Source organism: Delphinapterus leucas, chromosome 12 (assembly GCF_059928025.1).
Source record: "Delphinapterus leucas isolate spDelLeu-1000000601 "Yukka" chromosome 12, BTC_Dleu_Yukka2, whole genome shotgun sequence".
In the NCBI taxonomy this organism is placed as follows: Eukaryota; Metazoa; Chordata; class Mammalia; order Artiodactyla; family Monodontidae; genus Delphinapterus; species Delphinapterus leucas.
The window spans coordinates 61,144,476-61,216,564 of NC_143140.1; the positions used below are offsets into that span (position 1 = coordinate 61,144,476).

General features: G+C 37.7%; 1 protein-coding gene across 2 annotated transcripts; it reads left to right on the forward strand.

The window, feature by feature from the left end:
* Positions 1 to 11,058: 11,058 nt before the first annotated feature.
* Positions 11,059 to 42,497, forward strand: CENPW (centromere protein W). 2 transcript variants are annotated; one of them, XM_022562799.3, is made up of 3 exons: positions 14,506 to 14,909; positions 25,839 to 25,952; positions 27,812 to 42,497. In XM_022562799.3, exons 1-3 carry the CDS (start codon positions 14,784 to 14,786, stop codon positions 27,836 to 27,838), a joined length of 267 nt encoding a protein of 88 aa, XP_022418507.1. In that variant the 5' UTR covers positions 14,506 to 14,783; the 3' UTR covers positions 27,839 to 42,497. The 2 variants fall into 2 exon arrangements, with proteins under 2 accessions (XP_022418512.1, XP_022418507.1); XM_022562804.3 differs by lacking the exon at positions 27,812 to 42,497 and having other exon boundaries at positions 11,059 to 14,909; positions 25,879 to 25,956.
* The last annotated feature ends 29,592 nt before the right edge of the window (positions 42,498 to 72,089 follow it).

The window sequence follows — 72,089 nt, forward strand, 5'->3', positions numbered from 1 at the left end:
AGTAGAAGTATGAGGAAAGAAAGAAGGAAAGGAGGAAAGGAAGGAAGGAAGAAAGAAGCAAAGAAGGAAAGAAAGGAGGGAGGGAGGGAGGAAGGAAGGAAGGAAGGAAGGAGGGAAAGAAGGAAAAAAGACAGAAAGAAAGAAGATACAGTAAAAATAAAATAAAGTATAATATAGTTATTGAATTAAAAAATATTTAGAAAAAAAAAAAAAAAGAGGGACGGATAGAACCTTAGGACAAATGTTGGAAGCAAAGCTATACAGAGAAAATCTTATACAGAAGCATACACATACACCTTCACAAAAAGAGGTAAAGGGGGAAAAATCATAAATCTTGCTCTCAGAGACCACCTCCTCAATTTGGGGTGATTCGTTGTCTAAAGGAGGGAAGGACGGAAAGAAAGAAAGAAAGAAAGAAGGAACGACGGTAAAGTATAATAAAGTTATTACAATTAAAATTAATTATTGAGAAAAAAAAATTTTTTTTTTAAAAACCATGGACGGATAGAGCCCTAGGACAAATGGTGGAAGCAAGAGTATACAGACAAGATCTCACACATAAGCATACACGTACACATTCACAAAAAGAGGAAAAGGGAAAAAAAATCATAGATCTCGCTCCTAAATTCCACCTCTTCAGTTTGGGATCATTCCTTGTCTATTCAGGTATTCCACAGATGCAGGGTATATCAAGTTGATTGTGGAGCTTTAATCCGCTGCTTCTGAGGCTGCTGGGAAAGATTTCCCTTTCTCTTCTTTGTTCTCACAGCTCACAGGAGCTCAGCTTTGGATTTGGCCCTGCCTCTGCGTGTAGGTCGCTGGAGGGCGTCTGTTTTTTGCTCAGACAGGAAAGGGTTAAAGGGGCCGCTGATTCGGGGGCTCAGGCTCACTCAGGCCGGGGGTGAGGGGGGGGAAGGAGGGGCACTGCGTGCGGGGCGGGCCTGCGGCGTCAGAGGCGGCGTGACGTTGCGGCAGAGGCCGGCGTGACGTTGCTCCAGCCTGAGGCCCGCCGTGCGTTCTCCCGGGGAAGTTGTCCCTGGTTCCCGGGAACCTGGCAGTGGCGGGGTGCACAGGCTCCGCGGAAGAGGGGTGTGGAGAGTGACCTGTGCTCGCACACAGGCCCCTTGGTGGCGGCAGCAGCAGCCTTAGCGTCTCCCGCCCGTCTCTGGGGTCCGCGCTTTTAGCCGCGGCTCGCGCCCGTCTCTGGGGTTCGCGCTTTTAACCGCGGCTCGCGCCCGTCTCTGGGGTTCGCGCTTTTAGCCGCGGCTCGCGCCCGTCTCTGGAGTTCCTTTAAGCAGCGCTCTTAAACCCCTCTCCTCGCGCACCAGGAAACAAAGAGGGAAGAAAAAGTCTCTTGCCTCTTCGGCAGGTGCAGGCTTTTCCCCGAACTCCCTCCCGGCTAGTCGTGGTGCACTAACCCCTTCAGGCTATGTTCAAGCCGCCAACCCCGGTCCTCTCCCTGCGCTCCGTCCAAAACCGAAACCCGAGCTTCAGCTCGCAGCCCCGCCCGCCCGGGCGGGTGAGCAGACAAGCCTCTCGGGCTGGTGAGTGCCGGTCGGCACCGATCCTCTGTGCGGGAATCTCCCCGCTTTGCCCTCCGCACCCGTCGCTGTGCACTACTCCTCGGTCCCGAAGCCCCCCCCTCCGCCTCCCGCAGTCTCCGCCCGCGGAGGGGCTTCCTAGTGTGTGGAAACTTTTCCTCCTTCACAGCTCCCTCCCACTGGCGCAGGTGCCGTCCTTATTCTTTTGTCTCTGTTTTTTCTTTTTTTCTTTTGCCCTACCCAGGTACGTGGGGAGTTTCTTGCCTTTTGGGAGGTCTGAGGTCTTCTGCCAGCCTTCAGTAGGTGTTCTGTAGGAGTTGTTCCACGTGTAGATGTATTTCTGGTGTATCCGTGGGGAGGAAGGCGATCTCCGCGTCTTACTCTTCCGCCATCTTCAAGGTCCCCTCCAAGAATAAGTTTTAAATGAGATGACTGAAATTATCCAGAGAATAATTTTTATCATCAGTAAATATACTTTTCACCCTTTCCTCTTGATTCACATAAATTTAATAAAGAGAGTTAAAAAAATGTGTGCTGGCCTGCATTTTATTATGTGGTAACGTTTGCATGGTACCGCTTTTCTGTTTCTCACTTCATCAGAACTGTTTTTCATTTGGTTGGACCTCCTCAGCTGTGACAGTGTCGGAAAAAAGCATCTGTAGTTGTGCAATCATCTACTGAAAGCTGTTCTGTTTCCATGTAGCTATACATCTCTTTGAGACCAAATGGGAGATGCTTAATGTTAATAAATAGGCAGTTTCTGCATAAATAAACACCAGGCCCTGCAATCCACAGACTTAATTATTTTTTTTTCTGTGCCAAGCCAAATGGACTCATAAAACAAGTGATAAAGCTGTAAATTGTGTACTTAGTTACAAATGTATTCAGAATAAATATGGTTTCTATTTGTAAATACAAATATCATAGTGCTATGGGATTCAAGCTTAATCCATTACAATAGAGAAAAATACAAATATATGACCCTTGTGCATAGAGTACATTCCTAGCAAAGTACTGCAGCAATGGATAATACGTTTGTCTTTGTTTTAGATGCCAAAAATGTGGTTCAAAGTTCTGGGAGATATGACCAACTCACCTCCTTTCTGGCCTCTTGCTGTCCCCCCACAAACTTCAATATTTAATCTGATCAAATGGGAACATTACATGGTAATTTTCATACAAGTTGCATATATTTGCACGTATTTAAGAATATGGTCTTTAAAAAAGTGATGGTGCTAATTTTTAAAAAGAGGATGTTTTATACTTCTATGAATACAGAAACTCAGGACTATAATAAAGAAGCAGCCATGTTAGCTATTATTTTCTTTTGCTATGAGAATAATGTTTTACTACTGTTAGAACAATTTGTACAAATACTCTCTTTTGTGCATTTTTTTCTTATTTCTTACAGTGAAATCATAAAATTGTGATTGACCACAATAATAAATGGTTGCCCTAGATCGGGTTTTGATGTCACAAATTCACCATTTCACTTTAGGATCAAATAGATGGAGAACTCAAACTAGGAGGAAGCAAAACCCTGTTTAAATATAAATAGCTTTGACAATTGTCTCGGATAGTTAAAAGGATTATGAGAAACATATGAAAGGTAATAGATACATGTTTGTTTGACAATAGAGTTTGAAGTTTCTTCTGTTCCGAATGTTCTACTTTGCAAAGAGAAAATGTAAATTTAAAAGATAAATTATTATATTTGATTTAAGGAATTTTTTTCTATTTAACAACAAAAGCTACTTTATAATGATAAGATTCTGGCAAACTATTGTCTTCTTTCCAAAAATAAACGACTTTAAAATAAATGTCTAATAAAAATACTTTTTAATTTTAGCAGTATATTTGGACAAATTAGCACTTCAAGAATATCCATTTATAATTAACATAAAATATAATTTAAAAAATTAAACAGTGCATTAAGAAATGTAAGGTCCCCATTAAGAAGCCCCACATGTTTTATGAAGTCCTGGTAGACTTCAAGTGGCTCAGCTGGCAACCACCTTCCACTCAGCCTATACTGGATACTTACTATTTACATTGAACTATCCCCCTCCAACCGGAATCCAGCATCCTTCCCGCTAACTATGTAAATGTAACTATAGCGACTCCTAAAAAATAGTTTGGTCACTAAAACCACTTCTGCACCAGCCATAACCTTTTCATGCCTAAACTGAAAATTGAATTAATTTCTCAAATCAAATGTTACTTCTTCTGTGTAGCTTTCTTCAATTTTCTAATCCCATCTCAACCAAGTTAATCCTCCTCTGCAATACTATTACATTTTCCCTGGACACACACACACACACACACACACACACACACACACACTTGCACTGGAGCCATGCCCATATTTTAATGTATATCCCGAGTTTGCCTGGTCATCTCCTGTATGTGATTATGGAACGACATGGAAAATTTCTTATTGTACACTCATTAAATAAAAAAATCCAATTAATATGTGATGAGTAAGTGAGTGAGTAAATGAACTGATGAAAAGTAGTTAGGATAAAATTAATTTGGCACCCTAAATCACAGATAAGTTACTCATCCTATGAACTCTTTTTTTTTGAGTTTTGTTTTATTATTTTAATACAGCAGCTTTTTAGTTATCTATTTTATACATATTAGTGTATATATGTCAATCTCAATCTCCCAATTCATCTCACCACCACCCCCCTCCCTGCTTTCCCCTGCTTGGTGTCCATACGTTTGTTCTCTACATCTGTGTCTCTATTTCTGCCTTGCAGACCGGTTCATCTGTACCATTTTTCTGGATTCCACATATATACGTTAATATATAATATTTGTTCTTCTCTTTCTGACTTACTTCACTCTGTCTGACAGTCTGTAGGTCCATCCACATCTCTACAAATGACCCAATTTCATTCCTTTTTATGGCTGAGTAATATTGCATTGTATATATGTACCGCATCTTTATCCATTCATCTGCTGATGGGCATTTAGGTTGCTTCCATGTCCTGGCTATTGTAAATAGTGCTGCAGTGAACACTGGGGTGCATGTGTCTTTTTGAATTATGGTTTTCTCTGGGTGTATGCCCAGGAGTGGGATTGCTGGGTCATATGGTAATTCTATTTTTAGTTTTTTACAAAACCTCCATACCGTTCTCCATAGTGGCTGTATCGATTTACATTCCCACCAACAGTGCAAGAGGGTTCCCTTTTCTCCACACCCACTCCAGCATTTGTTGTTTTCTGTAGATTTTCTGATGATGCCCATTCTAACTGGTGTGAAGGGAGACCTCATTGTGGTTTTGATTTGCATTTCTCTAATAATTATTGATGTTGAGCATCTTTTTATATGCCTCTTGGCCATCTGTATGTCTTGTTTGGAGAACTGTCTATTTAGGTCTTCTGCCCATTTTTTGATTGGGTTGCTTGTTTTTTTAATATTGAGCTGCGTGAGCTGTTTATATATTTTGGAGATTAATCCTTTGTCTGTTGATTCGTTTGCAAATATCTTCTCCCATTCTGAGGGTTCTCTTTTTGTCTTGCTTATAGTTTCCTTTGCTGTGCAAAAGGTTTTAAGTTTCATTAGGTCCAATTTCTTTATTTTTGTTTTTATTTCCATTACTCTAGGAGGTTCATCCTATGAACTCTTGATCTTCACTCTACATGAACCTGTTTCTAGGCTCACAATCTAAAATTCATTTAATAGCAAAATGAGAAATATAATTCAGTTCAGCTTGCTATTTAAATATGAAACTATATTGCTTATGTGATAATGTTTCTAAATTCTGAGAGAATTAAATGGACTTCACCTTTTACTCTTTCTATGAAAAGTGTCTGAATCCAGAAGCAAGTAATAATGGAGAAATTATTCATAAGATGATTCCATGAACACAGTATGTCTTAAGTATTTTTTTTTTTTTTGCGGTACGCAAGCCTCTCACTGTTGTGGCCTCTCCCGTTGCAGAGCACAGGCTCCGGACGCGCAGACCCAGCAGCTATGGCTCATGGGCCCAGCCACTCCGCGGCATGTGGGATCTTCCCAGACCGGGTCACGAACCCGTGTCCCCTGCATTGGCAGGCGGACTCTCAACCACTGCGCCACCAGGGAATCCCTGTCTTAAGTATTTTTGAGGCTCTTTGAAAAAGTGTTCAAATTGTTGGAAGTTTGGAAAACAAGTGCTTGCTCCTTTGCAATTTCAAGTCTTTTTTTGAATGAGAAGAGTAACAAACAGGTAATAGCAGATATATATATTTAAAATATTTGGATTTAGGTAATTAATGCTCTTTATGTCCTCTTATGTTTTTGTTTTTGCTGAGAAGACATTTACATATTTTTCTTCCTACTATATATATTTTATAATTGAAAACAATGCTCTCATTAACTATTAATTAGTTTTTCTGAGTTTGCTACATTGACCTTTAATCCCCCGCAAAGACCTAAAAGAAACAGGAGCATCAGTCACTTAGATATCACAAAAATCAAGAAATTGAAAAATATGCTTATTGTTTTTCATTGCTACTGTCATTTTCATTCCTTTGAACATTTAATAGTGGAATGTCTAGTTTTATTCTTTGTCCATGCCTTTAGAATAATTGTAGCTACTTTTAGTATTGATGGTAGTCTATGCCTTTAAAATTGAGCTTAATCCTATTTATTTGGGTTTAAACACTTTAAGTCCCCAGATACCATATACACTTTGTGAAATTAATAATCAAGAATCTATTGTGTTTGATTAAAAGTGATAGAAACAGCTCTCAAACTAGCTTAAGTGAAAAAGGAAATTTATAGGAAAGATGCTGGGATAGACCACATAAAGGAAGATATCAGGAGCTAGGATAGCCTGAGGGATGTCAGAAACTCTGCCTTGGGCTTCCCTGGTAGCGCAGTGGTTGAGAGTCCGCCTGCTGATGCAGGGGACACGAGTTCGTGCCCCGGTCCAGGAAGATCCCACATGCCGCAGAGTGGCTGGGCCCGTGAGCCATGGCCGCTGAGCCTGCGCGTCTGGAGCCTGTGCTCTGCAACGGGAGAGGCCACAACAGTGAGAGGCCCGCGTACCGCAAAAAAAAAGAAACTCTGCCTCTAATCTGTCCTTCTTTCTGGGTTTTAGGGACATGGCTGCGGGAAGTTCTGGGGTCTCAGACTTTGAGCTTCACAATCAGGGAGGAAAGAATGATTCTTATCATCTCTAGCAAAAAAATCCTTGGGAAGAACTCTGACTGGCTCACCTCGCCACATATACCCATCCCTGGACCAATCCCTGTGGCCACAACTAAAGCAAATCATAAGTGATCCAGCCTGGGTCACATGATAACCTCTGTGGTCAAGATATGGGACTGTTTTTCAAAGGATGATGACAGGGATACCAGGCCACCAGTGGCAATAGCCACTACAAAAAGAAACCAATCACTTTCATTTTATTAACCTTTTATTCCTCATTCTGTAACATCTTATAGAGATTATAGAAAAAATGATGATTTGTATCAGGTGTCAAATATTTGTAATGGTACTACTAATTTAAAGGTGGAAATATTGTGTCTGTACAACATTTAAATATTTGCTCTGGCTAGGGTTTATTATGAAAAAAAAGAAAAAAGAAACCACCACTATTGAGGCCAGATGTTAAAGAGAAAATTTAATTGAAACATTAGAATGTAATGAGTTATGAGATTTTAAAGTGAGATGCCAGGCCAAGATGAAATTTTTCAAAGAAGTGTCTGTAAAGGGATGTCTTGTCTCTGAAAACGCCTTACTCTCATTGGAAATATAAACAGTAAAGAAAGCAGAGAGGGAGAGGAGATTAGTGAAAAGGATTTTTTTGAACAAAATTATGATTCCCTCTTCATCTTGAGAGAGGATTTCTAACAGGATTACTCAAAAAGGCTGAGCTATGGCCCTGCAGTTAGGGAGTCACAGGGAAATAAAGGGGGTAAGGGAGTGGTTAGCTGCAATAAAAGTCACACTATATTAGGTATGTGGGATTAAGGATGCCTGAGTGTTTTCTGCACATTGTATGAGGTTGAGAGAGAGAGAGAGAGCTGGAGCAGATGCTTTATTAGATACTGTACAAGCAACATCCATGAGAGGCCAAACAAGCCTCAAAAGGAGGTGAATCACCAGACTCATTATGGCAGAGAAGTAAGCAACCAGTGAAATGCAGCGCATTTGCCCTAGTCAGGGGAACTGCAGATCAGAGACCACCTGGAATGGAGAGAGGGTAGGCTAGGGCATTTCAAACAAATATAAAAGTTTCCCGGAGGAGAAAGTGTTGACTTTGAACATCTGCCAGCCCTTGAGAAAGAGAATGCAAGTTAAGACAGTGGCAGTCAAGTAAGAATTTTCCTGCCCCCAGCTCATGCCGTCCTTCCTCTCACATTGTCTCTGGAGGGAAGGTTCAAAATTCATGGTTAGCAAGATGGAGGTGTAGGAGACACCTAAAGGGAAGAATCAGAGATAAAAAGATACAAAATTAGTATCCCTCCCTGCTTTACTGGCTTCTTGCTTATAACAGGCCTACAAGCTCCATCTGGGGGACTGGAAGTAGCTCTAATTTTAAATGTGGGCAGATACTTTGACTATAGAAAGAGACTGGTTGTTCTAAGTACCAAATCCAGGCTTTGATTACAGAACCAGACCCGGAGTGGTCATAGTTCTTTTTATTATCTGAAAGTGAGAAGAACAGTCATGGATTACTTGTGCTTTATTCCAGAGGCAAAGTGAAGAGCTCATATCACTGAATAAATTTTAAGGGAGAGTGGGTGGGGAAAAATGTATATTTCTGATTACAATCTTTGAGTTCTGTTTTTTCCCTGTTTCTTTTCTTCTTTCCTTCCTTCCTCCCTTCCTCCCTCCCTTCCTTCCTTCCTTGCTCTCTTCCTTCCTCTCTCTCTCTCTCTTTTTCTTTCTTCCTTTCCTTTCTTTCTTTCACAGAGATGGTCCCTTAACTGAATTTTCAGGTTCGTAGGCTATACCTAACCAATCAATTCTTGTGAAGTGGTATCTTTTGTTCTATTTTATCAGGTCTGATACAGATAAAGTCTGTGTATTACATTATTTGTGTCTATGTGTATCAATGCATTTATATTTTATATTCTTTATCATTTAGCTTACCAGTGTCCCAATAAAATAATTATAGAAACAGCTTTGTTGAACTTAAAAGTTATTTGAGAGTCAGATTCATATTATAAAAGTAATAGAGAAAAATCAACCACTTATTAGAACTTGCAAAATATATTTTTACAAATTAAAATGAAAAACAATATGCCATTTAACTGTTTTAATTGGTTTCAGTTTTACAACTGCAAGCCAGATGGTTTCTTTTCAAGTAGTTTATAATGTCTTTGCCAAATAACTGAATTACCAAACCAGCTGTGATTATTAACATTTACCTAAACAGAAAAGCATGTCTGCTATTTGTTTGCTAAGAGAGTACCTGCTTTGCAAAAGTTTGGCAAGCAAATCATGGCTCTACTCTGGATAGCATAGTATTTTAATAAAATAGAGAGCAGAGGTAAAAGTGATGCACATATTAACTCATATCCTAAAGTGAATGCTGATTTAAAATTTGAACTTATTTATCATGTGTCAAAACCAAGCAATCTCTTGTGGATTCTTCCAATTTTATGATTGTACAATTGTAAATTTTATTTACATTTTTAATGTGAAGAAACTGCTTTAGGCTTTTTAAAACTCTGTTAATAATTCTCTTTAACTGCTTGTTAAAATGTTATATTTTGGAAGCAACTGGTCCTTATAGAAATATGTTTCTGATGTAAGCTGAGGTTTTCTAACTCTAAACTTTTAGCAAATGTAAATTTCTAGATACTAATTGTAACTGGAGTACTGAATGCAAATTCAATTCTGTAAAAAAAAAAAGATAAACAGAAACCTCAATTAAATAGAGATGGGAGACCAGAACAGGAAGCTCCCATGCCCTTTGACAAAAACAGAGCCCAACAGGAAAAAGAAAGAATCCTCTTCTTTCCTGGCAAGGACTCAGCCAATGAAAAGCCATGGACTCTGTTTTCTACAGCCCTCCCAACTTCCTTTTTCCCCCTCTATAAAAATGTTCTCCTTCCCTTGCCCTGAGGGGATTTGCATGTAGTTCATCATGATTGCAGACCCCAGGTTGCAACTCTCTGCTCATTCCAAAGAAATCCATCTTTGCTGGAGAAATATCTGGCGGTCTATTTGTTTTAGGTCAAAACAATTCTCTTTAGAGCCAATTAAGGAAGGAGACATTTAAGGGGAAGTAATGGTGAGGATTGTTTCAGTTCTTTTATCAAAAAGATACATTATCAGGAAAAATTCTGATTAGAAAATGACATTGTAAATATTCCATGACAGTTCTTTTCCAACCAGAATTTTCCTTGGTAATTTACTGTTTATTTTTGTAAATAAACAGTAAGTTGTAAACAACTTATTTTGTCTCACAAGTCTATGGTCGGCTACGCATTTTTACTGATCTGGGTTTAGTTTGGCTGATCACAGTGGGATTCTCTCAGACATCTATCTCTAGTCAGCTGGAGGCTGTGAGGGGCCTGGTTGGCATAGGATGGTCAGCATAGTGATGACTCAGCTCTCCTCCAGGTGTTCCTCACATTAGCAAGCTAGCCCAGGGATGTTCTCATAGTTCTGGGGAAAGAGCAAAGAGCAGCAAGAGAGCGAGTCCCAACGCACAAGAACTTTTCTCATCTCTGGTTGTGTTCTGTTTGATAACATTTCAGTGACCAGTGTGAGTATTGTGTCTAGCTCAGAGTCAAAGAGTGGGGCAGAATGCCCTGCCTTTGATGGGAAGAGTAAAGAATTGGGGCAATCAATGCAATCAATCAAACACATGTTCATATAGGTTTATACTTTGATAGCTCTCCTGGGTATGACGTATTCAGTACTATAGTTTGCTTAATAATTTCTCTATTTATGGATGTTCAGATTGATTCTACTTTTTCTTGCAATTACAGCCAATGCTGCCATAAAAATCTATGTACATACAGCTTTATACACATGTATGAATTTAAAAATTTATCAAATTTTAAACGTACAAGAATATGTCCTCACCACTGAGATTAGATGGCTTTTCATATTTTGTCCTACTTGTTTCAATCTTTGCAAGTACCTTGTTTGTTTGTTTTAAGAAATAGGAATAGCTAAAGCCCCATCACTTATCTTTCCCTCCATTTCTAGAGACAATGACTTACCCTGATTGTTAGCCACACTAGCCAATATTGTTAGTCACACTAGCCATATTTCAGATGCTCAACAGCCACGTGTTACTATATTGGACAGAGAAGATAAACACATCCATCACTGAAGAAATTTCTACTGAACAGCCCTACTCTAGAATTAAGTCCAGGAAGAGAGCCTGTGGTAGGCAGAATAATGCCCTTCTCCCCCCAAGATGTCAGTGCCCTAATCTCTAGCATCTGAAAATGTTAATTAGAGAATAAGAGAATATGAAGATTTGATTAAGAATCTTAAAATGGGAAGATTATTCTGGATTATCTGGGTAGGCCCAATGTAATAACAAGGGTTCTTAGAAGAAGTCAGGAGGATCAGAGTCAGAAAAAAATGTGTTGATAGAAACAGAGGGTAGAGTGATGTGCTTTGAAGATGAAGGAAGGGGCCTTGAGTCAAAGAATGGAAGTGGCCCCTAGAAGGGGGAAAAGGCAAGGAAACAGATTCTCCCTTAGAGCCTCTAGGAGGAAGGCTGACACCTTGATTTTAGGATTTCTGATCTGCAGAACTGTAAGATGATACATTTGCTTTGTTTTAAGCTATTAAATTTGTGATAATAGCAATAGGAAGCATACATATGACAATATGTGTTTCCATTCCCCCCTTTATGAACGTTGTCTCCAATTATTTCTGTTATATAGATAGAGCTACAATAACGTTTTTCTATATGCAGGAGCTAATATTAGAGAGTGAAAAGTGCCACAGAGAAAAATAACCCACTGAAAGTGTTAGGATGTTCAGGTTGGCAGGGATATGTGCAGTGTTATGTTGGTAAATGTTTAACCACTTGCTTTCCAGAAAAAAACAAAATTTGCCAGTTCCCGTGGCATAAATACTTCTACCATGACCAATTTCTAGCTACTGATGTAACGTCACTGAACACAAGAGCTGGGAACATATGTCGGTTTCTGCACAGTGCTGGATCCAGGTATGTGTGTGCACATGTGTATTTCTAAGTACATATGTGTGGAGTTCCTATTTTAAATAGAAGATCTTTGTGATACTGACAGAGACCTGAAAAAGATGATGGAGATGCTTATGAAGATGAATGGGGAAAAATATTCTTGGCAGAGGGAATAGTAAGTGTAAACACCTGATGGGAGAGTGGTTGGCATATCTGTTGGATTTCAGGTATGTCTGAGAGCAATCAAGGAGTCTAATATAGCTGGAAGAGAGTGAGCTGCTGAATTGTGGGAGATCAGGTCAAAGAGTTAACTGTATATTCATAGGTTTCTTTGCATTTAGGGGACAGATAATGCTTCATAAGTCATTGTAGGGACTTTTATTTTGAGGGAAATGGAAGGGGATTGGGGAGAAGAGTGACATAATCTGAGTTAAATTTGGCTCTTCTGTTGAGGATAAATAGAAACAGGCTGAGACACAGGAGGGTGTTGCACAATAATCCAAGTGAGAGATGATGGTGGCTTGGCCAAAAGTGATAAGATACTGCAAGTAGAAGGGACAGAATTTGCTGAAAAATTGAATATGGGGGGAAAGAAAGTGAGGAGCCAAGGTCGACTCCAAGATTTTGGCTTGAGTAATTGAAAAGATGAAAGTGTTATCAGCTGTGACTGGGAAGATGGTGGGAGAATCAGTTTGGGGGTACAGGGGTGTATCAAGAGCTAATTTTGAATGTGTTAAATTTAAGATGACTTTGAAAAATTCCAGTTCAATGAAGAATTGAATGTACATGTCTGATTAGGGAAGAGAATCAACTGGAGATGTACATTTGGTACTTAAAGCCATGGTATTTGATGGAGGTCATAGAGGGAATGAGTGTAGATAGAGAAGAGAAGAAATCTGAGGACTAAGTCTTGGGATACTCCAGGATTTAGAGATAAAGAACACAAAGAAACCAGAAAAGGAGATTAAAAGGCCGTCAGGTAGGAGGAAAACCAAAAGAGAATAGCATCCAATTAAAGAAAATGTTTCTTGGAGGAAAGAATTATAAAACCCAACAAATATTCCTGGTTAGTCAAATAAACTGAAGCCTGAGAAATGACCACTGGATTTAAAAGTGTTATTGATCATGTTAACCAAAATAATTTTGCTGGAGAGATAGGTACTAAAGTCTGATTGCAGTGGCTTCAAGAGAGAATGGGAGGAAAGGAATTGGAGACATAAAATTTAGCCAATCCTTTCTAGTTTTTCTGTGAAAAAAATGAGAAGGAAGTTGCTAAATATAAGATCCAGAAAGAGTTTTCAAAAGGTTGGAGATATTATAGCATGTGTTTGTGCAGATGAAAAGAAAATTCAGCAAAGAAGGAAAATTCATGAAGCAAAATAGGGGAGAATTGCCAGAGGATGTCCTTAAGAAAGGGAGTGAACTGGGATCTAGGGCACAAGTGGATTAGTTGACCTTAGATAGATGGTTCATCCATGGGAGCAGATGGAGATTGATGTGGTGTTGGGAGCATGTGGAAAGTCTCTATGGGGTGCTTCTATTTTGTTATTAAAAAAATGTCATCAACTGAGGGTTAGGATGGGGTAGGGAGTGTAGGGAGACTTGAAGAAGAGAATGGGTGAATGAATGGACTTTAGAAATAGCAAAAGACTGCAGGCTGTATTTGGAGGCTCAATAAAATTGTCATGTATTTACCTTTAGACCAGACACAAACTTGCAAGTTTTTTTTAAGGCAACATCAGTGTACAGATGCAAATACAGAATGGATTGAGATTTTAACATAAGCAGGGTTGGGTTTTTGTCAATTGAGTATGAGGGAAAAAAAGAGCCTGACTAGAGAGTTAAGGATAAATGCAAGAGGATATTATGGTGATGTACAATAGACCACAGGAAGGAGAATAAAAAATAGATTAAAAAAATAGATTAAGGTTAGGGACATGGTAGAGACAGAGAGGACAGTGATCCAGTAGCATGTAAGAATTGTTGAAGTGGGGATACTGGAGGAAGTGAGTTCCAGAGATAAGGTTGAAGAGTAAGACAACTGAATTGAGAATATGGAAGGGTATTAGTAATGACAAGGCCTAGTGTATGACCACAGATGTAAATGGCTCATAGGATGAAAGATAAGATTATTGGCAGAGAGGAGATCTTGAAAGTGGGAGGCCAGATAGAAGCATCTATGTGGATATTGAAAGCACAACACAGCAACTTCTACAGCATTAGTATTAGAGGTAATTACAAATAACATCACAGTGATATCAGAGTGGTCAGACTAAGTGTTCCAACATGTCTTGAGTACTTGTTAGAAATGCAAATTCTCAAGTCCCATTGAGACCTACTGAACCAAGAAACCAAGGGGTGGTGCTTCAGGTGATGCACGATGACGTCTGAGAACCACTTACAGGGGCAGCACAGAAGATGGAAGAGTTAATTGCTTGGAAAGAAGGATTCAATGAGGTAGCATTTAAACTACAACAGAAGTTACTGCAAGGTTAAATGTAGGGGCCTTAAAATTAAAGGGAGCAGCATTTGTAAAGAAAAGCTTGAATCATGAAAAGACCTCAGATAAGATAACATAAAATTACGTAAAAGTGAAAAACGTTAGCTATTAATATCAGAAAATCATGCCTTGCTAGGAAGCCATTGTTTCTTCAAGAATCCTGATGAAACATCGTAAGAGTTCTTTCTATTCATCTACTTTTTCTTTCATTGGTATTAGGCTCAGTAGAGAATGAAAGCTGGGACAGTAAGTGTGGCTGCTTTGGCATACCAACATTTTCCACAATTTCCCAACGTTTCTATCGAACGCTGTTTTAAAGAGCTGGTGCTAAAGGCTAAAGCCGCAATGTTCGCCCGTCTATGACGTCACGGTGCGCCCACCGAGGGTGTGTTCCATCAACAGCCAGGCGCCGCGGGAGGGGCGGGGCTTGAGCGTGCTGACGTCACTACCGGGCGCCAGGCGCGCTCAATTGGCGGCGGATTCAAACGTTCTGGCCTGGTCTCAGGGCCTGTAGAAGCGTCGGAGTCGGGGTTCTCGGTGTCCCCGCGGGCGTGAGCTGCAGTGCGGCGCAGGGAGGACCTAGGAAGCTTAGGCGGCTGGTGCCCGAGCCGGAGGGAGAGGATGGCGCTCTCGACCACAGTCTCGCAGAAGAAGCTGATAAAGCGGAAGGCTCCCCGCGGTTTTCTAAAGCGCGTCTTCAAGCAACGGAAGCCTCACCTCCGTCTGGAGACAAATAGCGACCTACTGGTGAGATTTTGTCCCTTCTAGGACTGGAAGTGGGGCGGAGACAGGGGAAATAACCCCCAGCCTTTATTTTGCCGCCCCCAGCCAATCTAGCTTTCAGGCCTACGTTTGAGGTGTTCGCAGCAACACCTGGGCGGGTTTGCCCCGGCCTGGCATATCAGTTAGTATTCCTGATGCTGAGTTGTTTTGGGGCCCTCTGAAATGTAGATATCCTGACCTTTTTTTTACAGGAGGCTATTAGCCACATCAATTTAAGGAGAAAACTAACGTTAAGTTCCTGTTTATAGTTTTTCAATATCGCTATTAAGGAGCACAGTCTGGTACTGTGCTTAGTGTAATTTGCAAAGGTTCGAAAGATACATTTAAAAAAAATAGATTTTGGAATTCAGGCTGGGTTATTTTTATTTAAATATTGTAAAAGGCATTACTGACATGCCTTTCAAAAGTGCCTTTCTCCTTGCCTTCCTTTCTTCCCCTTCTTTTTACGTTGTTAAACAAATATATTGCCCTATTTCCTCTACTTTAGCTTATTTACTAAAGAACCCTGATCCAAAAGTTTATTTGTAAGTAGTATGCTCCCAAATGTGAATTCGTTTTCCTAGACAAATAGAACACCTGTTAGTTTAGTTTTCAAGCCCAACCATTAAAAGGTTTATCTGACTCATAGTAACTGCAGCATAATGCTCACATGATAAATAACCACAACCAATCCACGGTGTAATATTTCTGTTTTGAAATAAATTAAGAGTTTTTATGTTGAATGCCTGGAATATATATCCCTCTAGCAGAATGAACACTGTTTCCCTAGGTTTAAACCATAGGAGGCACCTCCTGTGGTTTGTTACAAGAGCTCTTTGAGTAAAGGAGACACTACAGGTGGGCACCTAATTTCCCTGAGATCAAGGATAAAGAATTGTGGATAATAGGGATATATGGCATGGAGGGTGGCTTAACAATACATCATTCCATCTCTTCTTAAGCTACATTGTCCCCCTCCCCCCCCACCTCTTTTCTCTACAGCCTCTGCCAGCTCTCTACTGCCTCCCCTAATTTTAGGGTTTCTATTTTTAATAAACTACTATAGAATTGTCTTCACTTTTCCTTTCTCTGAGCCAAAACAACTTTTTTTTTTCCTTGGAAAAGTAGCCCTTCTAATATCCCCTGTCCTTTCTTGTTCCTTTTTTAGACCCTATAAGAAAAGACAATATATACTGTTTTATTACCCTCCTTCCCCCAAGGTGGTGATTAAGGTGGCACAAGTGAGCTGTATTAAAGTGAAATTGATTTTCAAAAGAATTTTAGGTAATTTATTCTGAAGTTTTCACTGGTGCTGGGATTCTCTCAATAAATGGAGGGGGGAGGAAATGTACCTGCTCTAGAATCTAGGAGACTACCAGCTCGTGTAGATTGTTGGGCAGAAATTTCTCAAGTAGTCAGATTGCTCCCACATCCACACTTGCCTGCCCCAAGTGATCCCTGGACATGAGGGCTCTGTTGTGGAGTGGGATCCAGGTGGTACAGGAAAGAAGGGGAGGTGAGATTCTAAGCATTTGCAGTGGTAGGGGAATGGAAGTTCTTTATGCTACCGTCTATTACTAGACTGTATGCTTGTCTTTGGCTTTCATTATTTCTCCTTCACCGTCTTGTATATGCCATGCGTCACTCTGGTTTCTTTACTTATGGTTTTCTGCTTGCCATTGGTACTTAATTATCTTACTCAGCAGGTGTCCCACATCATCCATAAACTTCTCTACAATTAAGGTAGTCTGTTTTTTTTCCTGAACTTTGATAGCCGTAAGAGTGTACATCATACAGTTTAGCTACTGGGACCTGACACTATTCTCTAAGTTTTATATGTCAGTGTTGTCTCCCAGTGCGGTATGCAGCTTCTTGAGGCGAAGGGACCACACATATCTCCTTTTGTGTCTTCCATTATCTTTAACACAGAACGAATCTACTTTTATGATGTCTTTGCATAAGATATTTCTTCTGTTTGAAGATGTCCTCACTCCACTCCACTTCTCAAACTTCAGTTATTTCAAAATTCAGTTCAAATGCCTGTTATTCGGTGAAGCCTTCTTTCATGGTCTTAAGAAAGCATCAACCTTACCTTCCAATATCATCTACTATCACACATTTGTCTTTAATTAGGTTTCATTCTCCCATGGGACTGGGAACTTTGAATTGGGAACTTATTGTATTCCTGGTTAGCATAATACCTTGAACATTCTGAGTGTACAATTAAAGTTGGGAGTGATGATGAGTATATGTGGATTGATATTTCTAACATTTTACTTATAACTTCCTTGTGTTACTTCATATTCTTCTGCACTGGCTTTTTATTGTTGTTTTATTTTATGACTTATTTGATTGTATATCACCAGGGCCAGTACTGATGAGTGTATGTTAATCTCAAATTGTTCGGCTTTCTTGTGACTCAGTTTTTAGATTTATCACTAAGGAATATTGTGCAAATATCTGGGTACTTACAGTTTATGTAAAACTCAGAAGTGCTGTGAGAAAGCGGGGAGGAAGTCAGGCTGGCCCAGTCTTTTGGTCACCTGAGACTGTCAAATGGATACCTCTTTGTAAATTATCTTTTGGTTTACCTTCCAAGCAAGCTGATTTTTTATTTTTCCCAAGTGTAAGTTCTTGATGGAATGGCTTTCAGGATTGAATGTCTAGCTGGAACCATAAAATTTGCTTTTGTTCTGACCCTTTTAATTTAAACCTTAGTGCACTTGAGTGACACCACTCAATTAACTGTTTTATTACAGATAAATAGGTTGTTTAAAAAAAAATTCTGACATTAAAAAAAAAGTAATATTAATTCAGTATCTGTGGTTCATGCCCATGAAGAGTAAAGGACTCAAGCCTCAAAACAGTGTGGTTTATTTGGGATTGGCTAAAAAATTTTTTTGCCTAATTTGGGGAGGTATGGATAGATCTTTTGTTCATGCAGTAATAATTGACTACCTACTTCATATTGGGCCATGGGCTAAAGGTCACTGGGGATATAATGTCTGGGAAGATAGACATGGTTTAGCCCTTTATAGTACATTGAAGAAGACAGGTGAGAAATTGCTGCCTAATGTATGTAGTATGTGTAGTGATAAGTTCAGGGCACCATGGATCTATATAACCTTACATATTGGGAGGAACTGGGCTTTTTAGAGAAGTCTGTAGACCAGTAGCATGGCTGTAGGCAAACTTGTATTTGAATACTGAAAGAAGTTCAAAAGACCTAGTATAGAACTGAAAGTTGGGAAAGGTGAGAGATGAAATTAGAAAAGCCTAGTCAAGTGGGGTTTAGTATTAAGGAATTTGGAATTTTTCATGAGGCATCTGGAAGATATTTAGCTTTAGAAGTAGAAAATACAGATTAACGGAGGAAATTGAGCCATGTTATGGAGTACTTTTGTTGCAGAAGGAAATGGTATATCATTGGAAGTTTAAAGAAATTTTGAATGACATGGTATAATGTAAAGAATCAGGATTGGGTGATTTAGCTCAGAGTTCTTGTGAGAATTAAACAAGACAGTGCATCAAAAAAGTACCAAAAGAATATCTTCTTCCATAGGTCCTTTATCATGTTAAATTTAAATGCCCAAGCTCCTCTGCTTGCCCCAAATATCACTAAAATATTCTTAAACATCTATAACAATCCACTAAAGATTTCTGCATAATAATTTAAAGCACCACATTACCTAGTTATTAAACATTTGGTGAACTGTTGGGGAGAGTTAAGTGTTGTGTGTTTTTTTTAATTTTATTTTTTTATACAGCAAGTTCTTATTAGCTATCAGTTTTATACATATTAGTGTATATATATCAATCCCAATCTCCCAATTCATCCCCGCCCCCGCTTTCCCCCCTTGGTGTCCATACATTTGTTCTCTACATCTGTCTCTATTTCTGCCTTGCAAACTGGTTCATCTGTACTATTTTTCTAGATTCCAAATATATGCGTTAATATACAATATTTGTTCTTCTCTTTCTGACTTACCTCATTCTGTATGACAGTCTCTAGGTCCATCCACGTCTCTACAGATGACCCAGTTTCGTTCCCTTTGATGGCTGGGTAGTATTCCATTGTATATATGTACCACATCTTCTTTATCCATTCGTCTGTTGGTGGCATTTCGGTTGCTTCCATGACCTGTCTGTTTTAAACAGTGCTGCAATGAACATTGGGGTGCATGTGTCTTTTTGAATTATGATTTTCTCTGGGTATATGCCCAGTAGTGAGATTGCTCGGTCATATCGTAATTCTATTTTTAGTTTTTACGAAACCTCCATACTGTTCTCCATAGTGGCTGTATCAATTTGCATTCCCACCAACAATGCAAGAGGGTTCCCTTTTCTTTACACCCTCTCCAACATTTGTTGTTTGTAGATTTTCTGATGATGCCCATTCTAACTGGTGTGAGGTGATACCTCATTGTGGTTTTGATTTGCATTTCTCTAATAATTAGTGATGTTGAGCATCTTTTCATGTGCCTCTTGGCAATCTGTTTTTCTTCTTTGGAGGGATGTCTATTTAGGTCTACTGCCCATTTTAAAAATTAAAAAAATTTTTTTGCGCTATGCGGGCCTCTGACTATTGTGGCCTCTCCCGTTGTGGAGCACAGGTTCCAGACATGCAGGCTCAGTGGCCATGGCTCACGGGCCCAGCTGCTCCGCGGCATGTGGGATCTTCCCGGACCGGGGCACGAACCCATGTCCCCTGCATCGGCAGGCGGACTCTCAACCGCTGTGCCACCAGGGAAGCCCTACTGCCCATTTTTTGATTGGGTTGCTGGTTTTTTTAATATTGAGCTGCATGAGCTGTTTATATATTTTGGAGATTAATCCTTTGGCCGTTGATTCGTTTGCAAGTATTTTCTCCCATTCTGAGGGTTGTCTTTTCATCTTGTTTATAGTTTCCTTTGCTGTGCAAAAGCTTTTAAGTTTCATTAGGTCCCATTTGTTTATTATTGTTTTGATTTCCATTACTCTAGGAGGTGGGTCAAAAAAGATCTTGCTTTGATTTATGTCAAAGGGTGTTCTTCCTATGGTTTCCTCTAAGAGTTTTGTTTTTTTTTTTTTCCCGGTTTGCGGGCCTCTCACTTCTGTGGCCTCTCCCGTTGTGGAGTACAGCCTCCGGACGCGCAGGCTCAGCGGCCATGGCACACGGGCCCAGCTGCTCCGCGGCACGTGGGATCTTCCCAGACCGGGGCACAAACCCGTGTCCCCTGCATCGGCAGGCGGACTCTCAACCACTGCGCCACCAGGGAAGCCCTCCTCTAAGAGTTTTATAGTGTCTGGTCTGGTCTTACATTTAGGTCTTTAATCCATTTTGAGTTTACTTTTGTGTACAGTGTTAGGGAGTGTTCTAATTTCATTCTTTTACATGTAGCTGTCCAGTTTTCCCAGCACCACTTATTGAAGAGACTGTTTTTCCTCCATTGTATCTCCTTGCCTCCTTTGTCATAGATTAGTTGACCATAGGTGCGTGGGTTTATCTCTGGGCTTTGTACCCTGTTCCCTTGATCTGTATTTCTCTTTTTGTTTCAGTACCATATTGTCTTGATTACTGTAGCTTTGTAGTATAGTGTGAAGTCAGGGAGTCTAATTCCTCCACCTCCATTTTTTTCCCTCAAGATTGCTGTGGCTCTTCGGGCTCTTTTGTGTCTCCATACACATTTTAAGATTCTTTGTTCTAGTTCTGTTAAAAAAAAAATGCCATTGGTAATTTGATAAGGATTGCATCGAATCTGTAGATTGCTTTGGGTAGTATAGTCATTTTCACAATATTGATTCTTCCAATCTAAGAACATGGTATATCTCCCCATCTGTTTGTGTCATCTTTGATTTCTTTCATTTGTGTCTTACAGTTTTCTGAGGACAGGTTTTTTACCTCCTTAGGTAGCTTTATTCCTAGGTATTTTATTCTTTTTGTTGCAATGGTGAAGGGGATTGTTTCCTTAATTTCTCTTTCTGATCTTTCGTTGTTAGTGCATAGGAATGCAAGAGATTTCTGTGCATTAATTTTGTATCCTGCAACTTTACCAAATGCATTGATTAGCTCTAGTAGTTTTCTGGTAGCATCTTTAGGATTCTCTATGTATAGTATCATGTCATCTGCAAACAGTGACAGCTTTACTTCTTCTTTTCCGATTTGGGTTCCTTTTATTTCTTTTTCTTCTCTGATTGCTGTGGTTAAAACTTCCAAAACTATGTTGAATAATTGTGGTGAGAGTGGACAACCTTGTCTTATTCCTGATCTTAGAGGAAATGGTTTCAGTTTTTCACTGTTGAGAATGTTTGCTGTGGGTTTGTCATATATGGCCTTTATGATGTTGAGGTAGGTTCCCTCTATGCCCACTTTCTGGAGAGTGTTTATTATAAATGGATGTTGAATTTCGTCAGAAGATTTTTCTGCATCTTTTGAGATGATCATATGGTTTTTATTCTTCAATTTGTTAATATGGTGTATCACATTGATTTTTTTTATTGAAGAATTCTTGCATCTCTGGGATAAATCCCACTTGATCATGGTGTATGATCCTTTTAATGTGTTGCTGGATTCTGTTTGCTAGGATTTTTGCATCTATATTCATCAGTGGTATTGGTCTGTAATTTTCCTTTTTTGTCATATCTTTGTCTGGTTTTGGTATCAGGGTGATGGTGGCCTCGTAGAATGAGTCTGGGAGTCTTCCTTCCTGTGCAGTTTTTTGGAAGAGTTTGAGAAGGATGGGTGTTAGCGCTTCTCTAAATGTTTGATACAATTCACCTGTGAAGCCATCTGGTCCTGGACTTTTGTTTGTTGGAAGATATTTAATCACAGTTTCAATTTCATTACTTGTGGTGGGTCTGTTTATATTTTCTGTTTCTTCCTGGTTCAATCTTGGAAGGTTATACCTTTCTAAGAATTTGTCCATTTCTTCCAGGTTGTCCATTTTATTGGCATAGATCTGCTTGCAGTAGTCTCTTAGGATGCTTTGTATTTCCATGGTGTCCGTTGTAACTTCTTGTTCATTTCTAATTTTACTGATTTGAGTCCTCTCCCTCTTGATGAGTCTGGCTAAAGGTTTATCAATTTTGTTTATCTTCTCAAAGAACCAGCTTTTAGTTTTATTGATCTTTGTTATTGTTTCTTTGTTTCTACTTCATTTATTTCTGCTCTGATCTTTATGATTTCTTTCCTCCTACTAACTTTGGGTTTTGTTTGTTCTTCTTTCTCTAGTTCCTTTAGGTATAAGGTTAGATTGTTTGAGAATTTTCTTGTTTCTTGACGTAGGATTGTATTGCTATAAACTTCCCTCTTAGAACTGCTTTTGCTGAATCCCATAGGTTTTAGATAGTCATCTTTTTGTTGTCATTTGTCTCTAGGTATTTTTTGATTTCCTGTTTGATTTATTTAGTAACATATTGTTTAGTCTCCATGTGTTTGTGTTTTTTATGTTTTTTTCCCTGTAATTGATTTCTGATCTCACAGTGTGGTGGTCGTAAAGGATGCTTGATATGATTTCAATTTTCTTAAATTTGCTGAGGCTTGATTTGTGACCCAAGATGTGATGTATCCTGGAGAATGTTCCATGTGCACTTGAGAAGAAAGTGTAATGTGCTGCTTTTGGATGGAATAAATATCAGTTTATTTATTATAAATATGATAAATATTCTTATAAATATCAATTTAATCTGGTTGGTCTGTTGTGTCATTTAAAGCTTGTGTTTCCTTATTAATTTTCTGTCTGGATGATCTGTCCATGGGTGTAGGTGAGGTGTTAAAGTCCCCCACTATTATTGTGTTACTGTCGATTTCCTCTTTTATAGCTGTTAGCAGTTGCCTTATGTATTGAGGTGCTCCTATGTTGGGTGCATATATATTTATAATTGTTATATCTTCTTCTTGGATTGATCTCTTGATCATTATGTAGTGTCCTTCCTTGTCTCTTGCAACATTCTTTATTTTAAAGTCTATTTTATCTGATATGAGTATTGCTACTCCAGCTTTCTTTTGATTTCCATTTGCATGTAATACCTTTTTCTGTCACCTCACCTTCAGTCTCTTTGTGTCTCTAGGTCTGAAGTGGGTCTCTTGTAGACAGCATATATATGGGTCTTGTTTTTGTATCTATTCAGTGAGCCTGTGTCTTTTGGTTGGAGCATTTAATCCATTTATAGTTAAGGTAATTATTGATATGTATGTTCCTATTACCATTTTCTTAATTGTTTTGAGTTTTTTTGTTGTTGGTCCTTTTCTTCTCTTGTGTTTCCACTTAGAGAAGCTCCTTTAGCATTTGTTGTAGAGCTGGTTTGGTGGTGCTGAATTCTCTTAGCTTTTGCTTTTCTGTAAAGCTTTTAACTTCTCCATCGAATCTGAATGAGATCCTTGCTGGGTAATCTTGGTTGTAGCTTTTTCTTTTTCCCTTTCATCACTTTAAATATATTGTACCACTCTCTTCTGGCTTGTCGAGTTTCTGCTGAGAAATCAGCTGTTAACCTTATGGGAGTTCCCTTGCATATTATTTGTTGTTTTTCCCTTGTTGCCTTTAATAATTTTTCGTTGTGTTTAATTTGTGTCAGTTTGATTACTGTGTGTCTCAGCATGTTTCTTCTTGGGTTTATCCTGCCTGGGAGTCTCTGTGCTTCCTGGATTTGGGTGACTATTTTTCCTTTCCCATGTTAGGGAAGTTTTCCAGTATAATCTCTTCAGATATTTTCTCGGGTCCTTCCTCTCTCTCTTCTCCTTCTTGAACCCCTATAGTGTGAATGTTGGTGTGTTTAATGTTGTCCCAGAGGTCTCTTAGGCTGTCTTCATTTCTTTTCATTTTTTTTTCTTTATTCTGTTCCATGACATTGAATTCCACCATTCTTTTTCCAGGTCACTTATCTGTTCTTCTGCCTCAATTATTCTGGTATTTATTCCTTCTAGTGTATTTTTCATTTCAGTTATGGTGTTGTTCATCTCTGTTTGTTCTTTAACTCTTCTAGGTGTTTGTTCTTTAATTCTTCTAAACCTTTGTTAAACATTTCTTGCATCTTCTCAGTCTTTTCCATCATTCTTTTTCTGAGGTCCTAGCTCATCTTCACTATCATTATTCTGAATTCTTTTTTGGAAGGTTGCCTATCTCCATTTAATTGTTTTTCTGGGGTTTTATCTTGTTCCTTCATCTGGTACATAGTCCTCTCCGTTTTCATTTTGTCTCTCTTTCTGTGAATGTGGTTTTCATTCCACAGTCTGCAGGATTTTAGTTTCTTGCTTCTGCCAAGTGTTATGTATTAATTAATTCTCACTGCAAAGAGTGTGTACAATTATATAAATTATCAAATAAATTATATGTTAAAGAGACTATCTAATTGGACCTAGGTTGGTAGTGACTTCAGGCACATGGCAGAAGCAATGGATAGAGATGTTACCAGTAATTTAAATAAAAGAGCAGTAGATGTGATGCTAGAGGGAGAAATGAGATAGGACTGCAACTCACTTTACATTCTCTGTTGCTTGGGTTCGAGCTCTACTTTAACTGTTTTCAAGCTATATATATATGCATATAGAATGAGTAGCCCTTTTGTGTTAGGGTAGTGAATTTTGAGTAAAATATTTAGCAAAAGGTACATATTGAAATAGTGAGGTTAAATAATGATATATGTACATATATATTATGGTATATGTATATGTTTTGCTAATATGTAGAAGTTGTTTCTATAAGAATATGCAAGAAGCTGGCAACCATAGTTTACTGGGGATGATGTGGAAGAGCGACTTACTTTTGTCAGTCTATCCTTTTGCAGACTTTTTGCTTTGTATTTTGAAATACCTATTGGTTCACAAGAAGTAGCAAAAATAGTAAAGAATTCCCCTTACCTTTTTTGCAACTTCCCACAATGCTAATATCTTATATAGCTACAGTTCTTTGTGGACTTTGGAATTTTGTATTGTCTGCTTATTTTATGTAGTTTAAGGCTACTTTTTAAGAAATTTTAAGATTATTAATAGTAGATATGATTATTTTGATGTTGGAAGCCAAGTAACTTGACCTTTGTATATAAATGCAATAAACTTTTAAAATTTTAATTATTAACATGTTTTTAATTAGATATTTCAAATTAAATATCTGGTTACAAAATCTTTATACCTTGAAATGTAGAATGAGAGATGACTAGCTTTAAATACAATATTTGATATTTTTTTTAATTTGGGGGAAATTTTAAATTACATTAGAAACTTAAATTTAGTTGGAATGGGAAACAGGAATATTTTTTCTTAATAGAGACTTACCTATGTTTTGATATAATGATCCTTTAGAGTAATGTTATTGTCTATGGCCTTTGGTCAGCTTTACATAGACTTGTTTCATGTATTGTAATAACTAAGTCTCTTTTTATGGAATCTTAAGATGGACATATATTAAACTGAATTCTGTTACTTTAAATAAAGGTTAATTGATGTAATCGCAGTAGTAAATAGTACAGCATTAAAATTGGGGATATTCTTTTTATTTTTTTTATAAATTTGTTTATTTTTACTTATTTATTATTTTTGGCTGTGTTGGGTCTTCATAGCTGCGTGCGGCTTTCTCTAGTTGCCGCGAGCGGGGGCTACTCTTTGTTGCGGTACGTGGGCTCCTCATTGCGGTGGCTTCTCTTGTTGCGGAACATGGGCTCTAGAGCGTGCGGGCTTCAGTAGATGCAGCACGTGGGCTCAGTAGTTGTGGCTCGTGGGCTCTAGAGTGCAGGCTCAGTAGTTGTGGCTCACAGGCTTCGTTGCTCCACGGCGTGTGGGATCTTCCCAGACCAGGGCTCGAACCCGTGTCCCCTGCATTGGCAGGTGGATTCTTAACCACTGCACCACCAGGGAAGCCCGGGGATATTCTTTTTAAAAGTCATTATTTCAAAACATCAGTGTTTGAGCTTAAAAATCCTTTTGCATTTTCTCTTTTAAAGGTGCATCTGAACTGTTTACTGTTTGTTCATCGATTAGCAGAAGAGGCTCGGACAAATGCTTGTGAGAATAAGTGTGGAGTCATTAAAAAGGAGCATGTACTGGCTGCAGCAAAGGTAAGCTCTGAATTTCTTTTCTTCAGCACAGTTGCCTTAAAACACCACCTAGTTCGTCACCTCTGCCTGGTTTAGATTCCTTATTCAGTTTTGTTGACTGAGTTGATGCTTGGCTTTTCACAGGTTTTAATTACAGAGTTATGTCTTTTTTTTATTATGTATATTATGGATTTCTGATGGAAAGATTCATGGCCATTGCCTTATTGCCATTTAGGGGAAAATAAGTGTTTGACTGCTAATCTGTAGGATATGTAGTAGCCTATATATAGCTGAGAAGGTTTATTACCTTGAAATTTATCAAAACTTTCTTCTTGATCATTTTAAGTTTACCTAATGATTTTTCTACATTTGTTTTGAGATTTGAGTGACTTCTGAATCATATTGCTTATATAAGCAGAGAAGATTGCTTCTTACTGATATTTCTGTATAATGTAATAGTATGATGTCTAGGGCAGAGTTTTTTCCATATATGTCCCCAAGATTATTTTCACTTGATGTTAATAGATGCCCCAATATAAAAGGCTTCTGGGGTCAGATAAGTTTATATAACCTAACATACTATACCTCCTTGAATAGTCATAATGTTACGTATAGAGAGCTTGTTTCTGTAAGAATATGCAAGAAATTGGCACATGGTTGACTGGAGTATGATGTGTGAGAGAGACTTATTTTTGACAGTTTACCTCCTTATAGGCTTTTTTTGTTTAACATTTAATATTTTTGAAATAATTATAGACTCACAGAAGGTACAAAAACAGTGTAGAGTTCCACTGTACCTTTTATCCAACTTCCCACAAGGGTAACGTCTTTATATAACTATAGATATGTAAAGTTATGAAAGTTTATGAGAAGTATACCAGTAATTTGTTGAACTCTGTTTAATTTAGTATTTTGTAAATTTGGGTGTATAATATACTTAGAATTTTGTAAATTCATTTGAGTACATAGTATTCTTTTGCAGTCCCTATACTAACTTCTTGTAGAACAGAAAAGTACTGGCCTAGGGTATAAACCTATTTGGTGACTTCTGTGGAAGCCTAGAAATGGGCATGCCTTGGCATTTTTTAAGGGGCTTTAAATTCTCTTACAACTATGAACATTTCAACAAGTTTCTGTACTATTAAAGTTGATATAAGTGCTTTCTGCAGGTAAAGCAAGGCTTAAGAACTTGAAGAGTGTATGTGTGTGTCTTAAATTTAGGGTTGGTTTGTTTTTATTAATGAATTTATAAGTGTACTTACCTAAAAGTAGGTAAGTTCTTTAAAATATTTTTGGATATATTCTGGTCTCTAATGTTCCTTGTCTTTTACAACTTAAGATCTCATTTTGTTTAAAATGAGATTAAAAATTATCTTAAAAATTATCTACCTAACAAGCTTTTCAGCTTGAGATGACTAGTCTTGGTCTCTGATATAATTCCAGCCTAAATACAAGAAATTGGTGTTGCAGTGGATTTGTATTGCTTTATAGTTGTTAAATCCTGATTCATAATAGGATTCTCAAGTTTTGGAACATTCCTTAACTCCCCGAATTACTAAATTGTCTACAAACCTCAAGTTGGGAGCCATTAATCTGTACACTTTTGGCACAGTTGAAGAAATTAACATCTAGAAGTGACTATTATAAAACCAGATTTTGAGAATCTAGGCATGTTTCACATTCTTTGAGAGAATTACACTATTTTAGAGAAGTCTAAAACCGTTTATAAGGCAAAAGATTCCCTAATCACATTCCAAATTGGGTTTTATAAATTCAGAGACTTGCATACTATACACATAGGACTTTTCAACTTTTTGTTGAGGAATTGTGTTTTATTTGGCATAGGTATAATATGAATCTTCATTTTCTCCCCCTCACAGGTAATTCTAAAGAAGAGCAGAGGTTAGAAGTCAAAGAACACATTTTTGAAAATTATATGATGTATTATTTTAGGTGGTAACAGATCGTGAAAGCACTTTTTATATAGCAGTTAATATTGTGTATTAAAATATTGGCTAGCTGAAGGATGTGTGTGTTTGTATGTTTTTTACTGGTATTGAAATGTCTCAAGTATACACATAGAACTATATAAGCTTTGTATTTGAGGAATTGTTTCATTTTAAATGGCCTTTAGTTCATTCTACTTCCCTTTTTGTTGGTATTGCAGATGTTTTACATATCAAAAAAGGAATCTTAGTGTGTGAAGTAGCTTGAAGAGATGTATTTCTTAGAATTAAGTTTATAAGTATTTAGATTTAGCCACAGTTAACTATGGAATCAATTTAATCTCTGAAGGAAGGCAATGTGCAGTCAAATCTAGGTGTATTTTAAATATTTTAACTGTTTAATGCCTTTGCATAAGCAATGCAGTCTACTTTTATTTAGGCCAATAGTGTAATAATATAATTTCTCAACTGTAAACACCAGCAGGGTGTTTTCAAAAACCTATTTCCCTCCAAAACCAAAAAAAAAAAAAAAAAAAAAAAAATACAGAGCAAATTGACGTATTTTCTTCAAGTCACACAGATTTAATAGATGGGTATTTGTTTCCCCCCAAGAAATTTTTTAGAAATTTATCGCATATCATCTAATAGTTGTGTTTTTAACTTTTTATTTTGGAATAATTATAGATTGCAACTTGAAGTTGCAAAAGTAGTACAGAGAGGTCCACTTGTACTCTATATCCAGTTTTCTCCCAGTGCCTACATCTTAAATAATTACAGTACAATATCAAAACCAGGAATTTGACTTGGTATAGTGTGTGTATAATTCTGTACCATTTTAGTACATTTGGAGATCTGTGTAACCACCACTACAGTCAAGATACAGAATTATTTCATCATCACAGACTTCTCCATCATGCTATTCTTTTATAAATTACACCCAGCTCCCCACGTCCACTGCACACACAACACTCCCCTTCCTATTTCCACCATCCCTAAGCCATGGCAACCACTAAACTGTTCTCCATGTCTATAATTTTGCCATTGTGATGCAATCATACAGGTTATGACTTTTGGGAATTTGCTTTTTTCACTCAGCATAACTCTCTTGATCCTCCAAGTTGTTGCATGTAGCAATTTGTTCCTTTTTATTACTGAGTCGTCATAGTTCATGGTATTTATGTACCACAGTTTGTACAGCTATTTACTCATTGAGGGATATTTTGATTATTTCTAGTTTTTGGCTATCACAAATAAAGCTTTTGTGAACAGTTGTGTACCAGTTTTTATACAAAACAGCTTTCATTTCTCTGGGATAAATGCCCAGGAATGTGATTGCTGGGTTTAATGGTAAGTATGTGTTTAATTTTTCAAAAAGAAATGGCCAAAGTATTTTGCAGAGTGGCTGTACCATTTTGTATTCCCATTAGCAGTTTGTGAGAGTCATTTTTTCCTCCTTCTCATGAACATTTGGTATTTTTTATTTTAGCTGTTCTGCTCTGAATGTCTAATCATGGTTTTTAATTTTCATTTCCCTAATGGCTAATGATGTTGCACATAATTTCATATGTTTGTCATCCATTTTTTCTCTTTAATAAAATGTTTCTTCATTTCTTTTGCCCATTTTCTATTTGTTTTTCTAATGTTGAATTTTGAGAGTTTTCTAGGTATAGGTCTTTGGTCAGACATGTGGTTTGCAAATATTTTCTTCTATTCTGTAGCTTGCCTTTTATCCTTTAACAGTATCTTTTGAAGGTCAATGATTTTCACTTTTGATGAGGTCCAGTTTATTTTTTATTTATTTATTTTCATGCTGTTGGTGTCATGTTTAAGAACTCTTGACCAAGCCCTACATCTTATAGATTTTCTCCTGTATTATTATTTTTCAAACTTACCCTTTTTTGTTGCTATTGCATTTTTCTTTTTAACATCTTTATTGGAGTATAATTGCTTACAATGTTGTGTTAGTTGCTGCTGTATAACAAAGTGAATCAGCTATATGTATACATATATCCCCATATCCCCTCCCTCTTGTGTCTCCCTCCCCCCATCCCTATCCCACCCCTCTAGGTGGTCACAAAGAACTGAGCTGATCTCCCTGTGCTATGCGGCTGCTTCCCATTAGCTATCTGTTTTACATTTGGTAGTGTATATATGTCACTGCCACTGTCTCACTTCGTCTCAGCTTACCGTTCCCCGTCCTCGTGTCATCAAGTCCATTCTCTATATCTGCATCTTTATTCCTGTCCTGCCCCTAGGTTCTTCAGAACCATTTTTTTTTCTGATTCCATATATATGTGTTAGCATACGGTATTTGTTTTTCTTTTCCTGACTTACTTCACTCTGTATGACAGACTCTAAATCCATCCACCTCACGACAAATAACTCAGTTTCGTTTCTTTTTATGGCTGAGTAATATTCCACTGTATATATGTGCCATGTCTTCTTCATCCATTCATCTGTCAGTGGACACTTAGGTTGCTTCCATGTCCTGGCTATTGTAAATAGTGCTGCAATGAACATTGTGGTACATGACTCTTTTTGAATTATGGCTTTCTCAGGTATTTGCCCAGTAGTGGGATTGCTGGTTCATATGGTAGTTGTATTTTTAGTTTTTTAAGGAACCTCCAAACTGTTCTCCATAGTGGCTGTATCAATTTACATTCCCACCAACACCGCAAGAGGGTTCCTTTTTCTCCACACCCTCTCCAGCATTTATTGTTTGTAGATTTTTTGATGATGGCCATTCTGACCCTTGTGAGGTGATACCTCATTGTGGTTTTGATTTGCATTTCTCTAATGATTAGTGACGTTGAGCATCCTTTCAGGTGTTTGTTGGCAACCTGTATATCTTCTTTGGAGAAATGTCTGTTTAGGTCTTCTGCCAGTTTTTGGATGGGATTTTTTTTTTTGATATTGAGCTGCATGAGCTGCTTGTATATTTTGGAGATTAATCCTTTGTCAGTTGCTTCATTTGCAGATATTTTCCTCCATTCTTAGGGTTGTCTGTTCATCTTGTTAATGGTTTCCTTTGCTGTGCAAAAGCTTTGAAGTTTCATTAGGTCCCATTTGTTTATTTTTGTCTTTATTTCCATTTCTCTAGGAGGTGGGTCAAAAAGGGTCTTGCTGTGATTTATGTCATAGTGTTCTGCCTATGTTTTCCTCTAAGAGTTTTATAGTGTCTGGCCTTACATTTAGGTCTTTAATCCATTTTGAGTTTATTTTTGTGTATGGTGTTAGGGAGTGTTCTAATTTCATTCTTTTACATGTAGCTGTCCAGTTTTCCCAGCACCACTGATTGAAGAGGCTGTCTTTTCTCCATTGTATATTCTTCCCTCCTTTATCAAAGATAAGGTGACCATATGTGTGTGGGTTTATCTCTGGGCTTTCTATCCTGTTCCATTGATATATATTTCTGTTTTTGTGCCAGTACCATACTGTCTTGATTACTGTAGCTTTGTAGTATAGCCTGATGTCTGGGAGCCTGATTCCTCCAGCTCCGTTTTTGTTTCTTAAGATTGCTTTGGCTATTCAGGGTCTTCCGTGTTTCCATACAAATTGTGAAATTTTTTGCTCTAGTTCTGTGAAAAATGCCATTAGTAGTTTGATAGGGATTGCTCTGAACCTGTAGATTGCTTTGGGTAGTACAGTCATTTTCACGATGTTGATTCTTCCAATCCAAGAACATAGTATATCTCTCCCTCTGTTTGTATCACCTTTAATTTCTTTCATCAGTGTCTTATAGTTTTCTGCATACAGGTCTTTTTTCTCCTTAGGTATGTTTATTCCTAGGTATTTTATTCTTTTTGTTGCAAAGGTAAATGGGAGTGTTTCCTTAATTTCTCTTTCAGATTTTTCATCATTAGTGTATAGGAATGCAAGAGATTTCTGTGAATTCATTTTGTATCTTGTTACTTTACCAAATTCATTGATTAGCTCTAGTAGTTTTCTGGTAGCATCTTTAGGATTCTCTATGTATAGTATCATGTCATCTGCAAACAGTGACAGTTTTACTTCTTCTTTTCCCATTTAGATTCCTTTTATTTTTCATCTCTGATTGCTGTGACTAAAACTTCCAAAATTTTGTTGAATAATAGTGAAGGAAGTGGGCAACCTTGTCTTGTTCCTGATCTTAGTGGAAATGGTTTCAGTTTTTCACCATTGAGAATGATGTTGTCTGTGGGTTTGTCATATATGGCCTTTATTATGTTGAGGTTACTTCCATCTATGTCTGCTTTTTGGAGAGTTTTTATTATAAATGGGTTTTGAATTTTGTCAAAAGCTTTTTCTGCATCTATTGAGATGATCATATGGTTTTTATTCTTCACTTTGTTAATATGGTGTATCACAGTGATTGTGTATATTGAAGAATCCTTGCATTCCTCAATAAAGTGGGATAAAACCACTTGATCATGGTGTATGATCCTTTTAATGTGCTGTTGGATTGTGTTTGCTAGTATTTTGTTGAGGATTTTTGCATCTATGTTCATCAGTGATATTGGACTGTAGGTTTCTTTTTTTTTTTTTGGTGACATTTCTGTCTGGTTTTGGTATCATGATGATGGTGGCCTCGTAGAATGAGTTTGGGAGTGTTCCTCCCTCTGCTATATTTTGAAAGAGTTTGAGAAGGATAGTTGTTAGCTTTTCTTTAAATGTTTGATAGAATTCACCTGTGAAGCCATCCGGCCCTGGGTTTTTGTTTGTTGGAAGATTTTTAATCACAGTTTCAATTTCAGTGCTTGTGATCGGTCTGTTTATATTTTCTGTTTATTCCTGGTTCAGTCTCGGAAGGTTATACCTTTCTAAGAATTTGTCCATTTCTTCCAGGTTGTCTATTTTATTGGCATAGAGTTGCTTTTAGTAATCTCTCATGATCCTTTGTATTTCTGCAGTATCAGTTGTTACTTCTCGTTTTTCATTTCTAATTCTGTTGATTTGAGTCTTCTCCCTTTTTTTTCTTGATGAATCTGGTAATAGTTTATCAATTTTGTTTATCTTGTCAAAGAACCAGCTTTTAGTTTTATTGATCTTTGCTATTGTTTCCTTCATTTCTTTTTCATTTATTTCTGACCTGATATTTATGATTTCTTTCCTTCTGGTAACTTTGGGTTTTTTTTTTTTGTTCTTCTTTCTCTAATTGCTTTAGGTGTAAGTTTAGGTTGTTTATTTCAGATTTTTCTGAGGTAGCAGTGTATTGCTATAAACTTCCCTCTTAGAACCTCTTTTGCTGCATCGATAGTTTTTGGGTCGTCATGGTTTCATTGTCATTTGTTTCTAGGCTTTTTTTTTTTTTTTTTTTTTGCAGTATGTGGGCCTCTCACTGTTGTGGCCCCTCCCGCTGTGGAGCACAGGCTCTGGACGCGCAGGCTCAGCGGCCATGGCTCACAGGCCCAGCCGCTCCGTGGCATGTGGGATCTTCCCAGACTGGGGCACAAACCCGTGTCCCCTGCATCGGCAGGCGGACTCTCAACCACTGTGCCACCAGGGAAGCCCTCTAGGTATTTTTTGATTTCCTGTTTGATTTCTTCATTGATCTCTTGGTTATTTCATAGTGTATTGTTTAGCCTCCATGTGTTTGTATTTTTTACATTTTTTCCTGTAATTGATATCTATTCTCATAGCGTTGTGGTCGGAAAAGATACTTGATACGATTTCAATTTTCTTAAATTTACCAAGGCTTGATTTGTGACCCAAGATACGATCTATCTTGGAGAATGTTCTACGAGCACTTGAGAAGAAAGTATATTCTGTTGTTTTTGGATCGAATGTTCTATAAATATCAATTAAGTCCATCTTGTTTAATATATCATTTAAAGCTTGTGTTTCTTTGTTTATTTTCATTTTGGATGATCTGTCCATTGGTGAAAGTGGGGTGTTAAAGTCAACTACTATTATTGTGTTACTGTCGATTTCCCTTTTTATGGCTGTTAGCATTTGCCTTATGTATTGAGGTACACCTATGTTGGGTGCCTAAATATTTACATTTGTTATATCTTCTTCTTGGTTTGATCCCTTGATCATTATGTAGTGTCCTTCTTTGTCTCTTGTAACATTCTTTATTTTAAAGTCTGTTTTGTCTGATTTGAGAATTGCTACTCCAGCTTTCTTTTGTTTTCCATTTGCATGGAATGTCTTTTTCCATCCCCTCACTTTCAGTCTGTATGTGTCCCTGGGTCTGAAGTGGGTCGTTGTAGGCGGCATACATACGGGTCTTGTTTTGTATCCATTCAGGCAGTCTGTGTCTTTTGGTTGGAGGTTTCAATCTATTTACATTTAAGGTAATTATCAGTATGTATGTTCTTATTACCATTTTCTTAATTGTTTTGGGTTTGTTATTGTAGGTCTTTTCCTTGTCTTGTTTCCTACCTAGAGAGGTTACTTTAGCATTTGTTGTAAAGCTGGTTTGGTGGTGCTGAATTCTCTTAGCTTTTGCTTGTCTGTAAAGGTTTTAATTTCTCTTTTGAATCTGAATGAGATCCTTGCTGGGTAGAGTAATCTTGGTTGTAGGTTTTTCCCTTTCATCACTTTAAATATGTCCTGCTACTCCCTATGGCTTGTAGAGTTTCTGCTGAAAAATCAGCTGTTAACCATATGGGGATTCCCTGTATGTTATTTGTTGGTTTTCCCTTGCTGCTTTTAATATTTTTTCTTTGTATTTAATTTTTGATAGTTTGATTAATATGTGTCTTTGTGTTTCTTCTTGGATTTATTCTGTATGGGACTCTCTGAGCTTCCTGGACTTGATTGACTCTTTCCTTTCCCATATTAGGGTAGTTTTCAACTATAATCTCTTCATATATTTTCTCAGTCCCTTTCTTTTTCTCTTCTTCTGTGACACCTATAATTCAAATGTTGGTGTGTTTAGTGTTGTTCCAGAGGTCTCTGAGACTTTCTTCATTTCTTTTCATTCTTTTTTCTTTCTTCTCCTCTGCAGTAGTTATTTTCATTATTTTATCTTTCAGGTCATTTATCCGTTCTTGTGCCTCAGTTATTCTGCTATTGATCCCTTCTAGAGAATGTTTAATTTCATTTCTTGTGTTGTTCATCATTGTTTGTTTGCTCTTTAGTTCTTCTAGGTCCTTGTTAAACGTTTCTTGTATTTTATCCATTCTATTTCCAAGATTTTGGATCATCTTTGCTACCATTACTCTGAATTCTTTTTCGGGTAGAGTGCCTATTTCCTCTACTTTTGTTTGGTCTGTGGGTTTTTACCTTGGTCCTTCATCTGCTGCGTATGTCTCTGTCTTCTCATTTCGCTTAACTTACTGTGTTTGAGGTCTCCTTTTCGCAGGCTGCAGGTTCATAGTTCCCGTTGTTTTTGGTTTCTGCCCCCAGTGGGTAAAGTTGGTTCATGGGTTGTGTAGGTTTCCTGGTGGAGGGGACTGGTGCCTGCGTTCTGGTGGATGAAGGTGGATCTTGTCTATCTGATGGGCAGGATTGTGTCTGGTGGTGTGTTTTGGGGTGTCTGTGAACTTAGTATGATTTTTGACAGCCTCTCTGCTAATGGGTGGGGTTGTGTTCCTGTCTTGCTAGTATGGCATGGGGCATCCAGCACTGTAGCTTGCTGGTTGTTGCGTAGAGCTGGTTGTTAGCGTTGAGACGAGATCTCTGGGAGAGGTCTCACCAATTGATACTATGTAGGGCTGGGAGGTCTCTGGTGGTCCAGTGTCCTGAACTTGGCTCTCCCACCTCAGAGGCTCAGGCTTGACATCTGACCGGAACACCAAGACCCTGTCAGCCACATGGCTGCTGGTCTTGGAGAGTCTTCTGGAGAGACTGGGGGTGGCTGTGGCTTACTCTGGGGACAGCAAACACTAGCCGAGCGGCAGCCACAGTCAGAAGCTCCTTCCACCCTCCTGTATTATATTTTTACAAGTTTCATAGTTTGTTTTACATTTAAATCCCTTATTATTCAGCTTTTCCAGCACCATGTTAAAAAGAGTATCTTTCCTCTTTTGAATTTTTTCTGTACTTTCTTTACAAATATGTCGGTCATAGTTGTGTGGGTTATTCCTAGGTTCTCTGTTCCACTGATTTCTTTGAGTCACTCCACCAGTAACACATAGTCTTTATTACTGTGGCTATACAGTCAGTCCTGAAATTTGGTAGAATAATTCCTCTCACTTGATTCTTTTTCAGAATCTTTTTGGCTCTTCTAGTTTCTTTGCCTTTTGTATACATTTTAGAATAATCTTGTTTGTATTTACCAAAGAACCTTGCTGGAATTTTGATAGGAGTTGCCTTAAACCTGTATATCAATTTGGGGAGAATTGGCATCTTTATGCTATGTTGAGTCTTTCAATCAATGAATAAAATAATGAAAAATGAAAAAGGAAGTTCACTATGTCATTATTTTAGGGTAGGTCTGCTGGTGACAGATTTTTGTTTTCTTCCTCTGAGAATGTCTTGATTTCTCTTCATTGTGAAGCATATTTTCACTCGATAAAGAATTCTGCGTTATAACTTCTTTTAGCACTTAAAAAATGTATCACTTCCTTCTGGCTTTCATGCTCTTTGATGAAAAATCTGTTGTAATTTAAAATGTTTTTCTTGTGCAGTTAATGCATTGTTTCTCTGGCTGCTTTCAAGAATTTTTTTTTTTTCTGTCTTTAGCAGTTAGAAGTTTGGCTACGATGTGTTTTGGCATAGATCTTTGGATATATCCTATTTGGAGGTGACTGTGAATTTTTGTGTTTGTTTTTTGCCAAATTTGGGGAATTCTCAGGCGTTGCTTTTTTTGGAATACCTTTAGCCCATCATCTTTTTCCTCTCCTTTTGGGTCTCTGATGACACAAATGTAAGATTTTTTTTTTTTTTAATCCACAAAATCCTGGAGCCTGGGTTTTTTTGTTTTGGTCTATTTTCTGTTGTTCTGATTGGATAATTTGTATGTTCTATTTTCTAATTCACTGATTATTTCTTCTGTCTTCTATATTATGCTTTTGATTTATTGAGGGTTTTTTTTCAGTTATTGTAATTTTTAGTTCTCAAAGTTCCATTTGTTATATCTTTTATATCTTCGCTGTGCTATCACAGATTTTCTTACACCATTCTGGTGGATGAAACCACTGCCATGTTACTGCTTTTGGGAGTAGAAGTCTAGGTTCTCCCCTGAGCCTCTGACAACCAGCGGTGAGGATGGAGGGGGCTCTCTCTCCTTGTTGCTGCTGGGCAGAAGTGGGAGTTCAGGTTCTCCACTAGGCCTTTGCTGATACCATCCTGGTTGGGCCACTTTGTTACTGCTACATACCTGTATTCCACTGATGTTTTGGGGGGGGGTGGCCATGTTACCCCTGAGCAATGGTGAAAAGTCCCCACTCCACTAGTTTCTGATACCACCCAATGGGGAGGGGAATGGACAACTCCTTGCTTTACCACATCATGAGAGTAGAATACCGGACTTTATGTTGTCTTTGCTGAAACTGTGAGGGTATGTGCTTGTTACCACTGAGTGGTGAAAATGCTGCCTCTCTGGTAGGTCTCTGATACTTCCGAACAAGGGAAGGATGGAGTGCCTTGTTACTGCTGGGTGTGGATGAAATTCTGGGCTCAGGATGAAATTCCTAGTTTCCCATTTGGCTGCTCTTACACCACCCTGGTAGGGGGGTTGAGAGTGCATCATTATGGCCTAGCAAGAGTAGAAATCTGAGCTATCTGCTTGACCATTGCTGATGGGGGTGCGGAGTAGGGGCTGCAGTTTTTATCTGGTGTTTGGTTGGAATAAAGTGGTTATTGTCTGAAAATATTTTGTCTTGTTAGGATGCCCCTTGTTCTTTGGTTAGAGTAGATTTGGGGGGGGTGCTTTTGTTTTCCCCCTCTTGTCTGTGGCCATTGGCATTTGTAAGTTGCCAGCTTTTCTAGTATCCAGTCTGATATAGGAAAAAAAACAAAAAGAAAACCCAGGGAGCTCAGCACTGTATTTTTCCTTTGGTCCTAAGTTTGTAGCTAGTCCTCTGTCTTGACTTACATTACATATATATATATAAATAATATGTTTACCTTGAAAATAGGAGTCCTAATTGTTATTTAAGTAAAGACTTCAATGAAGTTACCAATAGCTAAGTAAAATATTTTATTCTTAATAAATATTATGAATGGAAAGAAATTCATCTGCTTGAAAATTGTCACATAAAATGATCTCATTAACCCCAGTGCCAGTTTGGAATTTGTCAGAGTTTTATAGTATACCTTTGACCCTGATGAATGCCAGAATACCCAAAAGTACTGCTTTTGTGGTTGGTAGATGGGCTTGAGAATGCTAATTAATGATTCACAAATCCATTTAGATTTATTTTGGATATAATCCCACCTAGAATTTTAATATTAGAATAGATAATTCTTAATATCATTAATATTTAAATCATTGCTTGTTAGGTAAATCAGAATTTTGTCCTGCTTAACTTGTAATTTGTGTTCTGGTTTCCTCAGAGTTTTGAAGTATTCTGAAAAGTGCCCAGCATGGAGTTTGCTCTTGATTTTATTTAATGATTATATGTTGAATAAAATAATTTTTTTTGGAATTACATAATTATAATTGTTTAGCACAATTTGGAAATATTCTAAAATGAGAGTTCTAGGATATCCTATTATAAGGAGATTGAGTTTCTTGAAATGTACTTACAAAATAATTTCCCTTTGAGATTAACTGAAACTTTTTTCTTTTGAAAATTGGGTCCTCCAACTGTTAAGCAGCTTTAGCTTGCTCCTTTTGATATTCTTTATGTTGGAAAATGCCTCAGCCCTTCCCAGCATTATTTATTTTCCTCTGTTGTACTGTCTGGTGTGCATTGGCAGATGTGGAAACCTACCACCAGCTTGAAGTAGGAATTTATCTTACACATTTTTTAAAAAATGTGCCTAGCATCTAGTACATAGTTGACTAGCATTTCTCTTCCTCTATTGTCCAGCACATGGCTTGGAACACATAAGTTCTTTGAAGGAACGTATCACATTTTATAATATAAATTAGTGGGAAATTGTATTTGTCCTCCTATCCATTTGGGGGGGAACATATCTTTTTCAGGTACAATTATAATTCTTTGAATGCCTCCCACTTCACATGTTTAAGTTCCTTAAAACCCAAATTACCACCTCCTTAGTAAGCCTTCTCAAATATATCCATTGAATTCCTATAGCGCTCCTTTATTTAAGGCATGCATCATTTTTGTTGTACTAGTAAACTAGTGTGCACAGGACATACAGAAACAAAGCTTTAGGCAAGATAAGGTGAACCTTAACTCCGGTTATTTTATTAATGTGTGCAAATCTGAACTCAGCTTCTCCCTCAAACCTTTTATTTCCCGTTGCACTGCATGATGTTGCCATTCTTGCAGTTATCTAAACTAAAAACCTGAGATTTATCCTTGACTCATTCTCCTTCAGAGTCACCTGTCTCCTTCCCTTATTCAACCAAATAGGTCACCAAGATCTGACTTTGAATCTTAAGTCTGTTCCTACCTCTTTCCATCCCCACCACTTCATTTCAGACTCTTCATTCAATATCTAATACAGGAAATATGTACCTAACACCTGCATTATTACACCATCCTATGTGGTATCCTTGACTAGTTTCCTACCCTACCTTCATCCAGTCTGTAGTCCATCTCCACAGTATTGGAATTGTCTTTCAGTAAAATGTAAACCCAGTCATGTCATGTTTCTATTGAAAATCTTTCAGTGGTTTATCATCTTAGATTAAAATGAAACTTCTGAGTCTGATATATAACACTATTTGTGATCTGGTACAGACTTAAGAGATAATGTGTATATAGGCAGGGATTATTTTCTGTCAAGCTTTCTTTGGAGGTAAGTGGGTTAGTGAGCAGAGAACCAGGTATTATGCCAGGGAACTCCAAAAATTCAGAACATGGAGAACTTTATCACGAACTATCCACACCCATCCTAGTGGCCTATCTCTCTGTAATTTATGTAATTTTCATTAGAGAAGAATTCCCCCACCCCTCGCCCACCCTGGGATAAATTTTCTGAGAAAAAACTGTCCCACATTTAGATCTTCAATTAATCCTTTTGTTATTGCCCCGTCTCACTCATCCTGCTTTGTATATGGCAATCTGGACTCAGGAGAAACCCCAGAGTTCTGCTTGAGTAGGTCAGCTGCCTCTGCTGCAGCATCTTCTACTCCTCTTGTTGCTTGTAGCTTCTTTCTTGACTCTGCCTCAGCACTCATTATGTCCTCTTAGCGTCTGGAAGTTTCTTGAACTCTCTTGAAGTCTACATCTTAGCTCTTCAATCTTGGTTTATACCTTTTTATACTTTATTATTTTAATGGAGTCTAAGGCGGGAGAGAATATATGTGTGTGGTACATCTTGGACAGAAAGCCTCGTGGATTCTTAGTTTGACATAAAAGTTAATAATTCTTTTAAAGCATTGTTGTGCCAAGATTTCGGTGTCTTACTTGTGATATAAATACACATTTTTGATATGAAATTATTTAATGTAAAGATAATTATAGATAAATATTAGGATTTCTTATGAGTGTAAATTTGAAAAAAAACATGCAACTAGAATCTGTAATACTCAAGTGTTCTGTAAAAGTATGTAATATCAATCTTATTTTTCATTTGACTTTATTTTAAAATAATAGCTGAAATAGGGAATTTTGTTTCTAGGACAATTAGAACTAATGTATTTAGAGTTAGTATCTTCCTTATTTTATTATTGTTCTGATTCAAGTATAGCTGATTTACAATATATTAGTTTCAGGTGTACAACATGGTAATTCAACATTTTATAGATTATACTCTATATCTTTATAGATTATTCTCCATTATATATAACATTATAAAATAATGGCTGTATTCCTTGAGCTGTGTAATATATCCTTGTAGTTTATTTTATGCATAGTAGTTTGCACCACTCTATTCCTAAACTGCTTTTAGGCCTTCGTTGCTGAACATGAGGGTAGGTATGGGACCTAAGGATGGGTGTTTGGTTTCTCCATTTCTTTGGTATTTAAATCTTCACATTCAGTACAGGAGGAGACTGGATTTGTTTCATGACAGCATGCTCCCTAATCAGTGGTTTTCAAGCTTAGTCAAGCTTCAGAATCACCTAGAGGACTTGCAAAGTATAGATTGTTGGGTCCAGTTCCTTTCAGTTTCTGATTTAATAGGTCTGGGGTGGAGCTGAGAATCTGTATTTCTAAGAAGTTCCCAGCTGATGTTAATGCTGCTCATCCAGGGACCACACTTTTGAGAACTGCTCTAGATCAAAAGTTTTATAAATAAAGCTTTTTTGGAATATAGGCACACTATAGGCACAATATAATGTGCCTATTATCTATGACTGCTTTCATGCTACAAATCATGGCAGAGTTGAGTAGTTGCAATAAATACTGCATGTCCCGCAAGCCTAAAATATTTACTGTTTGGCCCTTTACAGAAAGTTTGCTACGCCTGTTTTAGATAATTGTCCTAATCTGACTATATTGCGTAAATTCAAGGTGCCAAAATTTCAGATAAAAGAAGAGGAATTGCTACTCCAGAGGCTGCTTTCCTTGCTAGTTGTGCTTCCATGGTTGCCCAAATACGTATGTTTGTATCTACCCAGCTCATTCATTTAACAAACACATGGCAGTAGGCTAGCCACTGGGTATTTAAACAAAATATAATAAATGGTTACTAGAGTTTCCATCAAGTAGATAAATGAATTGCCCCTCTCTACTCTACGGATAGATATTCATTAATTTGTCATTAAAATCTTTCATCTTAATATGAGGCATATAGTCAAATCTTGTTATCCAACGAATATTTCTAAATATTATCAATAAAACGTAATGGATCCATTGACATGCTGCGGTTTCCTCCTTATCTATATCAGCTACATTGAAGTGCAGTACTTTCCTGATTCCATGTGGTGAGGGATACAGTTTTGAGATACTCTTATTATCACATGTAAAATCTATTTGCCTTGTTTTCTTGAGATATTGTCACCTCTGATTATGTGCAATTTCCTTTTCTGAGTCTCAGAGTACCCTGTGTCTGACTAGTTATGAGTTTTATTTGGTTAGTATTTGTATGATAAATATTTTCCATCATGATACTTTGAAACATTCTGTATTCTTTAAAGTGTATCTCTCGTAATTGGCGTATACTTGGGTTTTGTTCTTTTTATCCAATATGATAATATTAGTAATGGGGGTATATAGTCCAGTTACATTTAATGTGAATACATTTGGGCTTATATTTACCATTTTACTATTTGTTTTCTATGACCCAGCTGCTTTCAGTGCCTTTTTCTTTTTTGCCTTCTTTTGAATTAACTTTTATGATTCATTTTACCTTCAGTTACCTTAGTTATATATTCTTATATGAGGGATTATAATATGCATCATTGGCTTGTTATATATCCTTTGTTAATCAGCTATTTGTGCAGTCTTTTACTACAGGCTATAACATGAACCTTTGACTATCTGTAGAACCTTAGAACACTTTAACTGCATTTATCTACTTCTGCCTTTTAATCTTACATATGTTAAACCACATAAGACATTAGAATTATTATTAGTATTACTTGATACTACCAGTATCCAGTAAGTATTTATATCTACCTTCATATTTACCATTTTCTTTGCTTATCATTTCTTCAATTTCATTTTTTTCAAACACCTGAAGAACTTCCTTTAATATTTTCTTTGTTTCTTGATAATAAATTCTCTCAGTTTTTGTCTGAAAAAATATTTTACCTTTAAATTTGATATTTTCATTAGATATAGAATTCTAGGTTGGCTTTTATAACATAAATATCAGTATTATTCCATATCTTCAGGCATCCATAGTTTTCTGAGAAGTTTGCAAGTCTTAAAGCAATATATCTTTTCTCTATTAGTAAAGATTTTTTGTTCTGGTTTTCAATAATCTTACTATGACGAATTTTCCTAGGTTTTGTTTTGTTCGTTTTATTCTGCTTAAGGTTCTTGAACTTTCTGAAATTGTAGGATAATGTCTTTCATCAGTTTTGGAAGATTCTTGGCTGTTTTCAGATATTAGTTCTGCCCCATTTTCTCCTCTTCTGGGAATCCAATTATGTATTATTATTAGACTTTTGACTATGCCTCATATCTCTTACACTCTTCTATTTTTTACATTACACTTTTTCTCCTTCAGTTTGACTATTTCTGTTCCATTGCCTTTGAGTTCACTAATTTTGTCTGCTCTGTTTGATCTGCTCTCAGACCCATCTAAGGTGTTCTAAATTTCAGATTTTTTTCCCCCTTGCATGCTTTATCTGATGACATTCTTAATATTTTTTAAATCTATTTTGCTTGTCCTTTATTCTGATATGGTAATTATATTTAAGGTGGTGTCAGTTAATGCCAACATTGGATTATCTCCTTTGTTACTTGTTTTTTCACTTGGTTTTTGTTCATGAGGTCCTGTCTCATGACATGCCTAATAAATTTGGCTCGAATTGGATATTTTGTTAAAAAAAAAAAAAATTCTCCTTGTGGTCATTCGTTCCTCCACTATGCCAACAGTGATGGTGGATCACCTTAATCTAATCAGTGGCTATGTTGATTCAAGGTTAAGTTCTAAAGAAACTTAGTTCACCTCTTGATTACCCTTGGCCCTCCAGGTCTTTTAACTGGGAGCTTGATATGTGTGTGTGTGTGTGTGTGTGTGTGTTTTGTGTGTGTGTGTGTTCCCTCTCCTGGCATGTACTGAATGCTAATCTTTGACACATGAGAATGCCAAAAACTCTGCGTTACTTTTCAGGGTCTTTTCCACGTAGGACAAGAATTCTGTAAATGTCCTGAAGGGAAAACTCCCCTTGTAATTGGAAGTCCTAGATTGCTGTCAAAAGCTCTGCTACAGCAGTCTGGAGTCTCAACCTCCTTCCTTTGCTTAGAATTGGTAAATGCCTCCAAGGTAAAATCAGCTGCAAGTCTCAGCTCACCTTTTGTAAGGTTTTCAAGTTTGGAGTTGTAGTATCTCCCTTTTTTGTTACCTTAGCAGATCTCATCTGTCTTCACATAAATGGTTTCTTTATATTATCTAGTTTTGTTTTGCTCTCAGAGGGAACACTGGCCATAAATGTATTCTAACTTGGGTGACCACCTGTTCCAGTTTGTCCAACTGTTACACTTTAGCACTGATGATCCTGCATCCCAGGAAACTTCTTTCCCAGGCGAACTGGGACAGTTGGTTACCTAATTCCAAGCCATCCAGAAACAGAAGTTAATAAATCTAATTTAGCATGAAACTAATATGTAGAAAGGTGTTTTTAACAAAACTCAAGTGAAAAAGACATTTTCACACTGACATTGTATGTTAAATTATTAAATTGTTTTAGCCAATATTTTCATGAATAAGATAGTGTTCCAGGAAAATGCAAATAATTACCATTTATAAATTATACCTACAAAAGATTTTTAAAAACCATCTAATCATTATCTTAATTGTTCCTAAGCAAAAAGTTGGTAATATCATTGGTTTTGTTTTTAAAATAGTTTTCTTTTTCTCTCTAGAGTTGGAGTTGTTTTATAAAACTAATTTTATTTTCTCCCCTTTTAATTTATTTATTTATTTTTACTCCAAAATCGTTGTCTATTGATCAGAAATGTCTATGTGCAAATAAAAGTTCAATCTGGCCAGTATATCCTGTGTTAAGGCAATCTTAAGTCTATGAACCACACGTGATTATAATACTCCTGAGCTCTCTAATATCTTTAATTGTGTTTGTATAAGAGGCCAAAAGAGAGAAGCTGTTTTATTGATAACTTTTGTTAAATCTGTTGTGTTCAGTTCTTCAGTTCTATGTTCTTCTGTCTTCACCTCTGATTTTTTCCCCTATGATTTTCTTTAGAAACTGTACTGAAAACAAGCTTTTCGGAGTTAAGATTCATACTAGAATCACTGTTCTTATCTAAAGGTAAATATAATAAGGAGAGAAAAACTGCTGGGAGATGTTGTTTCAAGGATATATCTTGGTGAAGTTGGGACAGTTTTGGCTTGTATAGTCAAATTTTATTTTAAAAAACAAAACATAGAAATATATTTTAAAAGAAAAATGGCCTATATCTATTAAGTCTCATCTTGAAGATTCTTTGTTGGACTCACAGCTGGCCATCTATAATGGAATAACCAGAGACTGTGTCCCAGGTACCGTATTTGGCCTACAGAGAAGTTTTGTTTGACCCATGTAGTTTTTAAGCATTGAATTAGTCGATTACATTTTAATTATTAAATTCCACGTGCAAATTTAATTTCTGGCTTCTTTTGAAAAATTGCACAATATGGCAATAAAACATCCACAGTCAGTTGGACCTAAATAACTTCTTTCAGATGGAGACATTCTTTGGTTCACTCCACTTAGTCAGGCCTGCCTTACTTATGTTAACTGCTGCATTTCTGTAGTTATTTGAGTTCACAGTCCATTTGAACACTTAAAAATTGGCACTTCTTTTGACATTCCTGGCCAATTTTAGTGCATGCTGTAGCTATGACTCAGTTATGTTCTCTTTCTCCGCATGGTATTTTCCAAAATTTTCTCAAGTTTCTGGTAGCACTTAGCTTTGTTTCATTGGTTACAAAGCTTGCTCAATTACAAGTTCAATAGTAGCAGCCAGGTTGTTAAAGAATCTGGTCTTGGGCAATAGAAGTAGGGCAAAGTATTTGAGCCCGTTCAAGCATATCTCCCCTCAACCTCACCTCTCCCATCCAAAAGGAACTCAAATATCTTAAGATTTCCTGTATCTATGTAAGTTGGATCAAAACTCATGTCCGATTTGCAACTCCAAGGGAGTTTCTTAGACTTCCTTCATATGGTGCACAGATAATAGTGCTATATAGGATTTGCTTTTCTGTATATTCAGCACCTAAAAGGACCTTCTCAGATTGTACTTACCTCAGTAATGTCTCTTTTTCCTTTATAATGCTGTACCAGGAACCATAATAGTGCACACTATTTGTCTTACATTCAGTCCGTTGCATCCTGAGTCTACGAGTTTGACAGGCATGGTGAAATGCACTCTAGACTTAGTTCTAGGCTGCCTCCTAGAGGCATCTGGTACTAAATCTGAGGTCTAGAATTCTGCATGGTAGCCCTGCAGAGTGTACTACTGTGTCTGCATCAATTAAGCACTCAATTATATATATACTTGTTGAATGGATGAGTGGTAGACACCATCGCTTAAAACCTTAAAACCCAGCCTCTCTTGGTCTCATCTTTGCTGTGTCACATTTAAAGGAATAGAAACCTGTCTTAAAAGTTTACCTAAAGGTGACTTTAGGCTTTCTTAAAGGCACAGTATTCAGTTTTCTGTAGCATTTTACCCAGAAAGCTTCTAAAGTTTTTCTTCAGATTTCACTTTTTCTATTTATGAATTCTGAAAATTTCTGCTTCTTTCACTCTCACCACAGGACCGTCACAACATTTTTTCCCTCAGTGTTTAATAGCTCTTCTTCTTCCCCTCCTGCACTGAGCTTCGAGGCATCCCAATTCCGGTGACCACATGACCCTTTATGTCTGGTGCTATACCCACCCACTATCCATTCTAAATGTAACTTTCCTATCAAGGTTGCTTTGCTCATGAGAATCAGCTCTCTTGTGAATGGGTGAATAAAATTTTACACGTTATTACATGTCAAAGAAAACTTGTATCAAGGAAATTTAGTGTCCTTCTTATTTCGTTCCCTTCCATATCTTTTTGACCCACTTGACCAGGATTGAGAGGCATGAAGAAGAGTTACTGAAATACTGTGGGATGTATAAAGTAAATTTAGTATCCAGGCAATTGTGACTGAGTTAAAGCAGCTCAGAAGACACCCTGTTGGTATGATGGTTGAGGTATTTTGTTTTTACTAGAAGCCTGGAAGATAGATATTATTTGCAATTATGTGCTTAAACGTAAATCAGGAAACTAAGATTCAGAGAGAAGTAATTTGGTGCTCATAATCACTCTCAAAATTGCCTGTGCTGGACAATTTTCAAACAGACAAAAAGGCTGAAGAAAAAGATCCTGGTGAGTGTTGAGATCTGAGTGATGTGAAATGACTAGAATTTCTTAATTTTCAGGTAGAAGCACAGATTATTGGGGTGGTAGCATTATAATGAACTTAGATTACCTAGCCTAATCTTTAAATGTTGTAAACTTGGAGTCAGGGATAATTAAAATGGAATTGTGACTTAATTATACATTTTCAGAGATATATGTGAGTTGGGATCAAACCACAACTAGGATAGCACAGTGTAAAGAAACATAATGTTATCTGTGTGTGTTTATGATGAAAAGAGGCTATTCAAAGCTACTGTCTAGGGATTTCAGTAATTGGTTAAGCAAGAAAAACATGTCTCTCTTTCTTCTCCCTAACTCTGATCCACAAAGCATTAAATGAAAATGAGCATTTTTATGTTTTGTGGCCATATGTGTTTCTTTTCCCTGTATTTTGTGGGTGGTGAAATACCTTAATTTTGAAGTCCAGATTTCTGATTAAGCAATTTGTTCTTAGTGGGCTTTTAAATCAAATTTTATATCTGAGTTTTGAGAGTTAAGGCTGCCAAGATTTAAATGAGGAGCAAAAACGCTCATTTTGATCCCTACTGACATTAAATTTTCAGACTTTGCAGTTGTAAAGTATAAATACTAAAAATAATTCAAATTTGAAAATAAAGTTGCTATTTTAAGAAATATTTTCTGTGCAGAGAAAAACAATGCAATATGATGTATGTATAGTATAGTTACATTTGATTTGTATTATAAGTTCAAGTTAGAGCCTTAAAGATAATTTTTTCTCTTATAAAATTTTACTCTATAGTTATTTTTAAGAAATTACCTTAGTCTTTATATTATGAAGCCCAAAATATAAAAAGAATACATATCTTTCATTAGTTTCCTTACATAGTTTGGTTAATATCAATAAAATAATGGCAATTTTCAACACTATATAAAATTTTAAATTATTTTAGAAAACTTAACTGAGGTTTTAGTTGTAAGTTAAACTGTTAAAATTTCTATTTTTAAAATTGTCATATAGTATTTAAATATACTATACTTATTCTTAGCTACAAATCCCAGTATAGAGCACTTGAGGAGTGGAATGGGGTGTATTGGTGATACAGATTGGTACATTGATTAAATGCTCCTAACCCTGAAATTCGTGCATAGAGCACCCTGTACTGTGAAAGCAACTGTTCTTAAATTTTTATTGTAACTGGACCATTCAGGTCGCCCAGAGGGAAAGAACATTCCTATTCTAATAAAATGAACTCATTTATTTTCTGTGATCTTTGTATATTTTTGGTCAATTCAGATTTTAAGTGGATTAAATTAGGTATTAATGAACCATACTTGCATGGTATCTTTGAGATCTAATAACATCTTTGAGCGTCGCCTTGTGAATAGTTTCTGAATTTGTTAATATATACCATACACTCAAATAATCATGTTGGACATGTTCATTTATTTAGTACTTGCTGTATGCTGAGCACTCAGAGTGCAAGAGAGACAGTATCCCTGCATTCAAGAAGTTTATTTAATTGGGAGTATTTACTATATAGAATTTACTTAAATATTTGCAAATAAAATTTTAGAAATCAAGGTCATAGTAATCACAGAGATCACCAAATTCAGATTTGGTGGAAAAGGATAGTGGAGGGTTGAAAGTTGGCAGAAAATACATAGGAAATGGCACAGACAAGGAGGAAGGAATAAACCATAAGATGAACCCAAGTTTAGAGTGTAGGGGCATGTATGATGAGACTGAAGAGATTGTCTGGAAGATTTCCAAATGGTAGAAAACTTGAGCCAAGAATTTTAGAGTCAGTGCAGGGGATAGTGGGTTGTCAGTGAGGTTCTTTGAATGGGGTTGTAAGGAAAGAAAATGGTGTTTTGGAGATTATTCTAGTAATTGTGAGTGGGTTAAGAGATAATAGACAGTGAAACTACTTTGAAATGGATCAGATGTGAAGTGATTCCACAAAAGGCTCAAAACTCTGAAATGAAGAGGAGATACTAGATCTGGAAGAACTCACAAAGGAAAAAAAATTATATAAAGTCTTTTGTTTAGTGTCTAAAAGTCATTTCAGCATTTAACTAGTTAGGAGTGACATTGGTAAATTATAACTGATTTAAACCATGATCTAGAGGACTTTTGGGCGTGTTAAGATATAGGCTATAGAAATCCCAAATATAGCAGCTGAGACAAAAAGGGGGAAGAGAGCAGTTTAGGAAACTGCAGTGGCTTAAATATTTCATCAAGGTCCTGGGATTTTTCTGTCTTTCCTCTCAATCTTGGGGTGAAGGCCTTTCTTCATATTCATGCATATTCCCGTAGTTTCAAGATAGCTGCTGTATCTCTGGATATCACCTTTGTGTTCCATACTAGAAGAAAAATGAAGAAACAGGAAAGGATGGTGCCTGCATCAGGAGAGAAAAAGCTTTTCATTTTATTGACTTGAACTTGTCATATGACTACCTCTGGTTGAAGTAGAGTCTGGAAAAAATTATTTTTTTAACTTTACTGAGGAATAATTGACAAATATAATTGTATATATTTACAGTGTACAACATGATGGTTTGATATACATTGTGGAATGATTACCAATAGCAAGATACTTAACATCCATCACTGTACATAGTTATTTTTATTTATTTGTTTGTTTATTTGGTGAGAATTGTTGAATGCTTAATATCTACTTTCAGCAACTTTCAAGTATACAGTACTGTATTACCAAGTATAGTCATCACGCTGTACATTAGATCCTAAGCACTTATAACTGAAAATTCGTACCCTTTGATCTATGTCACCTCATTTCTCCCTTCAGCCCTGACAGCTGCCATTATATTCTCTGCTTCTGTGAAATCAGCTTTTAAAAAAAAAATTTATATTCCATATATAAGTGATAATACAGTATTTGTCTTTATCTGGCTTATTTCACTTAACATAATGCCCTGTAGGTTCATCCATGTTTTCTCAAATGTCAAGATTTCATTCTCTTTCTGGCTGAATTATATTAAATATATAAAATTTTCTTTATCCATTCATCCATTGAAGGATATTTAGGTTAATTCCATATTTTGGCTGTTGTGAATTATGCTACAATGAGCATGGTGTGCACATATCTTTTTGAGATGCTGATTTAAATTCCTTCAAATTTATGCCCAGAAGTGGAATTGCTGGATCATATGGTAGTTCAATTTTTAACTTTTTTGAGGAACTGCCATACTGGTTTTCATAATGGCTACGTCAATTTGCATTCCCACCAGCAGTGTTAAAGGTTCCCTTTTTTCCACATCCTTGCCAACATTTGTTATCTTCTTGCTGATAATAGCCATCCTAAAAAGTGTGCTGTGATATCTCATTTTGGTTTTGTTTTCTCTTTCCCTGGTGATTAGTGATGTTGAGCACTTTTTATATTGGCCATTTATATGTCTTCGGAAAAATGCCCATTCAGGTCCTGCCCATTTCTTCATTGGGTTATTTGGGTTTTTGCTGTTAAGTTGCCATGAGTTCTTTATATATTTTGGATAGTAACCCCTTATTAGATATGTGGTTTGTGAATATTTTCTCACGTTCTGTAAGTTGCCTTTTCAGCTTATTGATGGTTTTCTTTGCTGTGCAGAAGCTCTTTAGTTTGATGTAGCTCTGCTTGTTTTAGCTTTTTTTGCATGTGCTTTTGGTGTCTTATCCAAGAAATCATTGCCAAGACCAATGTCATGGATCTTTTTCCCTGTGTTTTCTTCTAGGAGTTTTTTTTTGGGGGGTCGGTACGTGGGCGTCTTACTGCTGTGGCCTCTCCTGTTGCGGAGCACAGGCTCCGGATGCGCAGGCCCAGCGGCCCTGGCCCACGGGCCCAGCCGCCCCGTGGCATATGGGATCCTCCCGGACCAGGGCACGAACCCGTGTCCCCCGCATTGGCAGGCAGACTCCCAACCACTGTGCCACCAGGGAAGCCCCTCTTCTAGGAGTTTTATGGTTTCAGATCTTACATTTAAGTCTTTGATCCATTTTGAGTTAATTTTTGTGTGTGGTATAAGAAAGGGGTTCAGTTTCCTTCTCTTGCGTGTGGATATCCAGTTTTTCCAACACCATTTATTGAAGAGTCTGTTCTTTCCCCATTGGGTGTTCTTGATGCCCTTGTCTAAAATGAGTTGGCCATATATGCATGGGTTTATATCTGGGCTCTCTCTTCTGTTCCACTGGTCTATGTGTCTGTTTTTATGCTGATACCATACTGTTTTGATTACTATAGATTTGTAATATAGCTCGAAATCAGGAAGTGTCATGCCCCCTGCTTTGTTCTTTCTTAGGATTGCTTTGTCTTTTTGGGGTCTTTTGCAGTTCCATACAAATTTTAGGATAGTTTATTCTATTTTTTTGTGAAAATGCCATTGGGCTTTTAATAGGGCTTGCACTGAATCTGTAGATTAATTTGGGTAGTATGAACATTTTGACAAAATTGCTTCTTCCAATCCAAGAACATCATATCTCTTTCCATTTGTTTACATCTCCAGTTTCTTTACTCAATATTTCATAGTTTTCAGTGTTCAGGTCTTTCACATCCTTGGTTAAATTTTATTCCCAAGTATTAGTGTTTTTGGCACTTTGTTTCTCTGAACACAATCAAGGTTTTGTCATTAAAGGAAGAAGAGGCATGTATTAGGTATGTGTCTCTGGCAGAAGAGCTATTTTGTAGAACCCACTGATTCTACAAAAAAATGTATGAAATCATTAAGTTAAAAACCTTTACATATTAGGCTGGCATTCTTTTAGCTGTTTGAATACAGAGTCAGGACACTTGTTACTGTTTTTGATCCTATTGCTTTTTCAAACTGTGTGGCCAGAGGAAACCCAGATTTTACCCGTGAGAAAGTGTAGGAAATGCATGTAATCTGAGGACCAGCTTATAAATATGAAAACTAATACATAAATATGTAGTTTCAAACATCTTTAAATTAAAAAATTTATATTTCATGTTTATAGTTTTAACATTTAACATCTTAAATTATATTTTCAAAATTGTGTGTCATTTTATTCTCTTGCTTTCTAATACCACCTGTTATCCCAGGTGAAGTACCTTCTAACTAAATGACCAGTATACTTAAAACAATTCAATAGGAAATAAACATAGCCAGGTAGATTATCAGTGTACCTAGTGCACTTTTACCCCCAAATGATATGTGATGTAGGTGCAGAATTGTGTAGCTAAGGGTATTTAGCCAGTGAGATCATTGAATTGGTGAAATATTCCTAAAAATTTTAAGAATGAGGCTCTGAAGGTATGTGGTTATTTGAAATATATTTTGGATAAGCCTCCAGTGATGCAGAAATTAAAATGTCTAGCCAAAAGATTGAATCACTGAAGAAGTGCAGGAAAAAACAGCAATAAACTTGCTAAGTGTCTTTCTGGAAATGCAATCATTTCATTGTTGCTCACGTAAGCCTTCTAAAGTGCTTTGGGATATTACCAGTAATATAGATTCTATGCCCTTGAGTAATAAAATATAATGTTACTCTGAGTCATTTGGAATTTTAAATGTTACTTTATTTCTATGCAGCTGAGTCAGTTTTCTTTTTGGTTTCTAGGGAAAGCTTCAAAGTAATTATATTTTTCTATACTATTAGAGTTGAATAATATTTGTAAACAATGCTTCTTCACATATGAAAAATAATAAAGGTACAAGATATAAATGATATTAAAATAATGTTTTTGGATTCTGAAATCTTGTGAATAATATAGTCCACAAAGATTTTTTTTGTATGTAAGGAAATGATTTTATAACAAAATTAGCTTTATTCTAAAACTTGAGAGCCAAAATAAATTCACTGGGTCTCTAAGGTACTTAGTCTGTGGACAAGATAATAAATATTATTTCAGCACCCAGTATTTTTAGGGCACTATGCTAGAGAGTGAGGGACATAAAAACCATTAAAACACATTCTTTGCCCTTAAGAAGTTTATAGTTTCAGCAAATAACACAGAGAATAACTTATGACACAGGACACTTTACTAATATTTAAAGCTGTTCCAGCCATAAAAGTCTATGCTGCTAACGTACTGCCTGTTTTGGTTTTTGCTGTATAACAAATCACCCTAAAACTTAATAGCTTAACACAGTGACACTTTTATTGTTCCTCATGATTCTTTGGGTTGGCTGGGGCTCAGCTGGGCTGTTCTTCTGCTGGTTTCACTTGAAATCTCATACCATTGCAGTCAGATGATAGCTGGGCTGGGGTGTCCAAGATGACTTCTTCACTCATGTATCTGGGCCTCAGGTCTCTTCCAAGTTGATTCCTTCTTCCCATAATGTCTCATCCCCTAGAACATCTTCATGTGGCCCCCTTATCCAATAGGGCAGCTTTACATCATGGATTAAGACTCCAAGAGTCAAGAAGTAGACACTTTTAGTACTCTTAAGTCCTTGGATCAAAAGTACCAGAATATCCATTTTAACCCCCTGTTGGTCAAGGCAGTCACAAGACCAGCCATGCTGGTGGGTTGGGGTGGGGGAATAAGCTCTTGATGTGAGGAACAGCAGATAGGTAATGAGGTATTTTTGGAGGCCATCTTTGGAGATTAGCTAGCACACTGCCTAATTAGTGGTCTAGGCCTTGCTCTGGGAGTTCTAAGAAATGGAGGATTCTCTGAATTTGTGTGACTAAGGAAGTCCCCAAAGATTGGCTAAAGCTTTTTCCTGAGTCAAAAAGGGGCATAGAGATGTCAGGGGAGATGGGGGAGAGGGAAGGAATTATGGGATCCTCAAGAAGCATAGCATTTGCAAAAGTACATAGGTGGAAAAACAAAGTCATTAGATTAATAAGAGCTATAATAAAAATAAAAAATTTGGCCCAAAGTAATAGTCATCAGAGCTAACATTGCCTGTTTCAGTTAATATGGAAAGGACTGATGAAGATGCACAGGAAGTAGATGTTTTTAAAAGCCTGGTGCAATTCTAAATATGGAACATATTCTTTAAAAACAGCAGAATCAGTGACTTTTAAAAATTGAACCATTTTGAACTTAAAAATAAGATGGCAAAATTTGATTTGGAAGAATTTTCTGTTGGTTTTTATCAGATTTGAGATTTTATTCAGGCAGCTGGACAATGCCAGCCTAATGCAGCATGCCACTTGAATGCAGGACAAGTAAGAAGAGACATGGCTTGGAAATTTTGCCTCCTGGGTGATTAAGTTTGGTAGAGCACAGGTTCATGGCAACTGAGCTTACATTCATCAGCACTGAAGTGAGCGCTGATAGCTCAGAGAGCCAACAGTACAGATCTCCAGAGAACAAATAAGTCTTGACCTTAGGATCGTTATGTATGCTGTGAAATAAGAGTCTTGTATGAATTCTTAATAAAGCAGATCATTAGCACTGCCACCACTTTGGAATTTAAATAACAAAATTAACTTCAGGTATATAATAAATAATTCCATTCATTCATTTTTAAAATACTTTTGTTGATTATTTGCTATATGAATTGTTCAGTACTGAGGAAATACAATGATGTATAAACTGTTCTAATTTTTAGGAAGTTCTTTATTAGGCTGGAATGTTCCTGTTATTTCCATACACTGACACTATTTCTGTGATCTAGATGAGTATAAGTTAATCTCTTTTACAAGATATTCCTAAATCATCTGGAGAAACAAACATTCCCAATGACCAAGTCTTCTTTTTTTCCCCAGATTTTTCAATTGTTATGCTGAAGCTTTTATAATTCACATTTGTTCAGGCATTTACTGAGTTCCACCTATGAGTTAGACACAGTCAAAATGGCTTTTGAGCTGTGACCTATATTATGAGAAGGATTCAGCCTTAAGATCTGGTTGGAGCGCAAAAACCTTGAAGAAGAAAATAAACCTAATGTATTCAAGGAAGAGAAGGTCAGCCTGCCTGTAACATGCTGAAGAAGAGAGGAGTTGGGACAGATAATGGGTGGCAGCTGAGGCCATAATAGGGACTTTGAAATTTATTCTTAGTGGGGAGGGAAGATGTTGGAATGTTTTGAGCAGGGAAGTGACATGACTATAATTTACCTTTTATAAGGTTCATTTCTGATTCTTAATAGAAAGTATAGAGGAGCAAGGGCCAGGAGGGTGTCAGGAAGCTATTACAGTAGTCCACAGTGATGATAGCAACCTGGATTAGGTGGAAATAGAGAATTGGTGAGAAGCTGGATGCTCTCTACCCCTCATCCCTTTGTCCATCCCATTTTTGCTCTCCACATATTTCCCCTTTCCTCTCAATGAGTTGGTGAGTGCCTATCTTGGGCCTCACAGCTCTTCACTTCTTTTCTAGCCCTCTTTTCTCTCCTACTGTACTTCCTCCACTGTTGTTTCTTGCCCATTTTCCTCTCCTGTTTTTTCCCCATACCATTCATTTCTGATTTTTCCCTTTTCTCTCTCACTCATCATTACTTTAGCTCTATGCAAGCCTTACAAAGGCAACCTTATTCCCATTCACTGATGAGTCTAATTTTTTTACCTCTTTGAGGCAGCAAATGAAGGGTCCAGTCTTTTCTAATTTACTCAGTCTAGGAAATTTAAAATATTCTGATCTGGTTTTTCTGTCCTATACAGGGGCCTGTAGAACTAGTTCTTATTGTGGCCTTGATTAGCACTGAAAAGGTCTCAAATTGTAGTGGCTTATAATAGGAAGCTATCAGTAAACACAGCATGCATGTCCTGAAGCTGGAACTGGCTGAGATACTAACCCAGTTCTGATATGGTTGTGCTTAAGAGTCTTGCTTGGTGCTGGGAGTGACTGAATAAATGAGTGAATGAAGTGGAAATAAAAACTTGGTGCAGAATAGGAAGGATTTCCTCGTCTACACAAGCTGATAACCATGTATCCTTGGAGATATCCTTGTATAGCTGACAAAATTTATACCTTAGTGGCTTTCACATCCCTGACCAGTTCTTGGGACCTAGGCATACAAGTGTGCCAGGCAGCACACCTTCCTTCTGAGACAGAATGGGCATCTTTCAAGGCCAACATACTCCTGACTTGAGATTCCACCTACCTTATAACACTATATACTACATTAGTAATAGCTTCTTTTGTCATTCCTGTCACTAATGTTGGGAGGTAGCAATTCAGCCAGTTAGATCTCCTATGAACAGTAATAGAGTTAACAGGGCAGGGGCTGGGACAGCTAAGAGAGCAGAACCCAAGTAGATACTACAACTGAGGTTCTAGAACTGGGCGTTTCTTAGGAATGGCCACTGTCAGAATTTCTGTGGCTAATTCTGCCATACAAATCATGTTTCTAGCTGTATTATTAAAACACTTAAATATTCCCTAAAGGCAAACTGAAGGGCATGTAATACTTTTCCTTAATGTAGGAATTGACAGCAGAAAAGTGTTCCACATGATAAGTGCCATTAATTAATAAAAGGAGAGAGGAGACAAGAACACAGAGGCTCCTTGTGCTGATGGGAGCACCCTGGTGCTTCTGTGTGTCTGGGATGGGGGCTGTGTTTGGTGCACTGGTTCTCATTTTGACAAAACCGCCACAAGATTAATTTATCCTATGTGTGTACTTCAGCCTGTGTGCACACATCTTTAGGTAAGGGTGATGTTCTATTTTTGCAGGTGAAGGAGCTCAGCAGTACATCAATTAAATACATTCTTTAATTAAATTTTATTTTTAAATTTCAGAATATGGGGAGAGAGGATAAAAGAATGCAGGGTCTTTTCCCCTAGTTGTGTGCAGAAAGGGGGGGCGCGTGAACTGGGGAGAGGAGGAGAGCCCTCTGACCTAGACCTTTATTCACAAAGAGTATCACATTTAAACTGTTATTCTTCAACTAAAGTTATACAGATGGTTACAGAGATACTCACAATTTAAGATAAAGGGTGTGTCCTTTTATGGAAACATGCATCCCCAATTAACTGTTCACTGCTTTACATATTCATCAGTTTATTTACTCCCTAGCCTCGCATTATAAAGGAAACAGTGCAGAATTATTTGCTACAGAAAAGAGCTAGGTTTGAGTCTCTGCTATTGAAAATCTATATTTTAATCCTCGGTAAATGTAGTAACAGGCAAGCGCTATCACTGTCTACTTAATTTTCAAGATGTGGTTCTTAAATAAACTATGCTTTTTTAATAAGTGGAGAGGGGGAGGAAGGGAGAAACAAACTTAGTGTCTGCAGCATTGCTAAACTCAGGTTGCAGAACGTGTTAAGTACCTTGCCAAGTTTTTTTAGCCAGTGTGAGTCTGTTGTACCACAAAATTGGGACTGTTGGGAACTCTTCTCAGAAACAGTCCTACTTTAAGGAATGTACTTTAAATCCATCTTTTGACTTGTTTTGCATAAGTAAACCACATGCTAACACACCACTCACTTTAAAAGCACTATCCGAACAACACCAAGTCAGTTCCAAACTACAGACAATTTCCAATTCCTCTGTCAGAAAGCAAATAACAACAAAAGACTTATTCCAAACATAAGTGAACCACAACCTTCACACACAGTAATTTGCTTTGCACAACTTCAGGAAATTTTGTGAATAACCCACAGTGGGGAGCACATAACCCCATAATATTCAGAACACATTGCCCAAGTTATACATGACGACAAGGTAAACATTTGCTTAAGAACTCCTTCAAAGGGGGAAGTGGTATGAAATAACCAGGGGATGCTCTTCCATCTCTGAAACCCCAAACCAGCTACAGCCTTGGCTGTACCCAGCACCCTTAAGGTCTGAGTGCTACAAACTATCTCTTCCTTTGTTTCAAAGAAAAAAACTTTTCCACCAAAATACTTCTAATTGTTAACCTGCTGGAATGAAGCTAGGAGTGGGTATGCATGAATGATACGTGCCGTTTTCTCTTTCTTTTTTTTTTTTAAATCTTTTTTTTTTGCTGTACGCGGGCCTCTCACTGTTGTGGCCTCTCCTGTTGTGGAGCACAGGCTCCGGACGCGCAGACTCAGCGGCCATGGCCCACGGGCCCAGCCGTCCCGCGGCATGTGGGATCCTCCCGGACCGCGGCACGAACCCGTGTCCCCTGCATTGGCAGGCGGACTCCCAACCACTGCGCCACCAGGGAAGCCCTAAAATAGATCTTTATTGGAGTATAATTGCTTCACAATACTGTGTTAGTTTCTGTTGTACAACAAAGAGAATCAGCCATATGCATACATATGCCCCCATATCCCCTCCCTCTTGAGCCTCCCTCCCATCCTCCCTATCCCACCCCTCTAGGTCATTGCAAAGCACCGAGGTGATCTCGCTGTGCTATGCTGCTGCTTCCCACCAGCTGTTTTACATTCGATAGCATATATATGTCGATGCTACGGTCACTTCGCCCCAGCTTCCCCCTCCCACCCCGTCACCTCGAGTCCATTCTCTATGTCTACATCTTTATTCCTGCCCTGCAACTAGGTTCATCAGTACCATTTTTATTTTTTTTTGATTCCATAAATATGTGTTAGCATACGGTATTGGTTTTTCTTTTTCTGACTTACTTCACTCTGTATGGCAGACTCTAGGTCCATGCACCTCACTACAAATAACTCAATTTTCTTTTTTTTTGCGGTACGCGGGCGTCTCACCGTGTGGCCTCTCCCGTTGCAGAGCACAGGCTCCAGACGCGTAGGCCCAGCGGCCATGGCTCACGGGCCCAGCCGCTCCACGGCATGTGGGATTCTCCCAGACCGGGGCACGAACCCGTGTCCCCTGCATTGGCAGGCGGACTCTCAACCACTGCATCACCAGCGAAGCCCCAATTTCGTTTCTTTTTATGGCTGAGTAATACTCCATTGTATATATGTGCCACATCTTCTTTATCCATTCATCTGTCAGTGGACATTTAGGTTGGTTCCATGTCCTGGCTATTGTAAAGAGTGCTGCAATGAGCATTGTGGTACATGACTTTTAAAAAAAAATTTTTATTTATTTTTTTATACAGCAGGTTCTTATTCGTCGTCAGTTTTATACACATCAGTGTATACACGTCAATCCCAATCTCCCAGTTCATCACACCACCATCCCTACCACCCCGCCGCTTTCCCCGCTTAGTGTCCATACGTTTGTTCTCTACATCTGTGTTTTGATTTCTGCCCTGCAAACTGGTTAATCTGTACCATTTTTCTAGGTTCCACATATATGCGTTAATATATGATATTTGTTTTTCTCTTTCTGACTACTTCACTCTGTATGACAGTCTCTAGATCTATCCACGTCTCAACATATGACCCAATTTCCTTCTTTTATATGGCTGCCGTTCTATATATGTACCACATCTTCTTTATCCATTCATCTGTCGATAGGCATTTAGGTTCCTTCCATGACCTGGCTATTGTAAATAGTGCTGCAGTGAACATTGGGGTGCATGTGTCTTTTTGAATTATGGTTTTCTCTAGGTATATGCCCAGTAGCGGGATTGCTGGATCATATGGTAATTCCATTTTTAGTTTTTTAAGGAACCTCCATACTGTTCTCCATAGTGGCTGTATCAATTTACATTCCCACCAACAGTGCAAGAGGGTTTCCTTTTGTCCACACCCTCTCCAGCATTTACTGTTTGTAGATTTGCTGATGATCCCCATTCTAACTGGTGAGGTGCCCATTCTAACTGGGATGAGATGATACCTCACTGTAGTATTGATTTCCATTTCTCTAATAATTAGTGATGTTGAGCAGCTTTTCATGTGCTTCTTGGCCATCTGTATGTCTTCTTTGGAGAAAAGTCTATTTAGGTCTTCTGCCCATTTTTTAATTTAATTTTATTTTTTTTTTGCGGTACGCAGGCCTCTCTTGTGGCCTCTCCCGTTGCGGAGCACAGGTTCTGGACGCGCAGGCTCAGCGGCCATAGCTCACAGGCCCAGCCGCTCCACGGCATGTGGGATCTTCCCGGACCGGGGCACAAACCCGCGTCCCCTGCATCGGCAGGCGGACTCTCAACTACTGCGCCACCAGGGAAGCCCGGTTGTTTGTTTTTTTAATATAGAGTTGCATGAGCTGTTTATATATTTTGGAGATTAATCCTTTGTCGGTTGATTCATTTGCAAATATTTTCTCCCATTCTGAGGGTTATCTTTTTGTCTTGTTTATGGTTTCCTTTGCTGTGTAAAAGCTTTGAAGTTTCATTTGGTCCCATTTGTTTCTTTTTGTTTTTATTTCCATTACTCTAGGAGGTGAATCAAAAAAGATCTTGCTGTGATATATGTCATAGAGTGTCCTGCCTATGTTTTCCTCTAAGAGTTTTATAGTGTCTGGTCTTACATTTAGGTCTCTAATCCATTTTGAGTTTATTTTTGTGTATGGTGTTAGGGAGTGTTCTAATTTCATTCTTTTACATGTAGCTGTCCAGTTTTCCCAGCACCACTGATTGAAGAGGCTGTCTTTTCTCCATTGTATTCCTTGCCTCCTGTGTCATAGATTAGTTGACCATAGGTGCGTGGATTTATCTCTGGGCTTTCTATCTTGTTCTGTTGATCTGTGTTTCTGTTTTTGTGCCAGTACCATACTGTCCTGATTACTGTAGCTTTATAGTATAGTCTGAAGTCAGGGAGTCTGATTCCTCCAGCTCCGTTTTTTTCTCTCAATACTGCTTTGGCTATTCGGGGTCTTTTGTGTCTCCATACAAATTCTAAGAGTTTTTGTTCTAGTTCTATAAAAAATGCCATTGGTAATTTTATAGGGATTGCGTTGAATATGTAGATTGCTTTGGGTAGTATAGTCATTTTCACAATATTGATTCTTCCAATCCAAGAACATTGTATATCTCTCCATCTGTTGGTATCATCTTTAATTTCTTTCATCAGTGTCTTATAGTTTTCTGCATACAGGTCTTTTGTTTCCCTAGGTAGGTTTATTCCTAGGTATTTTATTCTTTTTGTTGCAGTGGTAAATGGAAGTGTTTTCTTAATTTCTCTTTCAGATTTTTCATTATTAGTGTATAAGAATGCAGGAGATTTCTGTGCACTCACTTTGTATCCTGCAACTTTACCAAATTCATTGGTTAGGTCTAGGAGTTTTCTGGTGGCCTCTTTAGGATTCTCTATGTATAGTATCATGTCATCTGAAAACAGTGACAGTTTTACTTCTTCTTTTCCAATTTGTATTCTGTATATTTCTTTTTCTTTGATTGCCATGGCTAGGGCTTCCAAAACTATGTTGAATAATAGGGGTGAGAGTGGACATCCTTGTCTTCTTCTTGATCTTAGAGGAAGTACTTTTAGTTTTTCACCGTTGAGAATGATGTTTGCTGTGGGTTGGTCATATATGGCCTTTATTATGTTGAGGTAGGTTCCCTCTATGCCTACTCTCTGGAGAGTTTTTATCATAAATGGGTGTTGAATTTTGTCAAAAGCATTTTCTGCATCTATTGAGATGATCATATGGTTTTTATTCTTCAGTTTGTTACTATGGTGTATCACACTGATTGATTTGCATATATTGAAGAATCCTTGCATCCCTGGGATAAATCCCACTTGGTCATGGTGTATGATCATTTTAATGTGTTGTTGGATTCTGTTTGCTAGTATTTTGTTGAGGATTTTTGCATCCATATTCATCAGTGATATTGGTCTGTAATTTTCTTTTTTTGTAGTATCTTTGGTTTTGGTATCAGGGTGATGGTGACCTCATAGAATGAGTTTGCGAGTGTTCCTTCCTCCGTAATTTTTGGGAAGAGTTTGAGAAGGATCAGTGTTAGCTCTTCTCTAAATGTTTGATAGAATTCACCTGTGAAGCCATCTGGTCCTGGACTTTGGTTGTTGGAAGATTTTTAAACACAGAGTTTCAATTTCATTACTTGTGATTGGTCTGTTCATATTTTCTATGAGTTCCTGGTTTAGTCTTGGAAGTTTACACCTTTCTAAGAATTTGTCCATTTTTTCCAGGTTGTCCATTTTATTGGCATAGAATTGCTTTCAGTCGTCTCTTAGGATGCTTTGTATTTCCATGGTGTCCGTTGTAACTTCTCCTTTTTCATTTCTAATTTTATTGATTTGAGTCCCTCTTTTTCTTGATGAGTCTGGCTAAAGGTTTATCAATTTTGTTTATCTTCTCAAAGAACCACCTTTTAGTTTTATTGATCTTTGTTATTGTTTTCTTTGTTTCTATTTCATTTATTTCTGTTCTGATATTTATGATTTCTTTCCTTCTACTAACTTTGGGTTTTGTTTATTTTTCTTTTTCTAGGTCCTTTAGGTGTAAGGTTAGATTGTTTATTTGAGAATTTTCTTGTTTCTTGACATAGGATTGTATTGCTATAAACTTCCCTCTTAGAACTGCTTTTGCTGCATCCCATAAGTTTTGGATCATCGTGTTTTTGTTGTAATTTGTCTCCAGGTATTTTTTGATTTCCTCTTTGATTTATTCAGTAATCTCTTGGTTATATAGTAATGTATTGGTTAGCTTCCATGTGTTTGTGTTTTTAATGTTTTTTCCCCTGTAATTGATTTCTAATCTCATAGTGTTGTGGTTGGAAAAGATGCTTGATATGATTTCAGTTTTCTTAAATTTACTGAGTCTTGATTTGTGACCCAAGATGTGATCTATCCTGGAGAATGTTCTGTGCATACTTGAGAAGAAAGTGTAATCTGCTGTTTTTTGGGTGGAATGTCCTGTAAGCATCAATTAAATCTATCTGGTCTGTTGTTTCATTTAAAGCTTCTGTTTCCTTATTTATTTTCATATTGGATCATCTGTCCATTAGTGTAAGTGAGGTGTTACAAGTCCCCCACTATTATTGTGTTACTGTCGATTTCCTCTTATAGCTGTTAGCAGTTGCCTTATGTGTTGAGGTGCTCCTATGTTGGGTGCATATATATTTATAATTGCTATATCTTCTTTTTGGATTGATCCTTTGATCATTATGTATTATCCTTCCTTGTCTCTTGTAACATTCTTCATTTTAAAGTCTGTTTTATCTGATATGAGTATTGCTTCTCCAGCTTTCTTTTTATTTCCATTTGCATGGAATATGTTTTTCCATCCCCTCACTTTCAGTCTGAATGTGTCGCTAGGTCTGACGTGGGTCTCTTGTTGACAGCATATATATGGGTCTTGTTTTTGTATCCATTCAGCAAGCCTGTGTCTTTTGGTTGGAGCATTTATTCCATTCACGTTTAAGGTAATTATCGATATGTAAGTTCCTATGACCGTTTTCTTAATTGTTTTGTGTTTGTTTTTGAGGTTCCTTTTCTTCTTTTGTGTTTCCCACTTAGAGAAGTTCCTTTAGCATTTGTTGTAGAGCTGACTTGGTGGTGCTGAATTCTCTTAGCTTTTGCTTGTCTGTAAAGGTTTTGATTTCTCCATCGAAACTGAATGAGATCCTTGCCGGGTAGAGTAATGTTGGTTGTAGGTTCTTCCCTTTCATCACTTTAAGTATTTCATGCCACTCCCTTCTGGCTTGTAGAGTTTCTGCTGAGAAATCAGCTGTAAACCTTATGGGAGTTCCCTTGTATGTTATTTGTCATTTTTCCCTTGCTGCTTTCAATAATTTTTCTTTGTCTTTAATTTTTGTGAATTTGATTACTGTGTGTGTCGGCGTGTTTCTCCTTGGGTTTATCCTGTATGGGACTCTCTGCGCTTCCTGGATTTGAGTGGCTGTTTCCTTTCCCATGTTAGGGAAGTTTTCGAGTATAATCTCTTCAAATATTTTCTCTGGTCCTTTCTCTCTCTCTTCTTCTAGGACCCCTATAATGTGAATGTTGTTGCCTTTAATGTTGTCCCAGAGGTCTCTTAGGCTGTCTTCATTTCTTTTCATTCTTTTTTCTTTATTCTGTTCCCCAACAGTGAATTCCACCATTCTGTTTTCCAGGTCACTTATCTGTTCGTCTGTCTCAGTTATTCTGCTATTGATTCCTTCTAGTGTAGGTTTCATTTCAGTTATTGTATTGTTTATCTCTGTTTGTTTGTTCTTTAATTTTTCTAGGTCTTTGTTAAACATTTCTTGCATCTTCTCGATCTTTGCCTCCATTCCTTTTCCGAGGTCCTGGATCATCTTCACTATCATTATTCTGAATTCTTTTTCTGGAAGGTTGCAGATCTCCATTTTGTTGTTTTTCTGGGGTTTTATCTAGTTCCTTCATCTGGTACATAGCCTTCTGCCTTTTCATCTTGTCTGTCTTGCTGTGAATGTGGTTTTTGTTCCACAGGCTGCAGGATTGTAGTTCTTGCTTCTGCTGTCTGCCCTCTGGTGGATGAGGCTATCTAAGAGCCTTATGCAAATTTCCTGATGGAAGGGACTGGTGGTGGGTAGAGCTGGCTGTTGCTCTGGTGGGCAGAGCTCAGTAAAAGTTTAATTGGCTTGACTGCTGATAGGTGGGGCTGGGTTCCCTCCCTGTTGCTTGTTTGGTCTGAGGCAATCCAACACTGGAGCCTATCTGGGCTCTTTGGTGGGGCTAATGTAGGACTCTGGGAGGGCTCACGCCAAGGAGTTCTTCCCAGAACTTCTGCTGCCAGTGTCCTTTTCCCCATGGTGAACCACAGCAACCCCCCACCTCTGCAGGAGACCCTCCAACACTAGCAGGTAGGTCTGGTTCAGTCTTCCCCGGGCTCACTGCTCCCTCCCCTGGGTCTCGATGCTCACCCTACTTTGTGTGTTCCCTCCAATAGTAGAGTCTCTGTTTCCCCCAGTTCTTTTGAAGTCCTGCAATCAAATCCTAGTAGGCTTCAAAGTCTGATTCTCTAGGAATTCGTCCTCCCGTTGCCAAACCTCCAGGTTGGGAAGCCTGACATGGGGCTCAGGACCTTCACTCTAGTGGGTGGATTTCTGTGATATAAGTGTTCTCTAGTCTGTGAGTCACCCGCCCAGCAGTTATGGGATTTGATCTTACTGTGATTGCACCCCTCCTACCATCTCATTGTCACTTCTCCTTTGTCTGTGGATGTGGGGTATCATTTTTGGTGAGTTTCAGTGTCTTCCTTTCGATGATTGCCCAGCAGCTAGTTGTGATTCTGGTGTTCTCACAAAAGGGAGAGCACGTCCTTCTACTCCGCCATCTTGGTTGCAATCCCTCGGAATCCCGCTGTCGCCTCCCGGGTCCTGCTCCAGCTGTAGCCAGCAGAGCCTGCCATGTCTCTTTTTGAATTTTGATTTTCTCAGGATGTATGCCCAGTAGTGGGACTGCTGGGTCATTTGGTAGTTCTATTTTTAGTTTTTTAAGGAACCTCCATGCTATTTTCCATAGTGGTTGTATCAGTTTACATTCCCACCAACAGTGCAGGAGGGTTCCCTTTTCACCACACCCTTTCTAGCCTTAATTGTTTCTAGATTTTTTGATAATGGGCATTCTGTTTGGCGTGAGGTGATACCTCATTGTAGTTTTGATTTGCATTTCTCTAATAATTTGTGACGTTGAGCATCTTTTCATGTGCCTCTTGGCCATCTGTATGCCTTCCTTGGTGAAATGTCTGTTTAGGTCTTCTGCCCATTTTTTAGCTGGATTGTTTGTTTTTTTGATACTTAGCTCCATGAGCTGTTTGTGTATTTTGGAGATTAATCCTGTGTCTGTTGTGTTATTTGCAAATATTTTCTCCCTTTCTGAGGGTTGTCTTTTTGTCTTGTTTTGGTTTCCTTTGCTGTGGAAAAGCTTTTAAGTTTAATTAAGTCCCATTTGTTTATTTTTGTTTTTATTTCTGTTACTCTTGGAGATGGGTCAGAAAAGATCTTGCTGTGGTTTATGTCAAAGAGTGTTTTTTGTATTTTTTCCTCTAAAGGTTTTATAGTGTCTCATCTTACATTTAACTCTTTAATCCATTTACAGTTTATTTTTGTGTATGGTGTTAGGTAGTGTTCTAATTTCATTACATGTAGCAGTACAGTTTTCTTTGCACCTCTTATTGAAGAGGCTGTATTTTCTCCATTGTATGTTCTTGCTTCCCTTGTAAATTAGATGCTCATATTTGCGTGGGTTTATCTCTGGGCATTCTATCCTGTAGCATTGATTTATATTTCTGTTTTTGTGGCAGTACCATACTAGCTTGATTACTGTAGCTTTGTGGTATAGTTTGTACTCGGGGAGCCTGATTCCTCCAACTCCATTTTTCTTTCTGAACATTGCTTTGCCTATTCAGGGTCTTTTGTGTTTCCATATGAATTGTAAGATTTTTTGTTCTGATTCCATGAAGAATGCCATTGGTATTTTGATAGGGATTGCATTGAATCTGTACATTGCTTTGGTTAGTGTAGTCATTTTCACAATATTGATTCTTCCAATCCAAGAACATGGTATACTTCTCCATCTGTTTATGTCATCTTTGATTTCTTTCATCAGTGTTTTATAGTTTTCTGAATACAAGTATTTCGCCTCTTTAGGCAGGTTTATTCCTAGGTATTCTATTCTTTTTTTTGCAGTGGTAAATGGAAGTGTTTCCTTAATTTCTCTTTCTGATCTTTTGTGTCAGTGTATAGGAATGCCAGAGATTTCTCTGCATTAATTTTGTATCCTGCAACCTTTCCAAATTCATTGAATAGTTCTAGTAGTTTTCTGGTGGCATCTTTAGGATTTTCTATGTATACTATCATGTCATCGGCAAATAGTGACTGTTTTACTTCTTTTCCAATTTGTATTCTTTTATTTCTTTTTCTTCTCTGATTGCTGTGGCTGGGACTTCCAAAACTATGTTGAATAAGATTGGCGAGAGTGGACATCCTTGTCTTGTTCCTGATGTTAGTGGAAATGCTTTCAGTTTTTCACCATTGAGTATGATTCTTGGTGTGGGTTTGTATATATGGCATTTATTATGTTGAGGTAGGTTCCCTCTTTGCCAATTTTCTGGAGAGTTTTTGTCATAAATTGTTGTTAAGTTTTGTCAAAAGCTTTTTCTGCATCTATTGAGATGATCATATGGCTTTTATTCCTTAATTTGTTTATATGGTGTATCACATTGAATGATTTGTGTATATTGAAGTATCTTTGCATCCCTGGGATAAAGCCCACTTGATCATCGTGTATGATCCTTTTAATGTGCTGTTGGATTCTGTTTGCTAGTATTTTGTTCAGGGTTTTTGCATCTTTGTTCATCAGTGATATTAGTCTATAATTTTCTTGTGATATCTTTTTCTGGTTTTGGTATCAGGGTGACGGTGGCTTTGCAGAATGAATTTGGGAGTGTAGCTCCCTCTGCAATATTTTGTAAGAGTTTGAGAAGGATGGGTGTTAGCTCTTCCCTAAATGTTTGATAGAATTCTCCTGTGAAGCCATCTGGTCCTGGACTTTTGTTTGTTGGAAGATTTTTAATTATGGTTTCAATTTCGTTACTTGTGGTAGGTCTGTTTATATTTTCTAATTCTTCATGGTTCATTCTTGGAAAATTGTACTTTCCAAGAATTTGTCCATTTCTTTGTAGTTGTCCATTTTATTGGCATATAGTTGTTTGTAGTAGTCTCTTATGATCCTTTGTATTTCTGCAGTGTCAGTTGTGATTTCTCCGTTTTCATTTCTAGTTTTATTGATTTGCGTCCTCTCCCTTTTTTTTCTTGATGAGTCTGGCTAAAGGTTTATCAATTTTGTTTATCTTCTCAAAGAACCAGCTTTTAGTTTATTGATCTTTGCTACTGTTTTCTTTGTTTCTGTTTCATTTATTTCTGCCCTGATCTTTATGATTTCTTAACTTCTACTGACTTTGGGTTTTCTTTGTTCTTCTTTCTCTCATTGTTTTAAGTGTAGGGTTAGATTGTTTGAGAATTTTCTTGTTTCTTGAGGTGAGATTGAATTGCTATAAACTTCCCTCTTAGAACTGCTTTTGCATGTCCCACGGGTTTTGGGTCGTCGTGTTTTTGTTGTCATTTGTTTCTGTGTATTTTTGTATTTCTCATTTGATTTCTTCAGTGATCTCTTGGTTATTTAGTAGCATGCTGTTTACCCTCCATGTATTTGTGTTTTTTACAGTTTTTTTTCCTATAATTCATTTCCAATCTCAGCGTTGTGGTCAGAAAAGATGCTTGATATGTTTTCAATTTTCTTAAATTTTCTGAAGCTTGATTTGTGACCCAAGATATCATCTATCCTGGAGAACGTTCCACGAGCACTTGAGAAGAAAGTGTATTCTGTTGTTTTTGGATGGATTGTCCTATAAATATCAATTAAGTCCATCTTATTTAATGTATCATCTAAAGCTTGTGTTTCCTTATTTATTTTCTGTTTTGATGATCTGTCCATTGGTGTAAGTGGGGTGTTAAAGTCCCCTACTGTTATTGTGTTACTGTTGATTTCTCCTTTCATGGCTGTTAACATTTGCCTTATGTATTGAGGTGCTCCCATGTTGGGTACGTAAACATTTATAATTGTTATATCTTCTTTTTTTAATCTTTTAAAAAATTATTTGTTTTATTTTTTGGCTGTGTTAGGTCTTCATTGCTGTGCATGGGCTTTCTCTAGTTGTGGGTGAGCGGGCGCTACTCTTTGTTCCGGTGCACAGGCTTCTCATTGCGGTGGTTTCTCTTGTGGAGCACGGGCTCTAGGCGCACAGGCTTCAGTAGCTGTGCCATGTGGGCTCAGTTGTGGCTCGCGGGCTCTAGAGCGCAGGCTCGGTAGTTGTGATGCACAGGCTTGGTTGCTCCACGGCATGTGGGATCTTTCCGGAACAGGGCTTGAACCCGTGTACCCTGCATTGACAGGCAGATTCTTAACCAGTGTGCCACCGGGGAAGTCCTATATCTTCTTCCTTGATTGATCCTTTGATCATTGTGTAGTGTCCCTCCTTTTCTGTTGTAACAGTCTTTATTCTAAAGTCTATTTTATCTGATACGAGTATTGCTACTCCAGCTTTCTGTTGATTTCCATTTGCATGGAATATCTTTTTCCATCCCCTAACTTTCAGTCTGTACGTGTCCCTAGGCCTGAAGTGGGTCTCTTGTAGACAGCGTATCGTATATATGGGTCTTGTTTTTGTAACCATTCTGCCAGTCCGTTTCTTTTGGTTGGGGCATTTAATTCATTTACATTCAAGGTTATTATCGATATTTATGTTCCTATTACCATTTTCTCAATTTTTTTTTTTTTTTTTTTTTTGGCGGTACGCGGACCTCTCACTGTTGTGGCCTCTCCCGTTGCAGAGCACAGGCTCCAGATGCACAGGCTCAGTGACCATGGCTCATGGGCCCAGCCGCTCTGTGGCATGTGGGATCTTCCTGGACCGGGGCAGACTCCCAACCACTGCGCCACCAGGCAAGCCCCTTTGGGTTTGTTTTTGTGGGTCCTTTTCTTGCCTGTGTTTACTGCCTAGAGACGTTTCTTCAGCATTTGTTGTAAAGCTGGTTTGGTGGTGCTGAAGTCTATTAGCTTTTGCTTGTCTGAAAAGCTTTTGATTTCTCTGTTGAATCTGAAAGAGATCCTTGCTGGGTAGAGTAATCTTGGAGGTTGGCTTTTCTCTTTCATCACTTTAAGTATATGCTGCCACTCCCTTCTGGCCTGCAGAGTTTCTGCTGAAAAATCAGCTGATAACCTTTTGGGGATTCCTCTGTATGTCATTTTTTGTTTCCCCTTGCTGCTCTTAATATTTTTTCTTTGAATTTAATTTTTGTTAGTTTGATTAATATGTGTCTTGGTGTGTTTCTCCTAGGGTTTATCCTGTATCGGACTCTTTGAGCTTCCTGGACTTCGGTGGCTATTTCCTTTCCCGTGTTAGGGAAATTTTCCACTATGTTTTCAAATATTTTCTCAGACCTGTTCTTTTTCTCTTCTTCTTCTGGGACCCCTATAATTCGAATGTTGTTGCATTTAGTGTTGTCCCAGAAGTTTCTGAGATCGTCTTCAATTCTTTTCATTCTTTCTTCTTTATTCTGCTCCTGGACAGTTATTTGCACCATTTTGTCTTCCAGCTCACTTATTCGTTCTTATGCCTCATTTATTCTGTTATTGATTCCTTCTAGTGTATTTTTCATTTCAGTTATTGTGTTCATCTCTGTTTGTTTTTTAGTTCTTGTAGATCTTTGTTAAACATTTTTTGTATTTTCTCAACCCGTGCCTCCTATCTATGTCCAAGATTCCGGGTCATCTTTACTATCTTTACTCAGAATTCTTTTTTTCAGGTCGATTGCCTATTTCCTCTTCATTTATTTGGTCGTGTAGGTTTTCATCTTTCTCCTTCATCTGTGACATGTTTTTTTACTGTCTGTTTTTCTTTCTTTCTTCCTTCCTTCCTTCCTTCCTTTTTCTTCCTTCCTTCCTTCCTTCTTTTCTTTTCTTTTCTTTTCTTTCTCTTTCCTTTCTTTTTTATGTGTGGGATTGTGTTCCTGTCTTACTGGTTGCTTGGCATGAAGCTTGTTTGTAGGCTGTTGGGTAAAGCTTGGTGTTGGTGCTGAGATGAGGACCTCCATGAGACCTCTCTCTGATGTGTATATTCCCTGGGGTCTGAGGTTCTCTGTTGGTCCAGTGGTTGAGACTCAGAGCTCCCACCGCAGGAGCTTTGGCCCGACCCCTGGCTCGTGAACCAAGTTCTGGCTCACTTGGGGGTTCCTCCTGTCTCCTTGGGCATCAGGATTCCCACTAGCAGCCGGCAGGCACCCTAGTTGTGGGGAGATGCTAACTCTGCGTCTTCCCACACTGCCATCTTGACTCTGCCCCCATCGTTGTTTCTGATTCTTTTGTATTTCTTGCCATGTAAGCATTTGTTAGCTGGCTTCTAGTGATTCCATACGTCGATACAATTTTTTATTATATTTACTTAGTGCTTTTCTGCTGAAGAGCCCAGGATGATTGATCACTTGTGGAGTTTCCCAGAGTGGATGCAATTCCCAAGTAATTGTTACAGTACCTTAAAACCATGGTACACCAACTTCATTTTAGTAGTTTTACACTTAGCTATATAACTCCACATACAAGGGCCATTAAAGTTGAAAAGTCCCTCGAGCTTCTTTCTAGCATTAAGTTTATTTCAACCACTACAGATGGAAACAAAACAAATAATAATGTACTGGCCTTAAACACTCTATCCCTGAACAAAGTAAAGCTATGATGGTGAGATATTTTATTATAGTGCTTCAGGACTCATTTCTTGCTGTGATAGATTGCCCAGTGCACACTGGGTGCATAAAACGGGGAGGAGTTATTTATCTTATGTTGAAGGTATGAACTAAAGTCCAAAAGAGGATCAGAGCTGTGTGAACACAACAAGATCCATAGAATGAAGAATGTCAGCCATATTTCTGTGACAATTTGAAAATATTATTCCTGATTCTCATAGCTATACTCCTCAGAGGGAAAGGAAATCCATCTCATATTCTTGGTGGGTAAAGTTCATGTATAAGTATCAATAAGTGAATAAAGAAGAAGCAGGAGAGGTTAACTACTAGTGTTGTAAATGGAAATACATTTTATATAGAAACTTAAAGAATTTTGACCTTATATTAAATGTAGAAGAAATAAACATTTTATTTTACTACATTGTTATGTCTCAGGGAGCATTTTCTTTTTGGTAGGTAAATAATTGGCACTTCAGTATCTGGCCTTTTTATGCTGATTGCTAATCCTGTGTTAACTCTTATTATTGAGATTGAAAAATAAAAAACTTAGTGCTGAAAAAAGAATTAGTTATAGTAACTAATAAATCCACTCACTAAGCATAGGCAGAACACCAGCTTTCTACAAAGTCCTCTCTGGCGGGATGTGGATTATACAGGTAAGAGACTGTCTCCAAGGAGCGCCAAAAGATGAAACTTGACGTGGAGGTGCCCATAATCCCAGGAAACAATTCTTTTGTTGAAAAATTTTAAGACTAAATCTTAAATTATGAGGTGGAAACTTTACCTTTTTCTCCTTATAAGATGTTCCTTCATGGAAAATGGGTAAGTTTATCAGAAGAATGCTGGAGGAGATTTTACTGATTCTTGAGCCTGATGTCTACATTATATGTTCCTTGGGAATAAAGAAAAGGTTCTGGCCTCCAGTGCTGTCAGCTTGGCCTTTTAGGTGAATTTAATGCTCTTGATTTTTATTATGCTATTCTCCTTCCCCCGAAACCTACACTGATTTATTCCAACCAATGTGGTCTGAATTCCGTCCAACATTTTACTAATATTTATCAGTGCTAAACTCGGTATTGCTTGATAAGTCAAATTTGTTGCAAATCACTTCCAGTTGTACTAATACATTATTTACTCATAACTGGTAAAAGCTCCATGCTGTCATTAAATGAGTCGACATACTCATGTAATTACCTGGGCTGGCAGTCTGGGTAAGTGTGATTATTCTGGAGAAAGAAAAATCAAAACAATTATAGTATAATTCCATGAAAACTATAATCTTTGACAGTTATAAAAGTAGGCATTTTCCAAAAATGTGTTT

Bases quoted from the DNA above. Each gene is read 5' to 3' on its own strand.
- CENPW (XM_022562799.3), top strand. From the start codon at position 14,784: ATGGCGCTCTCGACCACAGTCTCGCAGAAGAAGCTGATAAAGCGGAAG. The intron at 14,910-25,838 runs GTGAGATTTTGT...TCTCTTTTAAAG, and splicing joins AGACAAATAGCGACCTACTG to GTGCATCTGAACTGTTTACT. The intron at 25,953-27,811 runs GTAAGCTCTGAA...TCCCCCTCACAG, and splicing joins ATGTACTGGCTGCAGCAAAG to GTAATTCTAAAGAAGAGCAG.